This window comes from Zingiber officinale, chromosome 4B (assembly GCF_018446385.1).
Source record: "Zingiber officinale cultivar Zhangliang chromosome 4B, Zo_v1.1, whole genome shotgun sequence".
NCBI classification, from domain to species: domain Eukaryota; kingdom Viridiplantae; phylum Streptophyta; class Magnoliopsida; order Zingiberales; family Zingiberaceae; genus Zingiber; species Zingiber officinale.
The window spans coordinates 94,504,348-94,567,955 of NC_055993.1; the positions used below are offsets into that span (position 1 = coordinate 94,504,348).

The window sequence follows — 63,608 nt, forward strand, 5'->3', positions numbered from 1 at the left end:
TTTCTTCCCTCATCCCCCAACCAATGATCCCCCATTCTTCTCCACTATAAACCCTAGGTTCAGAAACCCTGTAACTTGACTCAAGCCTCTAAATCTGATTTTCTTACCTAAGTCGGAAGATAACGAAGCAGCATTCACATTTAGATCTGTAATTTATTTGAAAAAGCATGATGTCTTTATCCTCCGAATGTGCATTCATATTCTGTAAATGTGTGAAACATTTAGTGCTGAAAACTTCTTGGACAAATGATAAGCTCGATAAGAGATTTCATAGCTGCATTGATTGGAAGATGATATTTTTTTTCCTTTCATTTATTCTTAATTATTATTGATGTTATTGTGATGTTAATGTCTCACACTCTTATTTTTGACAGACGAATTGTTGTAAATTTTTTTGTTGGAACGATCCACCCATGTGTTATAGAGCTATGCCCATATTTTCATGATTAAAAAGTTAACTGTGCTTGAAGATGAAAATCGAAAAATGGCCACAGAGAATAGACTTTGAAGTTACTGGCTGTGCTGCCATAGTTACTTTTGTTTGTTTTGTGGATGTTTTAATGGGTGATTTTAAAATTTTGATTTTGTGTTCTTGTTTATTTTAATGCCCAGCTGGACTTAAAAAAAAATTTCATAGGCGATTTACCCATCAAAAGTAAAAATGCCCAAATTCATTTTCAATATCATCATCGTTGCTGTTAGGTAGGTAATTAATGATGGTCAATTCAAATTTTGGGTAAAAAAGGATTGAAATTGGAAAAAATATATATATAAATTAATGTACTAAGAATATGAATTTGTAGATAACAGAATCAAAATTGAAAAAAAAAAAAAATACAACTTACGGGACTAAAATTATAATTCCCTCAATGTCTGTATATGTTTACCCGATACATAAACATTCACTTGAACTAGTTTATAGACAAACTTGAAACTTATTATGAGAGATCCACTACAAATTAATAAAGTTTATAAAATGACACAATCTTTCTTTTGTGAAGATGAAAAAAAAACACACACGAAGTTTCCATGATATTTTGATTTATTACCATCGATGCTCAACTCAAAGAGAAACGTCATTTATAGAAAATTTTGATGGTTTCCCCTTCCATTATAATTCTTGTCCCTCTCTGAAACACCATCTGATTCAAGTGGTTACAGTACCACTATGATTGACAAATGCTGGAGCTGAAGGCATAGGAAGACTAATAGAGTGACTGTTAAGCATAACAACAACGGTGGCCATGGTAGGTCTTTGAATCGGTCTTCTTGCACACACAATAGTCCTACATGCATGCATTTTAGTACTTCTTGAGTCGGACTGATCGATTAGTTTTTGATCGATTGTTTGCAGAGCATTTCCTCGAGTCCAATTGCGCCAAATCTTTGCGGTGAGATGAAAAGGCAATACAAATCAATGATTTTACTTTCATTAAAACAAAATATATTCAATCAAGGGAGATGGAGAATTCATACTTACATAAGTGATAAGATTGACGGAATACTCTGATGATGACCCTAAACAACTATTATTCTTCTGATCAATCAAGATCTCTAAGGTTAGTATACCATAACTAAACACGTCTGATTTAATCGATAAGCGACCATGAAGAACATACTCTGGTGCCATGTATCCACTGTCATTAACAAGGAAAAAAAATATTTAGATTTAACACTTTAATTATTTTAGAAAAGATCTTTTCAATAAGAAATGCTAGATTTAATCAAATGAATAAATAGTCTATTTGCATACTATGTTCCAGCAATTCTACTAGTGTTTCCTTGTGTTTCATCTACTCCAAAAAGCTTCGCGAGACCAAAATCTGAAATTTTAGGGTTCATTTCAGCATCTAACAAGATGTTGCCCGCTTTTAGGTCTCGATGAATGATCTTTAATCGTGAATCTTCGTGAAGATAAAGAAGTCCTCCAGCGATGCCTTCAATGATCTTAAACCGCCTTGCCCAATCTAATTGTACTATCTTCAAAGGAATCTGGCTCATCATGTCCAACAGAAAAACAATATTCTCAAACTTTGCATAATAAGTGATTCAAAATTAAACTACTAGATCGAACGTTATGGTGGATAAATAATCAAGCTGAAAACATAATCAGAAGATTCAAAATTGACTCATTATGTAGTTAAGCACATACCAAACAAAATTTTATCAAGACTTGAATTAGGAAGGTACTCATAAACCAAAAGTTTCTCCTCTGACTCTAAGCAACAACCCAACAATCTGACAAGGTTTCTGTGTTGAAGTTTGGCAACAAGAAGCACTTCATTTTTCAGCTCAACTAGTCCTTGATCGGAGCTTCGCAAAAGCCTTTTCACTGATATCTGCTCTCCATTCTCTAGTCTTCCCTGCATCCAAAGTACCATGAACATTATTAATTAGTCGATTAACAAAGTTAAGAATCGTTCATATATTTTAGTCTTTAGACTAACCTTATAAACCGGTCCAAATCCTCCTTCTCCTAGCTTGTTTGCATCAGAGAAGTTATCTGTAGCGATTCGAATACTCTCAAGATCAAGCAATAGTGTTTCTGGACCTCTTATTTCACGTTGATCTTTATTCTCTGTTCGGACATGTTTATCATAGTAAGGAATAAACATTTGTACAAGCTCGAACATTATATAATAATTCAACAGCCATACTGAATATATGTGAAAGTGATTTCCATCTTGGTAATGTTGTTTTTGCTCTTCGGCAACAAATAAACATGGCACAAAGGAACAGCAACACTGCTGCAGTCACAGGGATGGTGACGATAAATAATGTTGTTCTCCTACTGTTCTTAGTCCGGGCGTCGGCCTATCGTGTCGTTGTGAAATCCTGCGGCGGCGGCGGAGGAGGAGGAGAGGGAAGAGAGAAGAAGATTGAGATTGGTGTCGAATGCACTACCTGCTGTGTAGTTAGCTTCGGTTGGGCACATGTCTCGTATGAATCTTGGATCGATGGCGGTTACTACTGCAGGATTAAAGTGGAAGGCAAGGAGCAGAGGCAGCAAGTAAGAGGAGGAGGAGGAGGAAAGCGTAAACTTGTGACGGCATTTCATCTTCACAAATCCAGTCAGAGATGGAGCCATGGAAGGGATTGAAGCAAGCAGCAGAAGAGAAGAAGCTCATAAAAAGGCGTGATTGAATGAGAAGAATTGACCACTTGTTCTATAACAGGAAGTCGTTGGTCAGGAATTCCATGGCCGTTTTACTTGGGGCGACGATCATAAAAGGCGTTGAAACTCGACGCTTCCTCTCTCTGGCTGGTGGTGGATTTGTCACAAGGTTTTGAAATTAAATGCACAATGCTTTTTTATTTTTATTTTATTTCTACCGGATATCTAGATTATTGGAGATTGCTCGTTGAAGTTGAGCACGGCTGTGTTGAGAAGCATGGCAGGGTGTGATAGCTTCAGGTCTTCAACTAGTGCACACGGCCATGGTGCCGATCACAGTCAAACCGTGCCACCGATCATGGTATGGTCGTGACTCAATCTGTTGGAGCAGACACGCCTGAGGCACGGCATCATCGTACCCGTTCTGGAGTAGCATGTGAATAGGGGTGTGATCGAGTCAAGTCGAACTCTTGAATATTTGAACTTGACTCGTTTATAATTGAGCCGAGCTCGAGCTTTATTTAACGAATATATTCATGGCTCACAAATTTATTTGAACTTTTATCGAACCTAAACGAGCTTAATAAATATACATCATAAATTTAAATATTCATTACAAACTAAATTATATATTTAGAGAAAATTATAATATTATTATTAAAATTTATAATGTTATTCTAATAAATAAATTTAATATATTTGTCTATATTTTTCATAAGTAGAGTGTAAAATCTATAAATTTAATATCAAAATTATTATTTTTTTTATTTAAAAGTTACTTAATCAGTTTAACGAACGTGTTCACGAGCTAACGAGCCGAATATTGCGAAGATTGAGCTTGGTTTGTTTATCTTAACGAGTCTCATTAAACGAGCTCAAACAAATTTTTATCGAATCGAGTTTCAAATAGTTCGCAAGCGGCTTAGTTCATTTACATCTCTACATGTGAATAGGTCATGCCCGTGCCACAGGCATGACAAGGGTCATGACCTAGTTGTGACTGCGCTAGAGGCGTCATCTTAAATCGAGGAGTTGCAAAAATTTTGACAAACAGATCTATATAGATATTATAGGTTCAAACTACTATTTAGAAGTCAGAACTGTATAACTAAGATTATTATAATTTAAAAATTATATGAAATTTTCTAATAAAAAGTTCTTGATCGTATTATGGAGTAAACACAACATCATGATGATCCATTGTCTTCTCCCCTCTCGTGTTTCTTCGTGGTTTCTTCTCTATGTTTCTTCTATATGATTCTTCGCTATTGTTATGGTATGATTTCAACATAAATTTTACAATCGTATTTGATCATGTTTGGAATCTGAGTCAGATAAAGGTTGGATGAGCTGTCGTTGGTGTTGACGGAGAGACGACTATGACACCCTTATCGTATGTGCTCACAAAAACGGATCCCCACGTGGCGCTGACGGACAATGATGACTGAGCCGGCGGTATTTGAGCTCTACGCACACTCAGACAAGCACACAGAACGTTAAAGGCCAGAAACTAGGGGAAAAATCCCCGGAACAGGCTCTCCGACGCTCAAGTCAGATACTTTTTCCCCATAAGAAAAAGTGCATGAAGGAAAAAGAACAGTAGAGGACGAAAACAGAAGTGCGCGTAACTACTCAAGGGAGATGACCTTCCTTTTTATATCACAGTGCATACCTCTAGAGCCTGACCGATGTCAGAAAATATCGAGTGTCAGGCCTTGTAGGGTGATGGGGGGTAGGGTGATGGAGGGCACGTGACATCCTTCTATGGGATGGAAGAAGGTTCCACTCGCAGATGATAATCGACTCTTGGAATATTCCCTGACATATAGCAGTTATTCTCTGACAGACAATTACAATTCCCTGACCTTGTTGTCGCCTAATGTCTTCTGTCCCGCCCGGGTATGACTAGGGGCAGCTCAGGATGATCTATCAGGTATAACATCTGACCTAAGTCTTGAGGGGCAGGGAGAACTGTGGTGAGATCGCTCAAGAGTTGACAGGGAGTTGGCCTACTGAGACAACCAAGCCTGGATATATAGACCGAGTTGGGAAAACTCAACCAGTCGGATCAGGTCAGGTGATACCCCCGGTTGTATATTATGTCTTAGATTTGGGATTCTGATCTGTAAACACCTGACCGGCAATTATGCGACTATGCGACTAATGACGTCAAGCGGTTCCCCTTCTTCTTTCCCTGACTGTCGACTGTCACGTTTTCCTGACTTTTGACCGTCATGTATCCTTGACTTCTAACTGTCACATCCCCTTGACTTATGGTTGTCACGTCTCCTTGACTTCTGACTGTCACCTCCCCTTGACTTCTGACTGTCACATCTCCTTGACTTTCGATGGCCGGACCTTGCCATTATGCACAGTATCAGTATTAATTCTAGGATAGATGGTCCGATTTCATATTCTGCCTATCAAATAAATTGAGAAAGTATGGTGATTCCTAAATCGAGAAAGTATGGTGATTTCTAACTGTTACCCTAACTTCATTAATAATTCAATGATTGTTGATAAACCCCTCCCCCACTATATAGGTGGGGTTTATAGTTTATTTTTATAAACTCGTTCCAAAATCTTGGGACCAGGTTTATAAAAAATAATAATAGAGAGAGAATAGAAAGAGAATTTTAAAAGAAATGAGGTTTTTTAAAAAAGAGAGGTTTATGATAGTGTAGAGAGATTTTTAAAAGAAGTAAGATTTTTAACTTTTGACGTGGGAGTGATGTGGCGGAGCATAAACCTCTTTAAGAGGGTTACAACTACGAATACCCTTGATCCTGTCCGAAAATGGGAGGGTGGAAAGTTGGGGATGTGGCTGCTGTGTTGACTGACTGTAAACCACACTCTACTTTACAAAATAAGTAACGTCAATGCCAAGCCAGGGAAGGGATCCCCGGCGTTGGCCCTCCGACGCTCAAGTCAGTCACCGGAATTGTAGAAGAAAGCAGAGCAACAGTAACACAAGCGCAAACAGTAATAACGTATACCTCCGTCGGTGCTTGGACCCCTCTTTATGCAGAGCACTGGTAGGCGATGTGTACTCTCCTCGAGGCGTAGACATATTCTCCAATGTGTCTTATACAAGGACATATTAGGAAAGTACCTCTGACACCTACCTTAATAGGGTATGTATATTCCTGACAATACGGTAGAAGCTTCTGCCGTATGATCTACCTGTTGACCATGTCTTGTGTCAACAGCACTATTTCTCAAAAGGATATCGAGAGATATAACAATGATCTTGCTGTTTGGCTGAGCGGGGTAGCCGCTCGGCCAGGACTCCTCCGCTCTATAGGCTTAAGAGAGATAGCAATGGTCTCGCTGCTTAGCTAGCGGAATAGCTGCTCGGTCGAGACTCCTCCTCTCTGTTGGCCTCAGATGCTTTTCCTTACGGTGACTGGGCATAGTAGCTTGTCCATCCCGCTCGGACAAGCTCTTCGGTCTCCTCATCATCCTGCCGCTCCGCACTGAGTGTCTGACCACCTTACCGTATTAGCCCGAGTTGGATGGTTGTCCCTTTCTGACACTGATCGACCTGACCAGCCGTTGTAGTCTCTTGTCGATCGAACATTGATTAATCTGACTGGCTGTTGTAGTCGATCTCCTCTCGGACATTGTAGGCGAGCCTTTTGACACCCTGGCGTTAACTATCTTGACTTTGACCTCCACCCCAGTAGTTGACCCATGTCGGGTGAGGCCCCCTTTTATCGCCCATCACAAGCCTCCCGCTCAAGTCTAGTCGAAGGTGCTGCACGTCTAACTAACTGGACCAGTAGAATCTTTGGTGATTTCCACATCCGATCGGACCGTATTCACCCCGAGTTTTTGATCGGATCACATGTCTTCGCCATTTGACTTCATTTCGTTGGCTGGATTTGTAGCTGCTGTTCGGATCATATCGCTTGAGGCAGATGGTACATCGGTCGCTCGACAGTGTGATAACTAACTTTCTGTGCAGATCGGGACGATGGGCGACAATACTTAGGCGAAAATTTTCCTTTCCTTGCGCTCCATCGGATGAGCACCCTTTCATAGTAGCCAACGTCATCCAAATTTCTTAAAAATCGTGCAAATCTCTAATCATTATGGCTGAGCACGCGGTCATATCTTTTAATTATACCTCATTAATGTCTTCCGCTAGCTGAATGCCACATGTCCCACTCTCCGTCGCCGCACGTTTAACGTGATAGGCAGATATTCGCTGACGATGTGACAGACGCCTTTTCAAATTCTACGGTCAGATCTTCTCCTGGTTTTTCGAACCCTGGATCGGACGACTCAAGGCGATCGGCCACGAGGATTATAAAGCCCACTTCGCATCGCCGTCATCTTCATTTAGTGCACCTTCGTCTTTGAGCCTTCTCTGCAATGCTTCACCTTTTCTTCTTCTCCAGCAATCATTTTCTGTAAGTTTCTTCACTTTTTCCCTATCTGAATCCATTCGTTGCTCCTTCTCAAACCTTTTATCTTCAATGGCCATTTCTTCGCAACCCCCCGTCTCTGGTCCTGGGCTCTGGTATACTTCCACCAAGTCCAGGTTCGACGGGGACGACATTGAAGGGATTAAATCCGCCTACCACGTCCCATCTAAGTACTAAGTTGACATTCCGTCTGCGTATAACCGGCCACATGAGCCACCAGCGGGCTTTCTGTGTTTCTTTAAGGATCAGTTCACCGCCGGCCTTCGGTTCCCAGTTCATCCATTTTTTTCTGCTATTTGTAAATACTTCTATATTTCTCTTAATCAGTTGATGTCTAACTCCTTTAGACTGCTGTGCGGGGTCATTGTTTTGTTTCGTCTGCACGGCATTCCCTTAACTCCTTGGGTTTTTTATTATTTTTATTATCCTAAATTGTCCAAGCGGAGACCTTCTTATTTCAAGCCCGAGTGAGCTTGGTCTTTTTTTGATAAAATGTCATCCTCTAATAAACATTGGAGGGAACACTACTTCTTTCTTCATTGTTTCGAACAGCCAGACTTCCCGACCGACTAGCAGATGGAAGTGATGAATCCCCTATCTCTCAGGAAGTATAGAAGCTGATCGGACTTTCTCCAGGGAGCTTCTTACTTCGCCAGTCAAAAATATCATATTCACCGATTGTTGTTGGAGGGTGTCCTTTAAGTATTCGGCTTGAGCCCAATCCACACGCGGCTTCCGTCCAGCCTAGGTATGCCCTTTCTTTTCTTCATCTTTGAATCTAACTAATTTTATCTTTTTTTTTTGTAGCTTGCATCATGTTAAGGGTGTGTCTGGCCGGTAAGAGCAAACTCGTAGATGTGGAAATTAATGACACGGTTGTGGCTGAACTGAAGAGTCAAGGCTTACAGTCGGTTGCCTCCTACGAAGATCTGCTCAGCGACACCAAAGGAACGCAAGCGCCAGCTAGCGAGGGTGGAAGAAGTCAGATTGTGGCTAGTGATGTAGCGGTGGCTACAATGGACATTCCTCCCAAATGACCCTCGATGCTGCCAATCGCGGTGGCTTCTGAGTCAGCCATTTCCGACGAACCCCTGCAATGGCACAAGAGGTGTCGCGTGGGAGCGTCTTCCCGTTCTGCCACTTCCGCACTGTAAACTCCCGCCCAAGCCGACTCACGACCATCCCCCGAGTGGGGTGAGACATCCACGCTCGCTCTTCCCAAGCAAGGAGCCATAATGCTCCACACCTCCCTGTCATCCGACCGGACACCTTCATTTTCGGGCTGCCATTGGGGACAATTTGTGCACCACCGGTCACCTTAATGCCATCTCAATCCTTGTCAGCAGCCCAAGTCTCCCGCATTTGACTGGTCACAATGCCCTAGTCGACAAGCAGAGCTACCTCTGAACCCTCTGGTTCGAGCAACCAAAGGCAAATAACAATAATTATCCATTTGCTGACCGACGAGTGGCGCAGTCTGGATGACATTGCATCCCACACCTCGGAGCACCAGATACGGATCCAAGGGTCGCTCGCACAAATATGGGTTGATGCCTTAGCCCATGCGACGGTTATCTCTCCAGGGGAGCTCGCGAACATCCATACCCAGATGTCCATTGGGGTACATAAGTTGTCTTTGTACTTACTGTTGGAGCAATCTCAATGATCTGTGGGACCATGTGTTTTGGTATTTGGGCAAAGGGTTTAAGTTAGGTTCATCCTTGTATTTGATATGTGTATGTGAGTGTGCAGGTTTGCAGGATACACATATGACTCAATTTAATGGCTTCGGATTTGGTGAAGGATGGAGCATCCGATGGATCGTAGACAAAGCAGCAAGGACAAGGGCGAAGGGAAGCGACTTTGAGCATACACAAAGGATGACATTGGGAACGAGCCACGAGCTTGAATGCATCCAAGGGATGAGAGCCCAAGGAAGTAGGCTTGAAGGCAAGAGGTCAATGTTGCAACGAAGTGTCAAGTGAGTCATAAAGGTGAGGGTCCGAGTGCTGAGAGGTTGTACTCGAGTACCAGTCGACTGGTGGTTTCATCAATTGACTGGTTCAGTCGACTGGGCAGTCAACTGGGAGTGAATAGTATGCTTCTATTCGCTCGGCCAGTGTGGATCAGTCGACTGGTATCGAATCATTGGATTGTAATGGTCGAATATCTATAGAGGACAGCCAACTGATGGTTTTGACAGTCGATTGGTAGGCGGGGTTTTTCAACCCGTAGTCTATATAACCAAAGCTTTGGAGCTTGGCTAAGACTGTCAAAATAAAGGCAGTTAACCCCTAGTAGTAGTCTACAAGTGCCCTACCTTCTCAAGAGTTCTTGTGAGAGTTGTGGTGAGGTTTCTCCACCCACAAGGAGCTACGTGAGCTAGCCGAAGGTGTTCTAGGGAGTAATCCACCGACGGATAGGGATCGTCCACCTTACGGAGAGTCATGGAGTAGGAGCTTTATCTCCGAACTATGTAAAGCGACGTGTATTGGTTTGTGTATTCTTTCCTTATTGTCTTTAGCTTTTGTATTCATATTTGTTTTTGTATTATTCAGCTGCGCAACTAACGAATACCTAGGGGGTGTCGTTTATCCAACCCCCTTCTAACCGACCATACAAGATCCCTAACACTTACTTCTTTTTATCCGCTTAGGCCATACCATTTTCCTGTTATTGCAGTGCTGGGTCGAAGACTAGCCATGTGCTAGAGGCTCGTATTTTTGGAGCATGAAGTCCAATAGTTGTGCATTGCGAGCGGCCAGTCAGCGGCTTCTAAGGCATGCTTGGAGCAGCTGACTGCCGAGGTCGCTCAACTAAAGACCAATCTACAAAAGAGTGCTGAGCTGCTGGAGCCAGAGAGGGGCAAGACCGTTGAGCATGCTTTGCAATTGGCGAGGCTTAATAAGCATGCAAGCTCCTTCGAGGTGAAGATCCTTTCGGCCAATACCAAGAAGCTTCGAGCCATTGAAGACATAGAGATCAAGAACAAAGAAACTTGAGTCCTGGCCCAGAACCTAAAGGAGGCGGTCACAGCTCTGAATGTTGAGCGGGAGAGCCAATCGACTGAACAAGCAGCGACACAAGAACTGCTCACTGCTAAGGATGTCGAGCTGGCTACTTTGAAGGCAGAGATGGAGGCTTCCCGAACGGCCTTAGAGGAGTATCAAGGTGGAGAGTCCAGTCGATTCGAGACCCTGAAGCAGGATTACCTCTGCTCGGACCCTTTCAACGACCGACTCACCAACTAAGCGCTCTGCCTCTTCAACCTCGCCATTGATGGGACGCTCAACCAGTTGAAGGGCAGCGACTATATCCCAACTGCATTGACCAACAAAGTCATCAGTCGGGATTGTTGGAATCCCAAGGTTATTTTGATGTGATCAAACAAGTTAAGTTAGGTCATGTAGTGGTTTAACGTTGTGTCTAAGTGTGCAGGAGCTTAGGAGCACAGGAAGTTGAGCGGAAGACACGACGAACGAGAAGGACGACACGGAGAGAGCCGACGGGCTCAGTGCGTCCGAGGGATGAGGTGCCGCGGAAGAGTACACCGGTGAATGAGAAGGAAGCATGCGGTGTTTCCGAGGGACTAGAAGCCGGAGCGGAAGATTGCTCGGGGAGCAAGAGACGCAGCTAGCGAAAAGGTCGGCACGGGAGAGAGCCGACAGACTCAGTGTGTCCGAGGGACGAAGAGCTGCAGATGAGTACGCTAGCGGACGAGAAGGAAGCACCCGACGATTCCGAGGGACGAAAAGTCGGAGCGGAAGCCTACTCGAGAAGGCCGGAAGTTGGGTTCGGGTGAGCCCTATTCCAGATGGCCGAGATCACCCAAGCAAGCAGAATTGAAGCGGAAGATCCGGACCGAGACGAGCTGAACCGGAGCAGAGGGCCCGGATCGGAAAAAAGTCAACTCTGTTGACTTTCTTGGTCCGAGCGCCCGAACTTGGATGCTATCCAGATCGCAGTCAAACACAATCTATGCGAGAAGGGATAAAGTTTTATCCTCTCCCAAGCGTCTGGAACCCTTCCAGGCGCCCGGACCAAGGATATAAATATAGCTTTGGTCCAAGAAGCTCAATAAGACAAGCAATTCTGATTACAACACTTGTGTGCTTTCATTGTTAGTTTAGCTTCTTATTTTTCTGTGCTTGAATGTTGTAAGAGACTTCTCCGCCTAAAAGGAGATATCTATTGCGCTTCATTCTCCTTGGATTAACAACCTCCCCGGTTGTAATCAAGTAAACTCCTGTGCCTCTTCTCTTAGTTTATTACTCTTATTTATTTATGCAAGTGTTACTTTGAAAGTCCGTGAAGGGTAGTTTGTTTTTATTTTTGCAGGCTATTCAACCCCCCTTGTAGCCACCCAACGATCCCCAACAAGGACAAGCTGACCAAGTCGCTACCTGATGATGTGCTGGATTACCTTGAGTGACCTTGCCCCCTGTGAAGCTTCAAAGCTGCGAAGCTCACCTTCTTTTGTACTTTCCCTTACAAACTTGTAAGAATTTTCCAAGTCTTAATGCATGATCACCCATTCGGCTTATCTCTATTTTTTTTATTATGTATTTCATCATGCATCACTGTTCGACATTTCTTTACTTTGTTAGTTGACGCACTTGTTCATGGATACATCGCCGCTCGGATCGAGTAGGACTATGATCCACTTACCATTTTGCGAAAAATTTCTATGTGTGGTGCTATGTCCTCCCAATCGTCGATGTAACCAATCGCTGGGATGTCCGAGCGATCAATTCAATGCTATCGAATGGCCTTATTTTAGTGAAAACTGCTTCTCGGAGTAACACATTTCCTGGTCAGCCTTATTCTCGGCTTATATATTCTTCGATCCTCTTCATTTGTCGTAGCCTTTATTTTAGAACAACCGCTTAGCAATTATTCATTGTAGACTCCAGTTTATAGCCGCCACTTGGCTGTTGAAGGCACATACTTGGGTTTAAAGTCACCGTTCGACTGTTGACGAAGACAGGGGTTTAAGGTCACCACTCGACCACTGACGAAGATAGGAGTTTAAGGTCGTCACTCGACTGTTAATGAAGATAGGGGTTTAAGGTCGTCGCTCGACCATTGACGGAGACAGGGGTTTAAAGTCATCGCTCGACCGTGGACGAAGACAGCGGTTTAAGGTCGCCACTCGACCGTTGACGAAAATAGGGGTTTAAGGTCGTCGCTTGACCGTTGATGGAGATAGGGCTTAAGGTCGCCGCTCGACCATTGACGAAGACAAGGGTTTAAGGTCATCACTTGACTGTTGACGAAGAATGGGGTTTAAGGTCACCGCTCAACCGTTGACGAAGATAGGAGTTTAAGGTCGTCGCTCGACTGTTGGTATAAACTAAGGTTTATAGTCACCGCTCGACTTTTAACTCGCACAAGAGACTTGGATACTTGTGAATTTTATTCCTTGTTCACCTACGTTTATAGGACATACTCCGATACAATATTATTTGTATTTAATCATGCACCTCTCAACCGATCCTATAGGGTTGGAGATGGTTCGTGCTCCAAGGTCGATCGAGGTTTCTTCCGTCCTCATTCTGCAGGTAGTAGGCTCCCGAGCGGAGTTTCTGCATGACCTTGTAAGGTTCTACCCACGGGGCTTCGAGCTTGGTGACATCGCCGATCGACTTTATTGTTTTCCACACCAGATCTCCAACTTGGAAGGACCTCAAGATCACCCTCTGGTTGTAGTTTTACTTCATTCGCTGCCTGTACGCCATGTGCCGGATGACAGCCTTATCCTGAGCTTCATCCATCAAATTGAGCTTCATGAGTCTCCGCTTGGCGTTCCCCTTATCGTAGAGTTACACCCTGTCGGATTCTACTCTGACCTCGACGGGAACCATCGCCTCGTCATCGTACACCAGCTGGAATGGTGTGACGTCGGTCTCCTCTTTTGGTGTCGTGCGAAGAGCCCACAGGACACTAGGGAGTTCATCGACCCAGCTGCCTTCTGCGTCGTCGATCCGAGCCCATAAGCCTCTAAGGATCTCTCGGTTGGTGACTTCCGCCTGGTCGTTGCTCTGGGCGTAGGCTATTGAGGTGAAGGCTGGCTAAATGTCATATCTTTCGTACCACTCCTTGAGCCTCCGTCCGGCGAACTGCCTCCTGTTGTCCGAGATGAATTGGTGAGGGATGCTGAATCGACACAAGATATTTTGTCAGATAAACTTGATAACCATCTTTTCGATTATCTTTACTAGTGGCTCGACCTCCATCTATTTTGAAAAATAATCCACCATGACAAGTAGAAATATTCGCTGACCGATCACTATTGAAAATGGTCTAATGATGTCCATGCCCCATTGATCGAATGGGCAAGACACTGTGGATGCCTTCATCTCCTCGGTCGATCAGTGTTGAATGTTACGATATTTTTGGTACGATAGAATAATGGCTACTGTCCAAGCGGCATCATCTTGAAGTGTGGGCTAGAAATATCCGTTGAGGAGGATTTTTTGGGCCAGCAATCGGCCGCCCAAATGACTTCCCCAAGAGCCTTGGTGCACTTCCTGAAGGATGTATTTCACATCCTCCGGTCCAACACACTTGAGTAGGGGCCTGGAGAAGGCTCTTTTATATAGCTGATCCCCGATTAAAGTGAACTGTCCGACCCCCTTTTTTAGTAAGTGGGCTTCCTCCTGATCGACAGATGTGATGCCCGATCAGAGGAACTCTATCAGTGTTATCCTCCAGTCTCTCGAAAAAGTTATTCCTTCCATCTTGTCGATGTGTGCCACTAATGAGACTTGTTCGATCGGCTGTTGTATCACGATTGACGACAATGAATTAGCTAACTTAGCTAATTCATCCGCAGCCTGATTTTCCGACCGAGGAATCTTCTGGATCACCACTTCTTGAAAACTGGCTTTCAACTTCTCAAAAGTTTTTGTATATAACTTGAGTCGGGAGCTACCTATCTCGAACGTCCCTAATAGCTGCTGAATGATTAACTGAGAGTCTGAGTGGATGAGGACTTTTATAGCTCTGACATGTCGAACTGCTTGAAAGCCGACTATCAATGCTTCGTATTCAGCTTTATTATACGTCACCCAATAATCCAGCTGAATGGATAGTTGCATCCTGTACTCTCGCGGAGAAATTAGAAGAATGTTTATCCCGCTGCCTTGCCGAGTGGATGAGCTGTCCATATATATCTTCCATGTTGCATTTGGCTCGGCGTTCTGGACCTCTGTAATGAAATCAACTAAGGTCTGGGCTTTCATCGTCGTTCGGGGTTGGTACTGTATGTCGAATTCGCTTAGCTTGGTTGTCTATTTATTTAGCTGCCTAGACACTTCTGGGTTGACAAGGAGACTTTCGATGATGGGATGTGAAAGAAAGCAAGGACGGAGTCTCCAAGTGGCGAGCACTAGTGTGTATGCCAACTTTTCAAGACAGGTATAGCGGGACTCTGCATCTTTTAATATATGGCTTAGAAAATACATCGGCTGTTGCTCATGGCCGTTTTGCCTTATCAATGCTGAGCCAATTGCATACTCGGTGGACGACAAGTAGATCCAGAGTTGCTTACTAGTGCTCATCTTGGCCAGTACAAGCAAGGAGTTAATGTACTCCTTGAGCTCCTTTAACGCCTTGTCGCACTCTGCGTCCCATTGAAATTTTATCACTCGGTGCAGCACCTTGAAGAATGGATGACTCCGGTCGGATGACTTGGAGATAAACCTTGATAGTGCAGTGATCCGCCTGGTCAACCGTTGGGCCTCCTTCAAGTTGTGGGCCGGGGGCATGTCCTGTAGCGTTTTCACCTTACTTAGATTCGCCTTGATGCCCCATTCAATGACGATATATCCAAGGAAGCGGCCACTCTTTGCACCGAATAGGCACTTATTCGTGTTCAGCTTTATTCCGTAGGCCCTCAAGGTTCGGCAAGTTTCCTCGACATCTACACAAAGGTCAACAGCTTAGAGGGATTTTATTAATATGTCATTGACATACCTCCATATCGCGGTTAATTTATCATCGGAACACCTTGTTTATTAGCCTCTGGTAGGTGGCACCAGCGTTCTTCAGTCCGAACGGCATGACATTATAGCAATATGTTCCATCGACCTTATGAAGCTAACTTTCTCTTGATTCTCTCAGGCGAGCAGCACTTGGTGGTATCTTTGGTAGGTGTCGAGCATGCAGATCAGCTCGCAGCCCGCCATAGAGTCCACCATATGATCTATCCTAGGGAATAGATAGAAATCCTTCGGTCACGCCTTATTCAGATCACGGAAGTCGATGCAGATCCATCACTTGTTGCCCGACTAGGAGACTATCACGACATTGGCTAGCCAACTCGGGAATTGAACTTCCCGAATATGACCGACCTCCAACAATTTTTCTATCTCCGCCTAGATGATCTGATTTTGCTCAACGCTGAGGTCCCTCTTCTTTTGCTTTATAGGCCGAGCGCCCGGTTGGATATGAAGCTCGTGCTAAGCTACGTTCGATGAGATGCCCGGGAGCTCGTGCGTCGACCAAGCGAACACATCATGATTTTTCCTAAGGCAGGCGACCAACTTTACCTTCTTCTCACTTTCCAGGTCGGCGGCAATAAACGTAGTTGTCTCCGACCGACTTGGGTGCATTTGAACCTCCTCCTTTTCTTCATAAACCAGCGAAGGAGGTTCCTCCCTGATGGTATTCACTTCCAAGCGCAGGTTCTTCCGAGCGTCCCTTGCTTTGGACTTAACTATCTCGACGTAGCATCGGCAAATGGCCAGCTGGTCGCCCTTGACTTCGCCCACGTCGTTGTCCACCAGAAACTTAATCTTCTAGCAGAAGGTGGACACTACCGCTCGGAACTAATTAAGGGTCGGTCGGTCCAGTATGACGTTGTAGGCGGATGGTGCATCCACCATAATGAAGTTTGTCATCCTCATCCTCATCAGTGGCTCCTCTCCAAGTGAAATGGCCAACCGTGCCTGGCCGATCGATAATATTTCGTTGTCTGTGAAGCCATAGTGTGGGGTCATCATTAGCTGCAACACGCTCCTGTCGATTTGTAGCTGGCCGAATGCCTTCTTGAATATAATATTCACCGAGCTCCCTGTATCAACAAAGGTATGGTGAATAATATAATGAGCGATTATCACTCAGATGATCAGGGTATCGTCATGAGGGATCTCTACTCCCTCTAAGTCTCGGGGGCCGAAGCTTATTTCAGGTCATTCGGCCTTCTCCTTGCTGCATCCAATAGCGTGGATCTCTCGTCGTCGAGCGTGTGATTTCCTCACTCGATTGGAATCATCGCTAGTTGCCCCACTAGCGATCATTCAAATCTCTCCCTGAGCGACGTTGCTCTTGTTCTCTTCCTCTCAAGCCGAGGCTCTGTTCTGCTCGGCAGGAGCTCGGGCAGGGCTCATGTCGTTCCTCCGCTGGAGCTGATGATGTCAGCTCTCGGACACCCCTCTCTCTTCCTCCCTCTAGCCAATTGATCGACGTCTATGATGTCGATCGGGTGATGGTGATCGACGATGATATCTTCGTGGAGTCGGTTGTCTTGCAATCCGTGTCAAATCATAGCAGTCGCTCTTGTTGTGCGTCGCTGACTGATGGAAGGAGTAGAATAATGTCGCCCATGCCTTGCCTTTTACAGTCTTTGGGCGACCGACCGCTACATGCTGCACGACATGTGTCCTCGACTCTTGGTGTTGCTAGGCTTCTCCAGATCGGGGCCCTTTTGGGGTTTGATGGCTACTCAATGGTCGTCGCTCGAGCATTGCTAGGGGCTCAGCAGGCGCCTCCTTTGTCCTGACTGCTTGGGCTTCTTTCACATTTATATATTCTGTGGCCCTCCTGACCAGATGGTTGAAGTCTCTCGGTGACTTTCTGATGAATAATCGGAAGAACTCCCCTTCGGTGAGGCCTTGGGCGAAGGCGTTCACCAATACTTCTATGGAGATCGAGGGAATGTCCATGGCCACCTGGTTGAAGCGCTGGATGTAGGCCCTCAGTGCCTCCCTGGGCCCTTGCTTCAAGGAGAACAAATTGACGCTTGTCTTCTAGTGGTAGCAACTACTGGCGAAGTGGTGTAGAAATGCCGCTCGAAAGTCCTTGAAGATGTGAAATTGATCCGTTTGGCAATCTCTTGAACCAACGTTGTGCTGATCCTGAGAGGGTGGTGAGGAAGACCCGACACTTCACCCCATCGGTGTACTGATGAAGTGTGACCGCGTTGTCGAACTTAACCAAGTGGTCATCCGGATCAGTAGTTCCATTGTATTCCCCGATTGTTAGAGGGTATAGTGCCTTGGCAGAGGGTCGTCTAGAATCCCCTGCGAGAATTGTTGATTGATCCGCTCGGGCAAATCATCTTCTCTCGGTGCCTTTCCTTTTCACGCATCCCAAACGAGTGCGTCATTCGAGGAAGACTCCCAGCCCTTGTCCACTCGGCCTCGTTCCTCTGATGGAGTCCGGAACAGCGCTCAATGAAAAGAGATCGACGTATTGGGTACTTTTCCATATCTGCCGATCGGGTTCTTGTTTTGTCCCCGAACGGATACATGCTCCGCTTGGTCTCCATATCTTGCTTGATGCCCCGTCACTGATGTCGCGGGCTCATGCGCTTGGTGCTCGTCCAGCGTTTGTTGTTGTTGCTGCTCCACTATTCTTGCCACTCGAGCTTATATAAGCATATCGAGCTCCTCCTTTGTCAGTGTCATCGTGGTGAGTCGTCCAACATCTTCCATTTTCTTGTTTCGAATGCAGGCTATGTTCCCACAGACGACATCAAAATGATTCTGTCAAAAAATGGGAGGATGGAAAGCTGGGAATGTGGTTGCTGCGTTAACAGTAATGCAAGCGCAAATAGTAATAACGTGTACTTCCGTCGGTACTTAAATCCCCTTTATTTAGAGGTCTGGTGGGCGATGTGTATGCCCCTCGAGGTGTGGACTCATTCTTCAATGTGTCCTATTAAAGGACATGTTAGGAAAGTACCTTTGACACCATACCTTAATAGGGCATGTATATCCCTGACAAGACAGTATAAGCTTCCGCCGTACGATCCGCCTATTGACCATGTCTCGTGTCAGCGGTGTTGGGAATGATCGGTGGCCGGCTTAAAGGGGGGTGGATAGACGGCACCCCTAAATCGATTGCTTTCTACACTATGTTAGCTTGTGCAACGGAATAATACAAAACAAACAAGCTAAACTAAATACAAGACAAGAAATGAAATGCAAACTGCTAACACATTCGTTTACGTGATTCGGAGATAGCTTGCTCCTACTCCACAGTTATCTGTAAGGTGGACGATTCCTCAATCTGTTGGTGGATTAATCCCCCAAAACTCTGTTTAGCACAATCCTCCTTGTCGATGGAGAAACCTCGGCACAACTCGACCAAGAGTACTTGGATTGCTAGGGCACTAGTTGACTACTAATTAGAGGTTAACCACCAATAATTTCGTCAACCATAACCAAGCTCCCAAGGCTTGGTTATATAGGTCACGGATTGAAAACCCCGCCTACCAGTCGACTGCTAAAACTAGCAGTCGATGCCTTTTGTGGAAATTCGATCGTTACATCCCAACGGCTCGATACCAGTCGACTGTAAAAACTAGCAGTCGACTACTCCACACTGGCTGAGCGAACAGAAGAATTATGTTCGCTCCCAATCGACTGCCCGGTCAACTACACCAGTCGACTGATAGAACCATCAGTCGACTGGTACCTGAGTACAATGCACTCAGCACTCGGACCCTCACCCTTATGACTTATTTGACGCTTCCTTCACAGCCTTGATCTCTTGCCTTCAAGCCTACTTCCTTTTTGGCCCTTGTCCCTCGAATGCATACAAGCCCGCGGCTCATCCCCAATGTCATCCTTCGCGTATGCCTCGAAGTCGCTTCCCTCGACCCTTGTCCTTGCTGCCTTGTCCACTGTCCCCCGGATGCATACAAGCTCGCGGCTCATCCCCAATGCCATCCTTCACCAGACCCGAAGCCATCAACCTGAGTCACATGTATATCCTGCAGTCCTGCACAACTCAAGTACACATATCAAATACAAGGGTGAACCTAACTTAAACTCTTTGCCCAAACACCAAAATACATGGTCGCACGGATCATTGGGATTGCTCCAACAATCTCCTCCTTTTTGATGTTTGGAAATACTTTTAAGTTAGGGAAAACATAATAGCAAAACAATATGCTAAAAATAATAGACTTACGATGTCAAGTCTACACGCTTGGACTTACTCCGCCGAATGGACTTACGTTGCTAAGGTTACACACTTGGACTTACACCGCCGAATGGACTTATGTTGCCAAGGCTACACACTTGGACTTACACCGCCGAAACAAAAATGCAACATGCATTTGAACCTATCCCAAGGCTCCCCCTACACCTAAGCTCCCCAATGAGCTAGGATTTTTCACAGAGCTTTTTAAGAACCTATCTGAAGGCTCTCCTTACACCTAAGCTCCCCAATGAGCTAGGATTTTCCACAGAGCTTTTTAAGAACCTATCCCAAGGTTCCCCCTACACCTATTCTCCCCAATGAGCTAGGAATTTACCATAGGGCTTTTTAAGAACCTAAAGGCTCTCCCTACGCAAAGACATTAAGGTTTTCCCAACTAAACCTTACTTCTCCCCCTTTGCCTAACATCCAAAAAGTTCTCCAACAATATCCCAATTGTTGAAAACTTATCATCCAAAGTGACCCTAAACTCGTGTATGTATCCCCGATGGATCTCATACATCTATACGAGCTGACCCAGTCAAAAACCAATGCTGAAAATGGTTTCAGACTGGTATCAGTCGACTGACCCAGTCGACTGCGCTTATTGAAACAACACACAGAACCATTCTGTGCTCGATTTTCACTGTTACCAGTCGACTGGTAATTGTACCAATCGACTGGCACGTTGTTTCAGCCCTTTTCAACATTCTGAACCCAATTTCAAAAATGCGCCAATAATTTCATAGACCTCTAAAAATCTCCAAATTTTGTGGAGAGGTCTGTTTTACCCATGTTTACTTGGGAAAAATATATTCAAAAATATGTCTATCATCAATCCCAAGATTGACACAAAATCCAAAATTAACTAAATTATTCAATTGAACCTTGACCTAAAGTCCTAGTTTTGGCTTCCTCTTGATGTATTTACCCATACTAACATATAATGCATCCCTAGCATTGGTTTATATGACATCTATACATCCAAAACTAATTATCATGAAATATGATCCCAATATCATATTTCCTTGCATGAAACACAACTCAATTGTGCTAAACCCCTAGGTTTGAGACTTAAGTTTGTCTCCGAAACCACTTGGCACATTCCATGACCCAATCTAGACTCCCAAGTAGTACCCACTTGAGATCCATTTGCCACGGGTCCCAATTTGACTCTTAGAGCTCCCCCCTAACCTTAGTCACCTCCCTAGGTGACTCATCTATAATAGCTAGGCCACATCGGTGCACCTCCGGTGACACTTGGCCCACAAACCTAACCTTCTTAACCTTGGATATCTTATCCTTGGTTAACTTCTTCTTACCATTAAATGACTTTCCTTTGCTATTTATTGACTTCTCCTTGCTATAGTCATATGCAACCCTAGCATAAGACTTTCCTTTAGCCTTGGAGACATTAGATCGGTATCCCAAACTCGATCTATTGTTGTTGGGTCTTTGGCTATCCAACACCATATCTAAACCCTTAGATCCAATATTGAATCTTTTTAGGGGCTTCTCCAATTGATCAAGCTTTGCCTTCAAAGCTTGATTTTCCCTTTCTAGGTTCCTAACCCTAGAATTTACTTGTCCACATTGGACATTCCTAGACCTACCCTTCCTAGGCATGTGTCTCCCCTTCTTGAGATTAATGCCTTGACTCTTCTTAGGTCCATCATTACTAATTTTATCATGAGTAGGTACCTTAGGGTTTTGATCTACATTAACCCTATTTCTATCATGATATTTAAATCCAAAATTTTGCATGGGCAAATAATGAAAATTATTTTTAGCATGCATGGAGGAGTTTAAATTTGAATTAAACTTTAAGTTAGGATATACCTCGCTTACCCTTGAAGCTCCCCCTTGATTTGAGCTTTCATTCTTCCTCCACTTCTTTACTTCCTTCTTCAAATGCACCAACTTCTTAATTTATTTCTTCTTTGGGCATTTGGTGTGGTAATGACCCCGCTCACCACACGTGAAGCACACTCTGTGCCATTTCTTCTTCTTCTTCTTCTTCTTCTTGGCACCATCATTCCTATATCCCACATTAGTATCTAAAATAACTTGATTAGGTTTAGGAGCTCCCTAAATCTTACCCAATGGACATCTACTCTTGTAGTGTCCCTTTTCATTGCACCCAAAGCACACAATGTGGTCCTTTGACTTTGCTTCTGTGGAGGTGCTCACTAGGTTGACCTCTTCCAAGATTTCTTCTTCATTCATCTTGGGCTCTTCTTCAACCCTTGAGGATGTAGATGCTATATTTTCCTCATTCACACTTGTGGATGACCTTTCTTCATCCTTCTCCTCAACTTGAACCATTAAGTTCATCTCTTTGGGCTCTTCTTCTTCTTGTGTAGGCATAGGTTCTTCCCATTGAACCTTCTTTATCTTGCTTCACAAATCGTGGGCGTTCTGCTATGTACCTACACGACTCATCACGTCATTAGGCAAAATATCAATCAAAATAGATATTATCTTATCATTTGCCTTTGATTGTGAGGTTTGCTCTTCCGTCCAATGACGCAGTCGGAGTTTCTTCCCTTTCTTGTCCTTCGGGACTTCAAATGCTCTTTACCACCATCATGGTGTCCCAATCCATGTTGAAAAAGACTTCCATCTTCATCATCCAATATGTGATGTCCTATAGGCCTCCTCCTTCAAACTTTGGCAGGACAATCAAGTCGGTCATCTTGTGCTTCCTTGGCGGTTAGTCCAACGGAGAGCGTCCTTGCTCTGATACCACTTGTTGGGGATGATCGGTGGCCGACTTGAAGGGGGTTGGATAGACGACACCCCCAAATCAATTGGTTCCTACACTATGTTAGCTTGCACAGTGGAATAATACAAAACAAACAAGCTAAACTAAATACAAGACAAGAAATGAAATGTAAACCGCTAACACGTTCGTTTACGTGGTTCGGAGATAGCTTGCTCCTACTCCACGGTTGTCCGTAAGGTGGACGATCCCTCAATCCGTCGGTGGATTAATCCCCGGAAACTCCAGTTACCACAATCCTCCTTGTCGGTGGAGAAACTTCGCCACAACTCGACCAAGAGCACTTGGATTGCTAGGACACTAGTTGACTACTAATTAGAGGTTAACCACCACTAATTTCGCCACCCATAACCAAGCTCCCAAGGTTTGGTTATATAGGCCACGGGTTGAAACCCCGCCTACCAATCGACTACTAAAACTAGCAGTCGACTGTCCTCTGTGAAAATTTGACTGTTACATCCCAACGGCTCGATACCAGTCGACTGCTAAAACTAGGAGTCGACTGCTCCACACTGGCTGAGCGAACAGAAGCATTCTGTTCGCTCCCAGTAGACTACACCAGTCGATTAATGGAACCATCAGTCGATTGGTACCCGAGTACAATTCACTCAGCACTCGGACCCTCACCCTTATGACTCATTTGGCGCTTCCTTTGCAGCCTTGACCTCTTGCCTTCAAGCCTACTTCCTTTTTGGCTCTCGTCCCTCGGATGCATACAAGCCCGCGGCTCGCCCCCAATGCCATCATTCACGTATGCCTCGAAGTCGCTTCCCATGACCCTTGTCCTCGCTGCCTTGTCCGCAGTCCCTCGGATGCGTACAAGCCCGCGGCTCGGCCCCAATGTCATCCTTCACCGGACCCGAAGCCATCAACCTGAGTTACATGTGTATCCTGCAGTCCTGCACAACTCAAGTACACATATCAAATACAAGAGTGAACCTAACTTAAACTCTTTGCCCAAATACCAAAACGCATGGTCGCACGGACCATTGGGATTGCTCCAACAAGCGACACTATCTCTCAAAAGGATATCGAGAGACATAACAATGGTCTCGCTGCTTGGCTGAGCGGGGTAGCCGCTCGGCCGGAACTCCTCCACTCTGTCGACTTCAGAGAGATGACAATGGTCTCGCTGCTTGGCCGAGTGGGATAACCGCTCGGCCGGAACTCCTCCGCTCTGTCGATTTCAGATGCTCTTCATTGTAGTGATTGGGCGTAGTAGCTTGTCCATCCCACTTGGACAAGCTCTTTGGTTTCCTCAACGTCCTGCCGCTCCGCACTGAGCGTCTGATCATCTTACTGTATTAGCCTGAGCTAGATAGTTGGCCCGCTCTGACATTGATCGATCCAACCAGCCGTTGTAATCTCTTGTCGATCGGACATTGATTATCCCGACTGATCGTTGTAGTCGCTTGTCGATCGGACATTGATTATCCTGACCGACTGTTTTAGTAGACCTCCTCTTAGATACTATAGGTGAGTATTTTGATATCTTAATATTATAGGTGAGTATTTTGATATCTTAATATTGATCATCTTAACTTTGATCTTTAGCTTAACAGTTGACTTGTGTCTGCTTCCCTCTTGATTGCCACATCAACCCTAATGACTTAAAAAATATACCACGTATCTTGGCACCCCACCAAATCTCAGAGGCAGCAAATGCACAATGTTGAATCATAAAATATTGCAAATCTAAAATTTACGCATACTTTGTAATGTTTCTCACAATCAAACATGACGCTGTCAATGATTAAATTAGAAAATTAACTAGTGACAGAGAAAACAAATCCAAGCTCAGAAATAAATGGAGCACCTAATGCCCCTCGACTCGGGCAAAATCCTTCCGTCTGACCCCACCACCACACGGCACTCCACGTGCAAATGATGCTGCCGCGTGTCCCACACCCTCACCTTGAAACGCACGATCGAGCTCAGCTCCAACCGTAGCTCCACCCGCCCCGCCGCCGCATCCGCCGCCAATTGAGCCGCCACCGCGCTCCCCTTCGGCATCCTCACACCGGCCACCTGCCCCGCGATCGCCGTCGTGTTCTTCGACGGCTGGTAGAACGGGAACATCACCGGCCCGGACGCCACTAGCCGTCCTCGGTAGTAGACCGAACCGTCCATGGCGTCATAGTACACCCCGATCTTCTGGTTCGGGTTCCGGTCCGTGACGTTGAACGAGAAGGCGGAGTCAGCTAAGCTGGCCGGGTCACCGATGCCGGGGGCCGCGAAGTCGGCGAGGTGAAACCGGGGACGGTGCGGCCGCAGGCTGAGCCAGAGAACGAAGAGGATGACGCCGGCGACGAGGAGGAGAGAGAGGAGGACGGAGCAGAGGCACTTGGCGAACCGGCTCGTGAGGCTCTCGAGAGTACGGCGCGAGCTGAACCGGGCTCGGTCACTAGGCATGACTGCCTTGCATGCTTCACGCATTCGTTCCGTGTTCTTCGTCTTATAGAGATCAACGCTCGACCATTTGCTCCTCAACTTTAACAAAACTGATCCAAGAAAGGAATATACTTGAGAAACTGTGTCGTTAAAAGAATTTCTATAAGTTTATTCTAATAAATATCATGATCATACAAAAAAGTTGCAAAGAATCCAAGCAACATGTAGCGGTCAAACGTGCAATGTAAGATCGTCGAAAGCTAGAATAATTCTGCTCATCATCTCCAGTCTCCACTCGATTGAAACCTCCTCTTTCTTCAATTCTGCACCAAGAATTCAACAATGCCAAACTCTTCCTCATGGCGAACAGGCAGAGAAATAATTCAAGCTTGGCATCTGCTCCTCTTCCGGCCTCTCCACCGCCGGTGTCGGAGGAGACCTCCGTGCAACCGCCGCCGCAGCCAAATAAGGCGGCTTCCAGAGTAGTCGGAGTAACGAGCACGTTGGGTGCTGTGGCTGGAGCTTTATCATTTGCATTTTGAGGTTATGTAGTTGCTGATCATTATGCGAGCCAATAACTGAGATCGAGTTTGCAACAATATAGTCTATTATTCAACCCATTTTTACAATTTCCATCGGTTTTATACTGACCGATTTATTAACAGTTCACAGTTTTATGCACAATTTTGATAGAATCGATACAAGAGTTCCCATGTCTGTTGATTATCCAAATCAATGGTCTGTCCTCCTAGAGGTAATGTACTGACATGGAACTAAACAAGCATTCTTGGGTCCATCTGTTCCGTCAATAAAATTAAATCCATCTTCAACTTCTTTAAGTTCTTGATCATTCATAACCTGAAATGCAAATTTATTCAAACCAAAATTTAGCAAAGCGAACATACGAATTGACTAAACAACTGAAAAATAATACCTTGGTTGTTGTGTGATCGATTTCAGCAGCCTGTTTGAGGATGAAAAAGAGCACATAATCCTTAACAGATGGGATTAGAACTGAATAGATTCATAATTAAAGAAAGGTCACTGTAACCTTGGAACTGTTGAACGATGAGGAGGCAGTATCTTGCAAAGAATCATCGTCCTTCTCCCACGTCAGTCTCAGTTTTCTGCACTCTGTTGACACTGCTACATCAACTGCTCTTGTTGAAGCTGAAGCAGCATCCCAAATGGTGGAAGAGCAACTCGCCACCTGTGATTTCTCCTCTGCTGCCATGAAGTCCTCCAAGTACGTGGTCCATCCACTCTCCTCTGAGCAACAGCGTGAGCTGCTCAGAGATGAGTCGATCGATTCCTCCATGTCTTTTGAGATGGTGGAACAGCCCCGAGGAGTCTAATTATATATACATATCAACAAAGAAGACAGAGAGAAAACTTGATATGATAACCAGAAACATTACAGATAGTTAAAACTTGATTGTGAAATATCAACTTTTCTTTGTTCCAATTTTTTTCATTTCCAGACCTCCCTAGTACTAGCCTTGAATGGCCATTCATGCTCCATAATATCGGCATGGAGGTGGCTCTGCCCACATGGGGCTGCTATTTTATCACAACAAATGCTCGTGAACCTGTGGACACAGTTTTGAATGTTCATCAAAGGCCAAGGCCCTACTACTCCACCCAATTTATTCTGAAAAAGACATCTGCTTTTGGCAATTTCAATTTTCAACCTCCTGCTTGACACTTGATCCAGCTACTCCCTCACTCCGATGTTCAGCATTTATGCAAACAGGAAACTTTCTGGTTGAACTTCACATGCTTCATGTGTTGGAAGAAGAACTATGCGCCTCATTTTACAGACTGAACATGACAAAGGGGGGCTTCAGTATCATCATCATATATGAATTTTCAGCAGCCTAAAGAGAAGGGGATTTGTAGGTGTTGAAGATTGAGGTCCCTGTTAATAGAATGGGGAGCTGTCCATGCAGTTCTGACAGTGCCATGCAATAATTGAAGCGAGACATGTTCCCAAACTCTGCCTCTAGGACTGTTGCTCATTGAACCGAGACAAGCCTCTTGCCCTGCTATAGAGGAATGAGGGCAGGGACTGCATTCATGGCAACCTAGAATTAGATAGCTTACGACCATGACAAGTTGGCAACCACATCACTGTTTATTCCTTATCTGCTGAAGACTGGATCAGGTTTTTCTCTAAAAAAGAGAGAGAGATAGAGGTTCTCATCTTGACTTGAACACAGGATGGTCTGCCTGGCTTTCTCATAAGGCATGGCAAGGGCAACAAATATAGCAGCAATGATATAACCATAAGAGTAACTAAACTGTTGCACTTTAGGTCACCCAATCAATTGGTTGATGAAGCAGTAGTTAAATAAAGAGGATATAATATTGCAAGACTTGTAAAATGAATCCACACATTTTGACTGAATAACCAATTTAACCACATCTTTTCACCTTTTGCTGCTGCATATTGAACATAACTGCATGGGACTAGAGGTTGATTGCAACTTGCAAAAGGTACAGTTACATTAAGTTCTATATAGACTAAAAACCAGATACAAAGCAGATAGAGAGGATATAATTTTGCAAAACTTGTAAAATGAATCCACACATTTGAACTCAAGGTCCGATTTAACCACATTGTTATTACCTTCTGCTGTTTGAGTTCCACAGTGACAAAAACCAAATACAATGCAAATAGAGAGGATATAATAATGCGAGCTTTTAAAATGAATCCACACATTTGGACTCAAGAACCAATTCAACTGCATTTTTTTTTACCTTTTTGGTGCTGCTTAAACATGATACTGAGCATAACTGACAAGGAGTAGTTATTGTTTGCAAAAGGTACGGTTTCATTAAGTTCTACAAGGATTTAATCCAGAGACCAAAGAAAATTTCAAAAGAATCTCATTGTGCTTGAATAGGTTATATAGATCATGCTTTCTGAACCGAGAAGCCTAAGATAAATTCCTTGATCTCATCGCTAGCTGCTCTATCCAAAGCTGTCCTTCCATCTCCATCTCTGATATTATAGTTAGCACCTGCTCTAATTAGTTCCTCAATTTTAGGTTTATCACCTTCGGAAGCAGCTAACATCAACAAGATATCCACAGGATGAATGTTTTGGCTTAGAAGTTCCTCCATTTTATCATATGAACCTTCAACAGCAAGCATTCCCATATAATTGAAATACTGCAAAGAGTAGGCTATACATTAGGTCTTCTCTCCAACAAATATCACAGATTGATTTCGTGTTAATAAGCAGTTCAAGCTTTACAATTGTACTACAGGGATGATATTCAAAAAGGATGCGAAGGAAAATTAATTGCAAGAACCTACAACTCTACAAGATAACAATAATAATAGATATTGTCTAGAATTCATCATCTAGGTATTATTAGACACTCCACATCGATTCAAAACTTTATTCAGAAACATGAACCTCAAAACTTTAAAGGTTTAAATGCACTTATTCCTCCTATATTATGTTGTAACAAATAAAAATTTACTTCTTTTCCTTTATTAATGTTCACACTTAAGTTCCACAATTTCCTCCTGTCAAGTCACTTATTCAACTTCTCATCTTACAAGAGCGTGTATGTCCTAGAGGATTAAGAATTCATCCGCAAAGCCTCTGTCAGTTATCGTTTCCGGAAGTAGTTTTAGAGTTGTTATCCCCATTACCAGTTTCGGCAGATCAATTTTTGTGCCCTCTCATCAAACGAAGAACCATGAAATTCTCATCGTACGAAATCTAAGCCGAAGAGTGCGTTACAAACCCATGAATTTACCAAACAATGAATCAAAAAAATACAAGAAATATTGCCGTAACTAGGAGAAAAGGATCACCTGTTCTACATCGTCCCTATCGAAATCATCCCGCTTCTGACTCCCATATATGCCAGCTCCTTCAGAGTCAACTCCACGGTTACCAAATTTAAACCAGCACGTAGTTCTATACCCGTTCGTCTCAGGCCCCATCTTGGACCTCAACCTGGAGTCGCTCAACCATCCCAGTCGCCTCGTGAACGCAAGAAATGAAGAGCTCAGACTCACTGAAGACGAAGGAGAAGTAGTAGTAGTAGTACGAAGTGGAATTTGGTATTGTACGGTACAGGGAATAGAGCCCATGTCGTTCACTCGCTCGCCCTCACCGCGGGCGGAACTCAGAAGAGAAGAGGAAGACGAAAGGTGGGATTTTTATTGGTTTTCCTTGCATTATCCAACCCAAATAGCAGTATCTACATTTAAAAGTCACTCATTGCTTCGCAACCCACTTTCGTCTCGCACTTTGATTCCTGCGGCCCCACTTTGTTTCTTGTTACGATCGCGTTCAGCTGCTCCATATACACCCCAGTAAACAACAAACTGTAACAGCAGTAATTCCTAAATTTCTCAACGCAAAAGAAGAATAACATTTTCGTTTTTTCTTGCAAAAACCAGAAAAGAGAACCATCAAATGCGAAAGCACAGTATACAGGACAGTACCTGATGGCGATGGCTACTGTTTGGAGCCATTTAGTCAGCAGCAGGTGGACCAAGTCATCACGTTCTCATCCATTTCATGGTGGTCCTTTCCTTCCTGTCATATGAAACACACCGCTTGACTTAAAATAAAGATTGTTTAGCTTCACATCAAGCTCTGATAAGTTCACTAAATTAAGTTAAATCACAGTTAAAAGTTCAAAAAAAGGCAGGAAATAATGCATTCAGGAGTGAAATAATTCAGTGCCTCTGTTTCAGCATCAAACGTAGCTGCTAGACAAACAGCAAGATATAGATAAAGACAAGGTGACACCAATCTCCTTCACGAAACCGGCATTATGTGACAGGCAAGCACCCTCTGCTCTCCGAGCCTCAAACCAAATCACTTGTTCCTCAGCTACTCCACCGTTCACTCCATCATTCCATAAAACCATAGCCCCTGCTTCACCTTTAAGCAATGGCGCCGTCGCCGGTGGAGATTGGCGCCAGGGGAACGATTGGAGCTCTGGTGTCCAAGGAGATTGCGTACTTTGAAATGCTAAATCCAGGCCACCATGAACCCTCCAGCCAGAAACTGGACCAGGTGAGCACACAAGTAGCCTCCACAAGTGGAGGATCTAAGCAAAAGTCAGGCTCAAGTAGAGAAGTGAAGAGGAGGAAAAAGAAAAAGAAGTTACCAGCTAGCAGAGGGTTCCTTCCGAGCATATGCTCCGCGGTGGATGCCATCGACACCAGCCAAAGTGAGAAAGTTACAGGAATCAGCTACAGGAACTTGCGAACTGTGGGATGAAGCTGCTGGAGAACTAGTTGAATCCTCGAACTTGCTGTTCCATTGGAGGATTGAAGCAATTGAGATCTACTTAGATACTAGAACTTTAATTCTCTATGAGATGTGTCACAGCGACGTCATATTCGTTTGTCTGATTTGTTCTCTGTAATGCTCTACTAGGATCGTCACCAGGGCGGACAAAAATAAAGTTTTGTTTCTTTCACTAGATTATTGTGAAAAAAAAATTGTTTTTTCTCTGATCTTAAAAAATGAATTAGCGCTATGTTGACAACTTCCATAAGTTATTCCTACTCATAGGTCAAAAGAAGTTGTTTGAACAGTTACAAGGATGAGTAGTCAGACCATTAGAATCATCACTTCCTTTTAGCACGTTGAATCAAGTAAAATAAATTTCAATTGTAAGATCATTAAAGAACATCTTGGATAGATCAAGGAGGATCCACAAATAAGAGAAGGATTGGACTAAACTTTGAGTGTTGAAAAATAAATTAAGTATCAAATACAATTAAAAAATAATAATTTTTTATGTCAAATTATAAATTATAAAATATAGTTTATTTTTTTTGAATAAGATTAGAATACAGGACAATCCTATCTTTGTTCTAAAATGAGTTGAATATTTTTTTTTCAATATACAGATATATATATTTTATTTCACACCTAATGAGATTTATTTATTTTAATATATATATAATTAATTTGACTTAATAATTTTTTTCTTATTTATTCTTTTATATTCTACTCATTTTTTTACCTATATTTCATATTCATTAAAAATTATTTTTGATAAATTTAATTGAGATTGATCGAATTATAAATAATATAGGATTGATTTATTTATAAATTAGGATTTTTTAAAAGAAATTTTTTCATTAATATAATAAAAATATATAATTATAAAAAATCCTTTTTAGTAACGTTTTAAATTTAAAATAAGAATAATAAAAACACTCGATTAAATTTAAATAAGATATGAGGTAGGGATAATTAATACAAAATCTTTCTCATGCATGATTTGATCGGATAAATGAAAGTAAGATTTTTGTTTTTGTTTTCTATCAGTTTGGATCCTCTGTCCTCATTTCTCTCTGTTTCCATGTTCCACTGTCAATCGGATGGGTGAGATTACATCTCAAGGATGCTTTGTAAATCACGATGATACTGCACACATCTTAAAGATGTCATGATGCATTGAGATGTAATCTGACCCATCCGATCGGCAGTGGAACACGGGGACAGAAAGAAATGGGGGCAGAGGATCCGAACTAGTTTTCTATGGCACTTTTTGTGATTTGAAATAGATGATTAAACATGTAAAAGAATATTTTTAGGCTAGGCTATAACCTAGGACGGGCCTAAGGTAAATCCGTCTCTGGGATAGATACTCATATGAACAAAATATAAATCCTCTCGGACGATCTAATAAAAAAGGTAAATCGGCTACCTTAGCGGCCCCCCTAGTGCCGGCCCCACGGATATGGAGGGAGATTCATGCAGGTACACAGGCCATAGGCGCATGGCGGGGTAAACCCCAGGTCGTCAGTTCCTGAGAATCGACCCCTGGCCATTATGCCAGAGATACTATGCGCCCACTGTCTGCGCTACGCCCTGGGGGCCTCTTGGACGATCTAATAGCTAACACATGAGGTGCTGCTACCATGAAGTATGAATTCGTAAAAATCTCCCTCATGCATCAGTCACTATTCTAAAGGCTAATAGTCATTCGTGATTTACCTCCTCCGTATTGACACTGCGAAGAATTAGCGGAGACGCTAGGAGGTGAGCGTAGTTGCCTTTTGCCACCATATGAACAAAATATAAGGACTATTAATGTGATCAAAGAAAAATTAACCTTTTTTATAAAGTAAGTAAGGTTCTAAAATTTATTAGACTTTAGTTGGGCGCTACACTAGCCCCTAATGCCTAGGCCGCCTAAGCGAGAACTAAGTCCTGTTAAACAGATTTTACAGTATCAACATAATTACATAATTAATCATTCCATCAGTTAACTGTAATAACCCAAAAAGAGATTTAAGAATAAAATCAGCAACTTTGAAAGTTATGTGATTTAATCGATTCATCTTATCCATTATTTTTCTCACAATTTTATTGAACCTTCGATATTTAACAAGTAAAAGACTGCAGCTCCAACTTCAATTAAATTCATAAATTGGTTTGAAATTTATTTTTGTCGTAGGAATATTATCGGCTAAAGAAATAACAAAACAAGAACATATTTTCTTTTCATTAAGAAAAAAAATAGAAATGACATACTCACGTAAAAATCGAGTGAAGAGAAATCAAAATTAAAATAAATTATCTTTCAATTTGTGAAAGGGAGCCTTGGTGCAACGGTAAAGTTGTTGCTTTATGACCAAAAGATTACGAGTTCGAATCCTGAAAATAACCTCTTGCAAAACGCAAGGTAAGATTGCATATAATGGATCCTTCCTCGGGATCCCAGATAGCGGGAGCTTCGTGCACCGGACTATTTTTTTTCAATTTCAATTTGCAAGTATCAAAATTAAAATAAATTATTTTTCAATTTGCAATTATCAAAATTAAAACAAATTACCTTTTAACTTCAATAAATATTATGAGTGTATGATGAAATAACGTTTCCAAAGAATGAGACTTGAGCCAACCTTTAATTTAATCTCTTCAAAGTCGTTCAGTTGAGGAAAGATCAGACAATAAATTTTTCTTCAAATTGAATTCTCCAACATTTTAACTCTTTGATTTCTTCAAAATATGGACTTCTTCATTCACTATGATTTCGCCAACTCTAGTTACTCAATACAATGAAGATGAAATTTGGTGAAAGTTGTTTGGACAAGTTAACAAATCAATTTTCTTATTAGACCAAAGTTTAGGGCTTATAAAATTTAAGCCCAATACAGAAAAAGAAGGGTTACATTTTATTTTATTTTTTAATTGGACTTTAAATTTAAAATCTCAAACTAAAAAAAAACATGAAAATCTACACCTAGATAATCTTTGATCTATTAGTTGGCGCCTAGGACAACGTAATCCCACCTACATACCAAGGCCGCCTTGGCTGATTTTTAAAACACCGATCATAAATTTATGCACTTTTATGGTTTCTGATACATGGCTCTACATAGCACCCATGTAAAAGTTGTAGGGTTTATGTGTATTTCATCCAATACAACTCAGCACAAGCATTCCAATAAACAAGATATAGTCGACAATGTAATCTGCATGCATCCTCATCTGGTAATATGAATATTATCTTGTATGAATCTAATTTGGATATATTATAATTCCTTGATGTTTCTTCTTAAGTGGCCTGAGAAAAGAAAGACTAATACGATCTAAAGCCATATGAACTGAGCTTTCCCCAAGGGCAATATTGTTAGATTATATAATTTAGATTATATAATCTATTAGAATTATTTGTTATAGCTTTGAGGGTAATTTGGTCTTTTACCTTTTCAGTTTAGGATTTAGATATAGTCTTTTACCTTTTCAGTTTATGGTTTAAATTTTTTCTTGTAATTAACTATATAAGACCTTGTACTCTTTATTTCTCAATTTAATTTGGATTCAATAATATGACTAGTTTTTCCCTTCTCTTATTTTTTACATGGTATCAGAGCAATTTTCCTTCTTTGACTTAATTTTTTCTGCCGCCCCCTGTTATTGCTTCATGTTGTCGCTGCCGTCTCCTATTGCTGCTATTGATTTCTGCACCGACATCTATTTTCTGTCCTGCTGCTATTGATTTCGACGCTGACATCTATTTTCTATTGATTGCGCCGACGTCCTATGTTGTCGATTTCTACATTTGACATCCTTTTCTGTCTCAGATTTTTTGTGTGACCACGGGTCGTCCTGATATCAGTTTTTGCAGATCATACAAATGTATATCCTTACAATTTGGTTATTCTGAGAATTATTTGCTCTGTCATCATGCCTGGTTGTGCAAATGCTTCATGGAAATCTGATTCATATTTGTTTGAGCAGTTTCAACAGTTCCTTGCTTCACAACCCTCTGCCAAATCAGCTTCCTCTCATATAGGTTTGTCGTCGTCTGGTATTTCAGGTATATCTTCATCCTTATGTATTTTGGATTCTGGTGTCTCCCATCATATGTCATCCAATTTGTCATCTTTTGTTTCTTTTTCTCCCACTTCATCTATATCTATTGTGACTGCTGATGGTACTCCTATGTCATTAGTAGGTGTTGGTTCAATTGTTACATCTTCTTTATATCTTATTAATGTTTATTATATTCCGAGTCTTACTTTAAATCTTGTTTCTGTTAGTCAATTATGTGAGTCTATATACCTAGTCTCTTTTTCTTCATCCAATTGTTATGTACAAGACCCGCAATCTCAGAGGCTAATTGGGACAGGCCATAGGCAAGGAGGACTCTATATTTTAGATCAACTCAAATTACCAGAAGTTGTAGCTTCGAGTGTGGATTTATCATCTTTTCATCTAAATCATTCATCTTCTAATTTTTATTTGTGGCGCTCTCGCTTAGGTCATGTTTCACCGCCTCGTTTGTAGTTTTTAGCCTCTACATGAGCATTAGGACCTTTAAAAAGTTCTGATATTTCTGATTGTAGTGGTTGTAAACTGGCCAAATTTTCTACCTTACCATTTTCTAAAAGTCTTTCTTTTTCTTCTGCTCCATTTGATCTTATCCATTCTGATGTGTGGGGACCCTCTCCTATTCCTACAAAAGGGGGGTCAAGGTATTGTGTTTCATTTATTGATGATTGCACTCGTTACTCTTGGATCTATCTTATGAAACACAGGTCTGATTATCTTACAATTTTCAACAACTTTAGAGCTCTTGTGAAAACTCAATATTCTAGTGTCATAAAGTGTTTTCGTTGTGATTTGAGGGGTGAATACACTTCGAATCAATTTTCACATTTACTTGCTTCTGATGGTACTATTCATCAAACCTTGTGTACAGATACTCCTGAATAAAATGGTGTGGCTGAACGAAAATATAGACATCTTGTTGAAACAACCCGTTCATTTTTATTGTCTGCCGGTGTTCCTAGTGCCTTTTGGGGGGAAGCAATCCTTACTGCTACTCATGTCATTAATAGAATTCCAACATCACACAATTCAGGTTTGTCACCTTTTGAAAAATTGTATGGGTATGCTCTTGTCTATTATTCTTTGCGTGTTTTTTGTTGTACTTGCTTTGTCCTTCGTCCACATGCAAAGCGTAATAAGTTAGCCTCTCGGTCTGCTCTTTGTGTCTTTCTGGGTTACGGTGTTAGTCAAAAAGGGTATCGTTGCTTCGATCCCGTTAGTCAAATATTGTATGTCTCTCGTCATGTTGTGTTTCTTGAGCATATTCCATTATTTTCTATTCCGGCTAGTTCGCATAATATGACAAAGTCAGATCTGCTTTGTATTGATCCTTTCAATACTAATACTGAGGAAGATTCACCCACAAATCCTACTAGTAGTTCAACTGAATCTGGTACTTTGGTTCCCGAGATATCCGCTCCACATGTTCCTCCTTCTACCACTACCCAATTATCTCCTGAGGTTGCAGATGATCCTTCTCTCTACCGTCGTCAATCCACTCGTGTTCGTAAGTCTATTAAACTACCGGATTTTGCTTACTCTTGTTATTCTCATTCTTTTGCTTCATTTGTTGCATCTATTCATTGTCTTTTCTGAGCCTGAGTCCTATAGAGAAGCTGTTTGTAATCCACTTTGGTAGAGTGCTATGGCTGAGGAACTAACTGCTTTGCATCAGAGTCATACATGGGATATGGTTCCATTGCCACTAGGAAAACATACTATTGGTTCTCATTGGGTATATAAGATCAAAACTAAATCTGATAGATCTATCGAACGATACAAAGCTCGTCTTGTTGCTAAAGGATATTCTCAGCAGTATGACATGGATTATGAAGAAACATTTGCTCCTGTTGCAAAAATGACAACTGTTCGTACTCTGATTGCTGTTGCTTCTGTTTATCGATGGAGAATATCTCAGATGGATGTCAAGAATGCATTTCTAAATGGTGATCTTCATGAAGAAGTTTATATGACACCTCCTCCTGGTATTTCACACAAACCTGGTGAAGTTTGCAGGCTTCGTAAAGCGCTTTATGGTCTCAAACAAGCACCTCATGCTTGGTTTGAAAAGTTCTCTATAGTGATTACTTCGTTTGGTTTTCATCCTAGTAATCATGATTCAACATTGTTTATCAGATGTATGAGCGCCGGTCGTATTTTTTTATCATTATATGTTGATGACATGATTGTTACTGGTGATGATTCTGATGGAATTGCTTCCTTGAAGTCTGAGTTGACTCATTGTTTTGCTATGAAAGACTTGGGTATACTACGCTACTTTCTGGGCATTGAGGTTACTTATTCCCTGAAATGTTATCTTTTATCTCAGTTAAAGTATATATCTGACCTGTTTGAGCGTGCTCGTCTTACTGATAATAGAGTTGTTGATACTCCTAGTGAGACTAATGCTCGATATTCTCTATCTGATGGCTCACTTTTGTCGGATCCTAGTTGTATAGAAATATTGGCGGAAGCTTAGTTTATCTCACCGTGACTCGTCCAAATATTGCATATGTTGTTCATGTGGTTAATCAATTTGTTGCTGCACCAACTACAGTTCATTGGGATGCTGTTCTTCGTATTCTCAGATATCTTCGGGGCACTCAATTTCAAAGACTTTTATTTCCTTCTACGTCATCTCTTGAACTGCGTGCATACTCTGATGCGGATTGGGCTGGTGATCCTACGGATCGCAAATCTACCACTGGCTTCTACGTTTTTCTTGGTGATTCCCTCATTTCTTGGAAGAGTTAAAAGCAAGATGTTATTTCTAGATCTTCCACAGAAGCTGAGTATCGTGTCATGGCGTCAACTACTTGTGAGATAGTTTGGTTGCGTTGGTTGCTTGCGGATATGGGTATCTCTCTTCATCAACCTACTCCGTTATATTGTGATAATCAGAGTGCTATTCAAATTACGCGCAATTCAGTTTTTTCATGAGCGAACGAAACATATTGAAATTGATTGTCACATTACTCATCACCATCTTCAGATTGACATCATCACATTGCCTTTTGTTCCTTCAAAGTTGCAGATTGCTGATATGTTTACCAAGGCTCATTCCACTTCGCGCTTCCGATTTTTATCTGACAAACTCTCAATGCTTCTGGCTGTAGTATCGTGAGTTTGAGGGGGAATGTTAGATTATATAATTTAGATTATATAATCTATTAGAATTATTTGTTATAGCCTTGAGGGCAATTTGATCTTTTACCTTTTCAGTTTAGGATTTAGATATAGTATTTAGATATAGTTTTTGACCTTTTCAGTTTATGGTTTAGATTTTTTCTTGTAATTAACTATATAAGGCCTTATACTCTTTATTTCTCAATTTAATTTGGATTCAATAATATGACTAATTTTTCCCTTTTTCCCTTCTCTTATTCTTTTTACAAATATATGCAAAGGAAATCACTAATAATGACACATGAATGCCCAAGAATTCGTGAAAAGATGATACCTTGTCGAAAGTAATGTTACCGATTCGATTAGACGTGGCCACAGCATACACAGTCTCGCGATCCCCCGCCCGATTCAAGAACACGCCGTTGCAGATCTTCTGCTGGTTCTTAAATACCGGTTCGATTACGACCACCCTGAACCCCATCGCGGACGCCGTGAAAGTCGTCATCGCCACATTGGCCCCCACGTCCACAACTAAACCTGCATCCCTCTCCTGACCTTCGAGGAACTCTTGCAGTGGCGCCGATATGTCGGGACGGCGAAAGGGCTTCCTCTTGAATATGCGGGTCATACTCATGTGGGGCTTCTCCGGGAGTGATCCGAAGTAGGAAAGACAATACAGGAACTCAGGAAGGAGTACTGAACGCCCTCGACGACTGCGGGCAGGCGTGGCAGTCGAAGGACCGGATCCCGGTAGTGGATAGGGCGACAGTTCCATGGGCGCGGAGGGATGTGGAATTTTAGGAATAGTCGACGAAAAGGAATGGGAGGAACGAGGAGAGGAGCCAGGAGATTATGGTTCTTCTTCTATCGGCGTCGAGGTACGCGGGCTTCTCCCTCCTCCACGAGTTCGATATTGTTGTGTAATGAAGAGATCAAGAGATCCGGCTCAATACCCGGCCCAGCCCAACCCAGCCCAGCCCACTTGTGATGCAGCACACCGCACACCGATTCTATGTGCGGACGCGCGCATGGGTGGGACAACGTGCGGCCTCCTTGCCAATAATATCTTCCCCCTCTTCTCTCTAAAAAATTGCTTATCTGATTTCTACCCGACAATGTACCTCTTATTTTAGCGAACATTTATAGCACGTAGGATATCATAGCTAGGGTAAAACAACGTGTATGGAAATGCAAGTAGAAGAACAAGCCGCCTGTTTTATGAATGTTCTCGAAGTATAAAATCTTCTCCGCTTCTGGTTTTCCACGGCCTCTTATCCCATCATTTCTAGGGTTAGGGTTCTCACCGACCCGTCCCTCCATCTTATCACCTCCGGATCTTGTTAAAGAATTATTCGTCTATAGAATCGAAAGCGCGTTGGTGATCTAGTGATCGATTTGTTTCCATCGTCGCCCGATTGAAACGAGAGGCTTCGAGGTCGTTGATCGTTTCCTTAGCTCGACAATGATGCAGACGGGTGGTGGAATGGTTCAGCCCCAATCAATGGCACCGCCTCCGATGGAGCAGCAGCAACCTCCACAGCAGTGGATGATGATGCCGCCGCCGCCTCCTCAAGCGCAGTACTACCAGGCTGGCCCGGCGCCGCCCATGTGGAACCAACAGCCTTCCCAGGTGCCTCCGCCAGTCCCCCAGCCTCAGTATCAGGCCCCAGCACCGGTTCCACCGCCCCAGATGCAGTATCAAGCAGCGTCAGGTCCAGGCCCGGCCCAAGCATTGGCACCCCAGCCTTCATCGGCTGATGAGATCCGGACGCTTTGGATCGGTGAATTGCAGTACTGGATGGACGAGAACTATCTCTACAGTTGCTTTGTTCAGACTGGAGAGGTCTCTGTTTCATTTCCTTTCTTTTTCTATGCTAACTTTTTTCTTAATTTATTTGATTGTGTTGTTCTGGACTAATGGTCTTATGTGCTGGTAGAATCTTTATAGCCAAATTAATATGACTGTGTCTGTGTCACTACTTTTAGAAATAAGTATCTTGCGCAAGCACAGATTTTAGTTGCCAATGAAGCAGTACCATTAATAATGGACGTGGTTAAGTTTTCCATCGGAGATTAACATTTTCTTATGATTGATTAAATTTACAATTGTAGAAAAATTGAGATTTCTTTGATGAATAGCGAGTTAACTGAATATAATTTTTTTTTTCACAATCGGGTTGTTATCCTTTCTTTTTATGATGTTCTGATTTGATTGATTCCCTCTTTTGTATTAGGTAAATTGCAAAGTAGTGCAGTTAACTAATGCTTTTAAAATATTCATATATTGCCAAGTAGTCACTTTTGACACAGAGACTAATGATTTTGATATTTAATGAACAACACACAACTAGAAGTAACATGGAATCCTGAACTATAATATCCAAGATGAATACAAGTGCTGTTTATTGAATGGGCTAATTTGGCAAGCTGAATGTTGTATAGGGCATAGAGTAGCAATCAGATCTTTCTTTCTTATTTACAGTATTGTGGTAACTAGTTAGCTATCTTAGTTTTTTTAGAAATGAATTTGCCAATAATTGTTTCTGAAATTTAATGAAAAATTACTGAAGTATCAGTTTTACTTGTTTTGGTATGGGTGCAATGGTGCATGCTACATTATGGTGTGTATTAATTTAGTTTTCTTTTCTGATTCCATGTTTCTAACATTCCAGGTTATTTCAGTTAAAGTAATCCGCAATAAGCAGACAGGGCAGTCTGAGGGTTATGGTTTCATTGAGTTTATATCTCGTGCTGCTGCAGATCGAGTTATTCAGATGTACAACGGTCAAGTGATGCCTAACTCAGAACAAGTTTTCAAACTGAATTGGGCATCAAGTGGAGCAGGTGAGAAACATGGTGATGGTGTAGATTATACAATTTTTGTTGGGGATTTGGCTGCAGATGTCACTGATTATATGCTGCAAGAGACATTCAAGAACCAATACCAATCAGTCAAGGGTGCCCGAGTTGTTACTGATAGACTGACTGGGCGCACCAAGGGTTATGGGTTTGTTAAATTTGGTGATCCAAATGAACAAGCAAGAGCCATGACAGAGATGAATGGTGTTTACTGCTCTACCAGAGCCATGAGAATTGGTCCAGCTGCCAATAAGAAGAGTCTGGTAACCCAACAGCAGTTCTCTACAAATGGTATGTGGTCATATTAGTTTCTGAAGTTCAATTTTGTATTTACCTAGCAGCCTCATCCTGCTACTGGATTTGAAATCCCTCTTGATTTATTGGTTGAATGCTGACATCAAATGTGTATTTGATAGATAGTGAAATAAGACAACCTTAGATTTTTGGTATTAACTTCAAGTTGAACCTAGGTGTCAAGGCCATTGCTTTCTTTTTACAAGTTTTCTTCAAGAGCATATCCTTTGTGAAATTGGGTAATTAAAAATATTATTTAACAAAGTGCTCTTATAGAAACTCGTATTGTCTCAAAGCAGGATTCCATACTTCCTTGTTATAGGACATGGAATTGGCTTCAGCTGAGATGCATATCTACTATAGTGGTGGCCCCAGTTAGGTCAGTGTTTTGATATTGTCATAATGTGTCTAGTCCTTTCTTGTGGCTTTATTGCTACAATTTGTTTTTATTTCTATTTAATCATCGCAAGCTATTTTTTATATCAACTCACTGTCACCTACTTGCCCCTGTATTTTAATTCTCTCAGTTTCATGCATTTGGCATCTATCAGTCAAATTTATTACTGCTATAATCATCATGTTGATCAAGCCTATTCTTTTGGTCTTCATTCTTTGCATCTACCAGCTTTGTTTTTATACCATCTATTGAATATTGCAGAGGTTTTTAATTCTATTTTGAAAGGATTAACATGTTTTAGGTTGTCATTATTGTTCTTTGAGGGTCCTAAATTTGTTACTCTTGGCCTTCTTGATTGTGATCCCTCAAGTCTTTACTAGCATTTGTTAAGTTATTACTCTAGTCTTTTTTTGGTTTTATGTTTCATTATCATGCCTTTGCTATTGCTCCTAAATGCAAGTTGTGTTTTCTCCAAATGACCTCTCTCTAATGTCTGGAGAAGATGACTTGATTCCAGTTTACATTGCTGGCATCATTTTCAATCTTATGTTCCTACTGAAGTCTATAATTATTATTGACTAATTTCCTTTCACTTCATAGCAGTTGTTTTGATCTGAAAAAATATCTACAGTTAAAAAATCTGATTGTTTTAGTTCAGCAGACCCTCTTACATGCTTCCTCTGTTGCTTAACATGGCGGCTTGAATTTTCATTATCTAAATTATTATTTTTGTTTCAGTAGATTTGTTTCAACTTTATGTTAAATAATTATTTAATATTGTAACCAATACACTTCTTGTCGTCCTGTTTGGTATCTTTGAGGTCAGAATCTGTTTTTGTTGTGTGTGTGTGTGTGTGTGTGTGAGAGAGAGAGAGAGAGAGAGAGAGATTTTTGCTTATGGTAACACACTTGGTGGATATATAATGGTTGGATGAATCTACTAGTGATACAGTGTTTTGTAGCATAGAAATGGTTGAAGATAAAATCTTCTGTCGATCTATTTAAACCTATTGGTCTCGTACTCTATCCACTTTCAGTGCGTCAACTAGAATTATTCTTATTTTCTTAAGAAAAGTGTGTAATTAGGAATCTTGCCTCTATTAATATTTATTTAAATCATACTATATCAATCGCTAGAAATGTATGACGTAGCAATTAAAAGGAAACCTACAAATAGAAGATTAATTGCACATTCAGAAAGTAAAACAAATGAATCCATTTTTTCAAAAAAGTTTTTTATTTAAAGGTAAAAATCTCCTTATATTTGTCATTTGCAATTTGTAAAATTTAATCATAATGCAAGCTTGGATGCATATAGCTATTACCAATCAGTGTCATGCCTTTATGCGTGCCAGTAGGTGTGCTGAATAAAATTTTTGCTTTTGCCAATTGGCATGAAATGAAATTTGAAACCATGCTGATCATGGTTATGACTACAAACATCATGAATGATAAAATATAATGATCATTGTCTTATGAGATTATTTAGCTCTATTCAGAAAGTTCTATTTTTATTTGCAGCTTCCTACCAAACTCCACAGAGTGCTGACTCTGAGAATGATCCTAATAATACCACTGTGGGTATTTGCTCAGCTTTACATATGATGAGCTGTAAAGCCTTAGAATACTCATATGTGTCATTTGGCTTGTAGTTATTTGTTGGCGGGTTGGACCCAAATGTCACCGATGATCATTTGAGGCATACATTTGGCCAATATGGTGAAATAGTCTATGTTAAAATACCTGCAGGCAAGCGTTGTGGTTTTGTTCAATTTGCTAATAGGTGAGCTCCTCATTGGACTTGGAAAATTAAGTAGGTAACAATGTAAATTACCACGCTATTTCTTGTATAGTAATTTGTAAATTGATTTTTATCAGAGCTAGTGCTGAGGAAGCTTTGAGGATGCTTAATGGGATCCAGTTAGGTGGTCAAAGCATTCGGCTCTCTTGGGGTCGTAGTCCAACAAATAAACAGGTTGAACATTGCTATGTTCTAAAAAGTTGCTGATTTATTTTACCATTTATTCATTCATTTGTCTATTTTATTGGTTATCAGCCACAACAGGATTCCAGCCAATGGAATGGAAGCTATTATGGGTACAACCAAGGCTACAGTGCCTATGGATATGCTGCTCAAGATCCTAATACATTTGCTTACACAGGATATCCTGGATATGGAAACTTTCAGCAGCAGCAGCAGCCACCTCAGGTAAAAGCTGTTGATAATGTTATCTCAATCTCGTTAAGAATAAGTTAGAATCCTAACCATTATTATCTTGCAATGTAATAGTTTAAATATGAATGACCTAGACAATAACATAGGCAATGATTATGGATCTGACACTGTCAGTAATTTTCAGATGCATGATATTATTGGTGATCATACTGATGGAATTTTTATGGTTCCTGTCATATTAAATTTGATATTTGTTCTTTGATACCAATGTACGATTCTCTTTTCATTGTGTTCAGGTCCATAAGTGTCGAGGTATATTTTCTTGGATTTAGGATCAATTAAGAATCTCTCTTTCTTGTATTCTTTTTTTCTGTATTTGTTATTCCAGACTTTAAACAAAAATCAAAAGATCCACTGCACTTTTGTCACATACTTGATTGCAGTCATTTTTTGTATAACACGCATCTTGGAGAATTTGCTCTACATATTGGATATTAAAGTTTTTTGTCTCATCCAGTAATCTCTGGCGTTCACATCAATTTTCTACTGGCTAACCTAAAAGTTTGCATACGTAACAGCGTCTTATTTTTGAAATTAACTGCAGCATGCTGGAACTAGAGGTACCGCATTGCATTGTCCAAGTAGTTCATAGTAGAATATCAAAGTGATAAAAACTTAAATCCAAAATAGATAAATTTCTGGGTAGATGCAAAAATAACTGGTCGTGTTCTACCATGCAAACAATAACATGGCTGAACCTGGTGCTCTCTGCCTTGTCGCTATCAAGTTTGAATTTTATAGTGTAGACAAGGAAAATACATGCCTTGGGGACAGTCATTGCATAGTGTACTGGATGCTTTGCTGATATCAAATATTGTGTCATAGAAGTCTATATTTACATATTGATTCGACATGGTTGTACAATTACAATGTTCCATGTGTACATATTAATTCATTGTCTTGATTTTGCAGGCTTGAGTGTATCATCTGAAACGGAAACATCAGCTATCCAACTTCTCTTTCGCTGGGATATGTGGGTGTTGGGCAATTCCTCTGTCAGTTTGCCCGGTGTGTATTTTGCTGAGACTCATACTTAGTGTACTGGCAGTTCAGACCAGTTTTGACAGATTGTGTTGTCAGAGATTATCCTCTGTGTGCTACTGTTATTTATGTACTGTTGACATGCTTATCTAAACTTAATTGCTTGCTGCCATTCGTCTGTTTTTGATCCACTAATGGTATATTTTATCTCTTCATTCTTGTTTAATTGTTGATTATGGTTTTTAACTTCAATTAACGGGTGGGAGGGGGGATGGTTATTTTTTGCAACTTGCACTCATGGTTTGAGTTTGCTTTGTTGCTGGATTAACTGTAGATTTGATATAATTTTAGCTAATATAACAGGACTAGTTTTGCAAGGACCGAGTATATATGTTCTTTGAAAACTGATGAGCAAGTTTAGGATTCTTTCAGTCGGTCTTCTACATAAACTGAGCACATTTCATGCGATGGCCACGTGGCTGATCAATTGTTTCGCTTCAAAGATTTTAATATGGGTGGTCATATTTGAATGAAGATGAATACGAACGATATTATAAAATTATTATTGGGCGGTTCATATTTAAATGAAGATAAATATGAAAGCTGGTATGAAAGAAAATTTTATTAAGATTTTTTTTATAGAATTTTGTTATATGTTTTTGAGTTTTGTTATGGTTTTTATAACAGAAATATGTTATAATTTTTTTAGATTTGGGTGTAGGCATTATTTATAAGAATTATTTTTAACCTATTGAATGATGAAAATTATTGGATATGATTCAATTGTACAGAGAGAATTTAAATAGAACTTTGACCGATTTTGTGGAATAGGCGCGTCGTTGAAACAATGTAACTTTTCTTTTTCTTCTTCATCTTTTTTTTCCTCTTGTTTGCTTTTTCTTTTGCGTCTTTATCTCGTTATTTTGCATGATCTCTTTCTCTCTTCCTCTTGTTCCACGTTAGAGGTTGAGAGGTGTTGCCCTCACATCTTATTCAATAATTAGTATCGGAGAGAGATTTTAGCAGATTTTTTTAACATGTCAAGGATGATTTTTATGAAGTTTGATATGGTGAAGTTTGACATAATTGAGAATTTCGAATTATGGCAGAGAAAAGTCAAGGACTTGGTGCAACAAGGCAAAGTGAAGGTGCTAGGAGAAAGAAAACCGGAAAGCATAGAGAGATCGGATTGGAAAAAACTTCAAGCGAAGGCAGTGACAACAATTAGATTTTGTCTTACGGATGATGTAATGTATCATGTCATAAACAAGGAGTTACCGGTGATAGTTTGGCAAAAGTTGGAAAGTCGATATATGTCAAAGTCATTGACAAACAAGCGGGGCTAAAGATGATAGAAAAAATCGATTTGAACTAGCACATCAACGAATTCAACCAGATTGTGAGCGATTTAAAACGAGTTGATGTGAAGATTGAAGATGAAGATAAGACGCTGATGTTGTTAAATTCTCTACCTCCTACATACGAGAATTTGGTTACTACTTTGATGTGGGGTAAGAAAACTCTCAAATTGGAGGAAATCAGAGGTGCGTTGTTAGATTTTCACCAAAGGAAGAAAACAAGCGATGAAGTTTCTCAGAGAGGACTTGTGGTAAATAGCAATCAAGTACATGGTAGGAGCAAATCTCGACATTGATCTAGTAACGACAACAAGGCTCGTTTTAAGTTGAGAAGGAAGAAGATGATCACGTGCTACAAGTGTGAAAGCAAAGGTCATATAAAGAGAGATTGTTCAGAGATAAAGAAATATATTGCAGAGAACAAAGATAGTTCGGCAAAGTCTGCAAACATAGTTGAAGAAAAAAATTCAGAGAGCAGTGATAGAGATATGCTATCAGTTATGTTGAATTCGGAGCAACTGACAGATACATGGATTTTAAACACGGTATGTTTATATCACATGACTCAAAACAAGGAATGGTTTGACACCTATAGGATAGTGGATTCTGATTCAGTGTTGATGGGAAACGATGCGTCATGTAGAGTTATCGTCATAGGGAACGTTAGAATCAAGATGTTTGATGGTGTGATCAAAACTCTATGTGATGTCAAATATATACTAGAGTTAGGGAAAAATTTGATCTCGCTAGGCACACTAGATGGTATTGGTTGAAGTTACAAATCAGTGAGTGGAGTGATAAAAGTCAGCAAAAGAGCTCTGACAGTAATAAAAGGATAAAAGTTAGTAGGGAACATCTATAAGTTGATAGGGACTACAGTTGTAGGTGAAGTTGCCTTGGTGGAATCTAAATCAGACAGTATTGTCTTGTGGCATATGTGGTTAAGGCATATGAGTGAACGTGGAATTTTAGAACTTTATAAGAGAGATCTGTTGAAGGGTGTCAAGACGTATAAGCTTGAATTCTGTAAATTCTGTGTTCTTAGGTAACAAAGCAAAATACAATTCAAACGGTAACAAATAAGATGGAGGGAATTCTGGACTACGTACATACGGATCTCTAAGAACCAACTAGTGTAGTACACGTGGAGGACACTTATATTTTGTGAGTTTTACTGATGATTACTTATGAAAGGTCTGGGTATAGTCTATGTGTCACAAGTCAGAAACTTTTGTAAAGTTTAAACTGTGGGAAAATTGAAGCGGAGAACTAGACCGGAAGGAAGATCAAATGCTTTAGATTGGACAATGGGATTGAGTACACAGATTCAAAGTTTCAGGAATTTTGTGAGTAACATGAGATAATGAGGCATGTCTCCGTTCACAGGACACCTTAGCAAAACGGGGCGATTGAAAAGTTGAACAGAACAATCATTGAGAAGGCAAGATCTCTCAGACTGAATGCAATATTTGGGCAGAATCAGTTAACATGACATGTTATCTCATTAATATATCACCAAGGACAGAACTAGAAAGTAATGGGATTGAGTACACAGATTCAAAGTTTCAGGAATTTTATGAGTAACATGAGATAATGAGGCATGTCTCGGTTCACAGGACACCTTAGCAAAACGGGGCGATTGAAAAGTTGAACAGAACAATCATTGAGAAGGCAAGATCTCTCAGGCTGAATGCATGGCTAGCAAAGAATATTTGGGCAGAATCAATTAACATGACATGTTATCTCATTAATATATCACCAAGGACAGAACTAGAAAGTAAAGTATTAGAAGTATAGATAGGAAATCTAATAGATTACTCTCATGTTCGAGTTTTTGAATGTCTAACCTATATGCATATATTTAGTGAGGAAAGATCAAAGCTGAATGTAAAGTCAAAGTAGTCATTTTTCTGAGATATTCGAAAGGAGTTAGAGGCTTCAACTTTTGGGATCATAAGGAAACCAAGGTGGTGATCAGCAGAGATATCGTATTTGTTGATAAGGTTATGCTACAATGTACTCAGGAAGAAGGAAAGAAAACACCACAAACTAACATGGAGAAAGATGTTGCGTAGGTGGAGCAAGATATGGTAGTTGTGCAGTTAGATAAATTTGATTGATGTATGTTCTACTGCTCTCTATTATTCATATTTAGATTATGGTAGATAAGGACTTAGGCTTGGTTCACACATGACTAGTTAGACCTAGGATTTTTATAAAGGAAATTAAATATTCAATTTCGTTAAAAGGTTTTGTCTAGAAGTAGTTGATGATCCAATACCCAAGAAGGTATATTGCCTCACCACAGCCTAAAAGTCAATTATTGAAATGGATATTTAATTAACTAACTGCTAAACCTTAGTTTAACTCAAATGTGAAACAATCCCTAGATTTTAATCTAAAATAAAGATAAAATTAATCATCTCATAAAAACCTATAATGCCCCCCTGATTGAAAATCTAAAAAAAGGGTAAGATGGATCTAAATTTAAATTACTTGACAACTTAATAAACTTATTAAAATTAAACTTAAATAAAATTAAACTAAATTAAACCTACTTAAACTTAATAAAATTAAACTTAATTAAAATTTAATTAAAATTAAACTAAATTAAACTTACTTAAATCTAATAAAATTAAATTAAAATTAAACTAAATTAAACTTACTTAAACTTAATAAAATTAAACTTAATTAAAATTAATTAAACTTAAATAAAATCAAACTAAATTAAACTTACTTAAATCTAATAAAATTAAACTTAATTTAAACCAAACTCAAATCAAATCAACTTTTAAAAAATTATTATTAACTCATAATTACTCATAGGTATAACATGATTGATAATCTAGACTGTGTGAAATGAAAAATTAAGGGAGCTAAATTCAATCAAACTATCTTTTAATCCATCAAAATTGGATCCAAATCAAATACTTTATGTATAGAAACATAATAGTTTGGACTAATGGATGTTGGATAGTGGATGCTCCAGACACATGATTGGAGACAGATTGAAGTTCACTAAGCTAAAACTCAAGAACTTAGGGTCAGTTGCGTTCGACAACGACGAAAAACTTAAAGTAATCGGAACAGGTATCGAACTGAGTTCCAATTTTATTACAAAAAGTCCTATTAGTTGATAAATTTAACTTTAACTTACTTAGCATAAGTTAACTGTGTGACTCTGGTTATCTAGTTACCTTTTCCAACTCTGAGTGCGTAATTAGAAATGTTGAATACTTGGAAGTTACACTTAAGGGAATTAGGAAAAATAATGTTTACACAATTAACCTACCAACCTCCTCACTAAATTATCTTTTGACACAACAAGAGAAGACTAAGTTGTGACACAGAAGACTAGGTTACACTCACACTAGACTCATTTAAAAAATGAGTCAAAATGACCTAGTTAGAGATTTACCCTAACTAAAAAACGTAGAAAATTCAGTTTGCAATACTTGCCAATAAGGTAAGCAAACTAAGTCAACTCACAAACCAACAAACCTAAACCGAACCAACTCAATACTTGAGCTCCTACATTTAGATCTATTTGATTCACACAGAGCCAAGCCACTAAACAGAAACTAATACTGCTTAGTTATAATTGATGATTACTCAAGATTTACTTGGGTAAATTTTCTAAAAACCAAAGATGAAACTTTTGAAATATTTAATAATTTTTACAAGTTAATAGAAAATGAAAAAAATATTAAAATTAAAAGAATTAGAAGTGATCATGGAGGGGAATTCGAAAATTATAAATTTATTGAATTTTGTAAAATTAATGGATATAACAAGAATTCTCATGCCTTAGAACTCCCCAACAAAATGGACTAGTAGAACGAAAAAAATAGAACGTTACAAGAAGTTGCTAGAACCATGTTAAATGAATATAACCTAAGCAATCAATTTTAGGCTGAAGCAATAAATACAACATGTAATATTCAAAACGGGATATTGATTAATAAATTTTACAATAAAACCCCTTATGAAATATACTATAACAAAATACATAATCTAAATTATCTAAAAGTCTTTGGATCTAAAGTGCACATATTAAACACTAAAAATTATTTAAGTAAATTTACATCAAAATCTACAACTGGCATATTTTTAGGGTACTTCATAACTAGTAGAGCCTATAGAAGAGTCTATAACAAAAATATCCAAAATTTGAAGAAACAACTAACATCATTTTTAATGAAGAAAATAACTTACCTAATTTAATCAATGAAAGTAATCATCAAAATATAAGAAAAATAGATGATGAAAAGATAATAAATGTAGACCTAAACTTAGTGAATCAGAAGAACCAAGTGTTGACCATCTAGGATAAAATCCAACCACCCATCTAATCAAATTTTGGGTGACCCAACCCTAGAAGTACAAACTAGATCATCCTATAGAAATCTAAGCCAAATAGCTCTTATTTCTAAAATAGAACCCAAAACAATAGAGGAAGCCCTATCTGACCCAGATTGGGTAATCGTAATGCAAGAGGAGTTAGCTAAATTTGAGAGAAATCAAGTCTGGGAGCTAGTACGTAAACCCATAAATAAATCTATAATTGACTCTAAGTGGGTATTCAGAAATAAACTAGATAATAAAGGTGAAATAGTAAGAAATAAGGTTAGACTAGTAACTGAGGAGTTCAACCAAATAGAAGGGTTAGATTATGATGAAACCTATACACCTATAGCCAGACTTGAAGCTATAAGGATGTTGCTAGACTATGCAGCACATAAAGGATTTAAGTTATACCAAATGGATGTAAAATCTGTATTCCTGAATGAGTTCATCAAAAAAGAGGTTTATGTAAATCAACCCTCAGGATTTGAAGACCTAGACCACCCAAACCATGTTCTTAGCTTAAAGAAGGCTTTATATGGACTAAAACAAGCATCTAGGGTTTGGTATGAACAACTATCAACATATCTAATATCTAAGGGATTTAACCAAGGCCAAATAGATCAAACCCTATTTGTTAAAACCTTAGAAAATGATATTTTTATCACTCAAATTTACGTAGATGACATAATATTTGGTTCAACGAATACAAAATTCTTAAAAGAGTTTATCAAATTAATGGAAAATAAATTCGAAATGAGTCTAGTAGGAGAACTCAATTTCTTCTTAGATTTACAAATAAAACAAACAAAAGAAGGAATTCATATATTTCAAACTAAATATGCTAAGGAATTAATTAAAAATTTTGGAATGAAAAATTCTAAAAATATAAGTACTCCAATGACAATAATGTTAAAATTGACTCTGACTTAGAAGGAAGTGCAATAAGAAGTCTACTATACCTAACTGCAAGTCGATCTGATATTTTATTTATAGCAGGTATGTGTGCCAGATACTAATCTTATGTCAAAGAATCGTATTTAGGCAATGTAAAAAAGAATACTAAGGTACATTAAGGGGACCCTAAGTGTAGGACTTTGGTACCCTATGACTAGCACATTTAACTTAGTTGGATACTCTAACTTAGATTATGTTGGATGTAAGTTAGATAGAAAAAGTACAAGTTGAAGTTGCCAATTTCTAGGTCAGTGCCTAGTAAGCTGGTCCAGCAGAAAACAACACTGTGCTGCTCTATCCACTACTGAAGCAGAATACATAGTCATGGGAGAATGTGCATCTCAACTGCTATGGATGATGCATACCTTAAAAAATTACCAGTTAGAATACAAAAATATAAAAATTTCAATTGATAACATAAGTCCAATAATTCTAACTAAGAATCCAATACACCACTCCAGGACTAACATAGAAGTTAAACATCACTTTGTAAGGAATCATGTAACTAAGGGTGACATTATATTTAACTATTTTGAGTCCAACTCAAATTTAGCTGATATTTTCACAAAACCTGTTGGACCCTTGGCGGGCAGCTAGAAGGGGGTGAATAGCCTTGGAAAATTAAACGAACCTTCCTTGAACTTTTGCAGCTTAATTAAACTAACACATGCATAAACAAAAAAAAGACTGAAAAAGAAGTAAACTAAGAGTAGAGGCACGAAGGGGTTACTTGGTTACAACCGGGGAGGTTGTTAATCCAAGGAAGTTGAAAGCTCAGTAAACAGTCTCCTTCAGGCGGAGAAGCCTCTTACAGCGTTGATGACTTACAAACAAATAGTACAATAAACTAAAAGTGTTTACAAGTATTGTTCTGAACCATTGGGACCAGTGGCATTGGTCGGAGCACCTGGAAGGATTCCAAGTGCTTGGGAGGGGATAAACTTTTATCCCTGTCACAACGGAACATGCCACGTCGTGTTCTGGATAATTTTATGCTCTGGGTGCCTGGAAAGGTTCCAGACGCCCGGAGCCCGGGCGCCTGGACCAGGTCCAGGCGCCTTGGATCAGCTCAAGGCACCTCGGACCGAAAAATCAGCTTTTGTTGATTTTTCGGTCCTAGTCTTCCGCTCCGTTTCCACTCGCCTTGGTCTGAGTCTTATGCTCCAGTTCCGCTCACACTGGTCCAGGTCTTCCACTTCGGCTCCGCTCGCTTGGGTGATCTCGACCATCAGGAATAGGGATCACTCGAACTTAACTTCTGCCTTTCTTGAGCAATCTTCCACTCCGACTTCTCGTCCCTGGGAAACACCGCACACCTCTTTCTCGTCCGCCTGTGTACTCTTCCGCAGCACCTCGTCCCTTAGATGCACCAAGTCCGTCGGCTCTCTTCCATGTCGTCCTTCTCGCTAGTTGTGTTTTTCGCTCGACTTCCTGTGCTCCTAAGTTCTTGTACACTTAGACATAGGGGTTAAATACCAACAGAACATAATCTGACTTGATTAATCACATCAAAACTACCTTGGGGTACCTACAATCTCTCCCTTTTTGATGTGAGTAAACTCAAGTTAAGTTAGGGTAAACCATAAACAAAATAACAGTTATAATTTTTGCAAAAAAAATTGCAAGTACAAAAATTAAAAATTATTATTGTACTACCCTCTCCCTAGACTTAATCTTTACTACTCTCCCTTTTAATCACATTAAAATTAGGGTACGTTAAATATATTACTTGGAAAGTCTAAAAACTCTTAAGGGAAAACAAAAAGATATGAAAAATTAAGTTTCAAAAATTTTAATTTTATAAAAAAAACTTTAAAAAAAATAGCAAGGGTTGAACAGAAAAAATTTCACAAAAAGTTAAATTTTTGGTAAAAGCAAAAAATTTGTATTTTGATCACTAGTTCATAAAAACTTTAAATATTTTTTTTAAAAAAATTAAAGCATTAGTTAAATGCTTTACAGTAAGTCAATTAAACATTCAATTCAGTAATTAACTTTCAGGCTGTGGCGAGACACTAGGACTTTTTGGTTATTGGAACATCAACCACTTCTAGACAAAGTCTCTTAAAGAATTTAAACAATTAATTTTCTTTTTGAAAGCCCTAAGTCCAGAAATACAGTTATCCTAAACATGATTTTGAAACCCAAAATAGGTTCTTTCCTACAAGATTAATTAAAAATTTCTTAGGAACATATTTCTATGATATTTTTCTAATTTGACCCTTATGAAATCTATAATATCAGTTTAATCGTTTATAGTTTCTAAAATTTGAAGCAAAAAAATTAGAGCATACAGAACTTTTTAAGTTTTCTATTTGTTCATTTAAATTAGCATTTTCTTTTTCTAAATTAAACATGCTTTTAGAAAGCACTTTAATGAACTTAAATAGTTCTTCAGGGGATTGGGAACGTACCTTACTTACCGTTATTACTTCGTTGTCTGATGCTCCCCTTCTTCCCTGCTTTCTTCCGAAAACTCTCCCCCTTCATCGATGCTCATCTCAGAAGAGGTTTCTTTGTCTTTAGGTAGGTACTCGGCTATTAGAGTTGTTCCGACGATTTCCTCGGTTTCAGATTCTTCTAATAATGGTTCGATGTCCATCAAGGAGTTGGATTCGACTTCTTTCGGCTCTTCGTGGAGCTTCAAGAACTTTTTCCAAAGTTCTTTTGCACTTTGGTAGTTTCCGGTTTTGTCGAGATCCTCAACCGGTAGTATGCTTATAAGATGAAATTTAGCCTTACCATTTGACGTAAACTCGTCGCGCTGCTTTTTAGTCCAAAGGTGTTCTTCGAGTCTCTGTTCATGTTCTTTGGTGCTTCATAACCATATTTCATTATTAATAAAGTATTAAAATCTATTTTAAGAATATCTCCATTCAAAGTTTCCAAAATACGAACTCCTCCTCGAACGTTTATGGGTAGATGCTAGCTCCGACCATTTCTTGTTTGCTTCAGTCGACGGTTAGTCCTTTTGAGGCGACCTTGCTCTGATACCAATTGTTAGACCCTTGGAAGCTGGCTAAAGAGGGGTGAATAGCCCTACAAAATTAAACAAATCTTTCTCGTGTTGGATGCTACTCAGAAAATCTAATGGTTCCACTATACAAAAATTTTGTACAAAGGTCTGAACCTTTTCCTAGCTACCATGTGTTCTTTTAAATTAAACTTGGATCGCCTGCGGAACTTAACACGTTTGATCCAAAGTTTAATCTATTTGTTCTTTTAGGTTTAGACTCGGGTCTCCTGCGGAACTTAACACGTTCGATCCAAATCACCTAAGTTATTAATTTCATTAAATATTAGTTTCCAAAATTGGCTTCCAGGACTGCATGGCGAGGCACATGGCCTTCTTGGATATGGGAACAACCACCACCGCCTAGACAAAGCCTTTTAAGGAAAGTTAATATTTAATTTCCTTAAATAACTTTAGGTCAACCGAAAAGAACAATCAAATCACAAGGAAAAGAAAAACAAAAGAACACAACATCGAAAATAAATTCGAAATACTAGAATCGCATGCCTCTTGTATTTGATATTATTTCCAAATATAACTAGTATGATGCGGAAAAGAAATAATACTAGTTATACCTTTTAGAAAGACCTCTTGATCTTCTACCGTATTCCTCTTCTAACATCGGACGTTGTGTGGGCAACGATCTTCCAAGATGAGGATGTTAGAATGTATACTAAAAGCCTAGCTTTTGGTATAAAATATTTATCTAGAAATAAGAATTACATTGGTCAAATATCTACATTTGTGATAAATGTAGTTGTTCAATTAATTTATATTGTAGATAACATGGTGTGTGGTGTCACACACAGAAGATCATGTTATCAGTACCTTATAAATTATAAATAGTAGCTCACGACCATGATGGAAAGGAACAAACCATTGGAAGGTCGTAGTGTAATTAGGTGTTAGTTTATCTTAACTATATAATTACACTAGTACACTAAGAGTGTATTGAGTAGGACCATTAGAGGTAGTTTCTTTTATACTGACTTTATAAAGGAACAAAGACCTCAGTTATTATGGAAGTGTGTGCTCTTAATCCTAATATAATAACAAGCACATATATTTGATATTTATTTCTTTAATTTATCAATGGGTGAGATTTAGTTCGATGAATCAATAAGCCCGATAAGTTGGGAAATGATATCACTTATAGTGTGTGTTGTTGATTATAGAAGGAAACTGTGTCCTAGTAATTTAGGTTGAGAATGTCCCCAAGAGGAGCTCATAAGGATTGTCATGTTAAACCCTGCAGGTGGACTTAGTCCGACATGACGATGAAGTTGAGTGGTACTACTCTTGGAGCTAGATATTAATTAAGTAAGTTGTCAGTAACTTACTTAATTAGTGGACATTTGTTATCTTAAACACAGGAAGACTAACACACTCATGATAAGAAGGAGCCCAAAATGTAATTTGGGATTGGTGCGGTAATTCAATAATAGTTCTCTAGTAGAATGAATTATTATTGATAAAATTAAGTTGTGTGTTCGGGGCGAGCACGGGATGCTTAATTTTATCGGGAGACCAAAACCAATTCCTCTTCTCGGTCCCTATCGTAGCCTCTAGTATATAGAGATTTATACCCACCGCATACCCACCTTCTTACCCATCCAATGGCGCCAGCCAAGCTAGCTTGGAACCCAAGCTAGGGCCGGCCAAGACCAAGTGGATGAGCCATGTAGGTGGCCAGCCAAAGCTTGGGTCTCAAGCTTAGGTGGCCGACCACTAGAATATTAAAAAGGATTTTTATTAAAATTATTTCTTATGTGGATATCATGATTTTAAAAGAGAGTTTAAAGATTAAAAATTTCCTTTTATAAATTTCTACAAAAGATTAAGAGAAGAGATTAATCTCTTTCCTTATTTGTAGTTTAAAAGGATGATTTTAATTTTTGGTAAAAACTTTCCTTATTTGTAAATCATCTACATGTTTAAAAGAGAGTTTAAAATTTGAAATTTTTCCTTATTTGTTGATTAAAGGAGGATTTTAAATTTTAAGAAAACTTTCCTTTTTAATCATGTTCATGATTTAAAAGATAGTTTAAAATTAAATATTCTCTTTTATAAGTTTCTACAAAAGATTAAGAAAAGATTTGATATCTTTCCTTATTTGTAGATTAAAAGAGATTTTAATTTATAGAGATAACTTTCTTTTTATCCACATGTTTAAAAGAAAGATTTTAATTTATTAAATTTCCTTTTTATAAACCAATCATGAAGGGATAAAATTATTGGACAAATTTTTTATAAATTTCCGGAAGCAAATAAGGAAGTTTTAATTTTTGTTTAAAATTTTATTTGCTTGGAGAATTTATGTGGTGGCCGGCCATTACAAATTGAAAATAAAAATTGTTTTTAATTAAATAAATTTTCTTTTTCAATGGCAAAAGAATTAAGGAAGTTTTTATTAAATTTTCCTTATTTGCCAAGACCAAGGATTATAAAAGAGGGGGTAGAGGAGGCTTCAAGGCTAAGGACTCTATTCTATTTTTCTCCCTCTTTTCCTTGGTGTGGTGGCCGGCCCTTCCCTTTCTCTTCTCTCCTCTTGTTGTGGCCGAAATCTATCATCTCTTGGAGCTTGGAGGATGTGGCCGGATCAAGGAAGGAGAATAAGGAGAGAAAGCATGCATCCCTTGGAGCTTGGTTGGTGGAAAATTCTTCATCCTTTGAAAGTTCTTGTGCTTGGACGAAACTTGAAGGAAGAAGGAAGAAGGTGCCTAGGTGGTTCTCATCTCGGAAGATCGTTGCCCACACAACGTCCGAGGTTAGAAGAGGAATATGGTAGAAGATCAAGAGGTCTTTCTAAAAGGTATAACTAGTAATTTTTTCTTTCCGCATCATACTAGTTATTTTTGAAAATAATACTAAATACAAGAGGCATACGATTCTAGTGTTTCGAATTTATTTTCGATATAGTGTTCTTTTGTTTTTCTTTTCCTTGTGATTTGATTGTTCCTTTCGGTTAACCTAAAGTTATTTTAGGAAATTAAATATTAGCTTTCCATAAAAGGTTTTGTCTAGTCTGTGGTGGCTGCTCCCATATCCAAGAAGGCCATGTGCCTCGCCACGTCAGTACTGGGAACCAATTATGGAAATTAATATTTAATGAAATTAATAACTTAGGTGATTTGGATCGAACGTGTTAAGTTCCGCAGGAGATCCAAGTCAAAACCTAAAAGAACAAATAGATTAAGTTTTGGATCAAACGTGTTAAGTTCCGCAGGCGATCCAAAATTTAATTTAAAAGAACACATGGTAGCTAGGAAAAGGTTCAGACCTTTGTACAAAATTTTTGTACAGTGGAACCTCTAGGTTTTCCGAGTAGCAACCAACAGAGGACCACCTAACACCTTCTTCTTCTTCCTTCAAGTTTCGGCCAAGCACCAAAATCCAAGGATGAAGAACTTTTTCCACCAACTAAGCTCCAAGGGATGCAAGCTTTCTCTCCTTCTTCTTCTTCTTCTCCAAGTAGTATCCGGCCACCACAAAAGCTCCAAGCAAGGAAGAGTTTCGGCCACCACAAAGAGGAAGAGAGGGAGAGAGGATGGTCGGCCACAACACCAAGGAAAAAGAGGGAGAGAATAATAGAGGTTATGTGTCATGAAGGCACCCCAAACCCCTTTTTTATAATCCTTAGCTTTGGTAAATAAGGAAATTTAATTACAATAAAATTTCCTTAACTTTCCTTGACATGAATTAATTAAGAAAAAAAAACAAAATTTTCTAAATCATCATGTCATGGCCGGCCACCTCATGGAGAGCAAATAAGACAATTTTTAATCAACAGTTAAAAATTCCTTATTTGTCTTCGAAAATTTTAAAAAATAAAATTTCTCTTTACAATCCCTTCATGGTTGATAAAAAGAAATTTCTATAATTTTAATTTTTCTACATGTGAATAATTTATAAAGAAGAAAAATAAAATATTTTTCCAATCTACAAATAAGGAAAGAGATCTAATCTCTTTCTTTAATCTTTTGTAGATCCTTTTAAAAGAGATATTTTAATTTTTAATCTCTCCAATAAATTATATCTTTCACATAAGAAAAATTTAAAATTAAAATTCTTTTTAATTTAATGGGGGCCGGCTACCTAAGCTTGGGTTCAAGCTAGGGCTGGCCACCCATGATCCAAGGCTTGGCCGACCCTAGCTTGATCCACAAGTTGCTTGGTCGGCCCCAACATCATGGGTACGAAGGTGGGCATAGTACTATATAAATAAGAGGCTACGATAGGGACCGAGAGGAGGAATTGGTTTTGGTCTCCCGATAAAATTAAGCATCTCGTGTTCGCCCCGAACACACAACTTAATTTTATCAATAATAATTCATTCCACTAGAGAACTATTATTGAACTACCGCACCAATCCCAAATTATATTTTTGGGCTCCTTCTTATTATGAGCGTGTTAATCTCCCTGTGTTTAAGATGTCGAATGTCCACTAATTAAGTGAGTTACTGACAACTCATTTAATTAATATCTTAATCCAAGAATAGTACCACTCATCCTTATCGTCATGTCGGACTAAGTCCACCTGCAGGGTTTAACATGACAAACCTTATGAGCTCTTCTTGGGGACATTATCAACCTAGATACTAGGACACAGTTTCCTTCTATAATCAACAACACACACTATAAGTGATATCATTTCCCAACTTATCGGGCTTATTGATTTATCGAACTAAATCTCACCCATTGATAAATTAAAGAAATAAATATCAAATATATGTGCTTGTTATTATATTAGGATTAAGAGCACACACTTCCATAATAACTGAGGTCTTTGTTCCTTTATAAAGTCAGTATAAAAGAAACGACCTCTAATGGTCCTACTCAATACACTCTAAGTGTACTAGTGTAATTATATAGTCAAGATAAATTAATTCCTAATTACACTACGACCTTCCAATGGTTTGTTCCTTTCCATTTTGGTCGTGAGCTACTGTTTATAATTTATAAGGTACTGATAACTGTTAGGACCTTCGGATGGCTAGAGAGGGGTGTGTGAATAGCCTCCTCTAAAACTCAATCAATTTTCTCACAAAACTTTGTTAGCACATCGGAAATAAACAACAAGAAAAATGATGCAAGGAAGGAAAACAATCACCACAGCTTACACAAGTATATACGAGGTTCGGGGATAACTTGCCCCTACTCCTCGGCGTGTCCGTAAGGTGGACGATCCCTTGATCTTTCCGTAGATCACACCCCGGACAAATTCTGGCTAAGTATTGCTCCTTCTCGGTGGAGTAACCTCTCCACAAAAGTCACAGAATATATTTGAAAGTAAAGCACAATGACTTACAGAGTTTTGTGGCTAATGGAATGAACAAATGAAACTTACAGCCACGAAGTGAGAAACGCAAAGACAGAAGAAAGCTTCAGCCAAGAGCTCAACAACACAGCCTCTTGCTTGAGCGACAGAGAGTTTTTCCATAACCTTAGCAAACCTCTCTTCTTCCTCCTTCTTATTCTGCTTTCTCACTGTCCCGAATCACTGTCACCTGTGTCAAATCGCTGCAACCAACTCAGGCGTCGCCAATCACTCTTCCTTCTCATCTGGTTCTCTGAACTCACACCAATACCATCCATGGTCTTCACTGGTGTCTCTGAGCTCGAACCAATGCGCAAGAGTCCAACTGATCGCGGCCAGTGAACGTTGAAGCCGGAATTGCATCACTCGCAGTGAAATACAGCATAAAGGGAACTTGTTCTTATTCTTCTGATGGAGCTTCATTTGAAATTAACCAATGGCACGATACCTGCAACCTGCAACTTAAAAATCTCACAGCAGATGATTTGATCAGGTGAATCAGAAGTGAATCAGAAATATCAGAGAAGTAGCAGAAACAAACGACAAGTTGTGGATCGGTCAACAGACTGATCCATAGCTCTCTGGACCGATCAGGACTCATCTTGATCGGTCTCGATCGATGCGTGGACCGATCGGCCTATGGGTGGATCGGTCCACGGACCGATCCCCTCTCGCTTTGAGTCCCGGCGTTTCGATCGCTTCTTTCGATCGGTCAGATCGATCGATAACCCACGAATGCTTACGTGGTTCTTGATCGGTCCCGGATCGATCGATAACCCTGAGACTTTACGTGTGGTCACCGATCGGATCACGAGACCGATTAGGTGACTCATGTATCACTGGATCGGTCCTGCCGACCGATCAACGGTATCATTGGATCGGTCAGACCGATCCAATGTCTTGTGTTAGTTTTAGAGCCTCCCAGCCCTAAACCCTAGCCTTGGTCCAGAGAACGAGCTACCAAGCCCTCTCTGACCTAGTCCGGAGAACGAGCTGCCGAGCCCTCTCCGACTTCGTCCGGTCCAGAGAACGAGCTACCGAGCCCTCTCTGACCTAGTCCGGAGAACGAGCTGCCGAGCCCTCTCCGACTTCGTCTGGTCCAGAGAACGAGCTACCGAGCCCTCTCTGACCTAGTCCGGAGAACGAGCTGCCGAGCCCTCTCCAACTTTGCGTGCCAAGTATCCGTACTTGGACTTTTCCTCTCCTCACGATCAACCTTGATCATCAATCAATCTGAGTTTAATTAATATCTGATACAAACTTAAATCAGTGTCAACATCAAAACAACAGCCAGGTCATACTGTATCAACAATCTCCCCCTTTTTGTTGTTTGACAACACGATTTAAGTTTAGATCAGAAATATTCATATTTCCATATTTCCCTAATTTTAGGGGAATCAAGATCCTCCCCCTAAGACAGATACAACACCATGTAAGGATAGGGGAATCAAGGTCCTCCCCCTAAAGCCAAAACTTTCATTTATCTCTAAACTTTGTTATTCTCTCCCCCTTTGTCAAACACCGAAAAGGTGCGAATTAGGTAAGAAAACTTTAAAAAACTCCCCCTTAACCCATACTATCTTTTTCTTAATTCACCTAGAACACCCTCTAAATGTATTATAAGACAGTGATAAAGAAAGAAGAGACATACAAGACATGGCATATGAACAGCATATTAAAAACCAATAAGGAGTGAAACATAAAGAAAGAAAATAAACATCATAAATAGAAGAAATCAGTAAGTATCCAGGACAGACATACATATCCAACAACCAACATCCAAAACATAGACCGTCAAAATGACATCATAGAACAATATATATCAATCAGCCTCCTCATCATGAGGAGCATCAACATCATCAACGGGAGGAATGGGTCCCTGAGGTGGCATGCCGCTGCTCGAGGATGGATAGCCCGGGAAATCCTGCGGAGGTGGGTATCTGGCCATCCAATCCATAATCGCCTGATGTGTCACCCGCTGCTGACTGCGTAAATCATCGTAGCGCTGGTCAATCCGGACGTGCAGCCCGTGAAGCTCAGCAACCAGTAGCTCATCGTGCCGATCAAAGCGACTCTCCAGCTCGGCGATCTGCCAGCGCAGATCAGGATCGGCCTCTCCATCGTCAGCAGAAGGAGGAGCAGCTGCAACCTGTCGTGGAGGTCCCCGTGGTAACTCACCTAGAGCTCTCCCATCCTTCCACCGAACGTCCCCATTTTGTCCTATGATTCCAGACTTGGAAAATACCCGCTTCCCAAGTCTGCAATCCTGTCTGACCATCTTGACTATTCTACCCTTAGAGACATCAATCTGAAGGGTCTCGAGCCAATCTTGTAATTATATGCCCATAAGGCATATAAACAGTGTAGCCGCTCGGCTCACTATAGGAGATGATCGAAGAGTAGATGCTAGATATGATGTCAAAGTCGAGACGCCGACGCAATCCATAGAGCATCAGGCAATGATATGGTCGGATCTCAGACAATGGTTTAGATGTGATAGGCAGAAGGCAGTTTGTGACAATTTTAAAAAGAATGTAGTCTTGAGGAGATAATCTCAAGGCTGCAAAAGTAGGAAAGTCAACATCTAGCTCATCAAGGCCACCCGGTCTAGGATGTCTGAAGAAGTACTCATAAATATCGTCAGATGAGATATCAAAGGGTGGAGGTAAAGGATCTGGTAAATCAGGAAATATCGAAAAGACATTACCGGAACACCTCCGACAATCAAGATAGTCAAAGAAGGATGAGAAACTGAAATCAAGAGTCCGCTTAGCAACTCTTGTTTTATAACCTGCATCATTAGTCTGATGAAGGTTGTTATAAAACTCAGAGACCAAGTCATAGTTGATATCCCGTTCTAAGTAGACAAGTGAGTCAAGTTTGTAGTAGGCAATGATTTCAGACACGGTTGGACAAAATTCGTCCATGAATTTACGATCTACAGACCTACAAGGGAGTAATTTAAAGGTTCTTTGTCTAAAGGCTTCCTCAAAATTGTGGTTCGGGAATCTCCCGGAAACAGATGGTTGAGGTCGGGAAGGAGCCTTAGACTTCGACTTCTCAGGTGACTTAGAGGTCCCCTCACCCACTGGTTTCTTTCTAAGAGTTAACAAAGTGATATAATGGGGCAAGTAAGTGAGCACCGGAGCCACCCGAAACAAAAAACCACAGATATGGTGAGAAATGAGACCGAAATGCCAAGTTCTAGATGTTGGTTGCTACTCGGAAAGCCTATAGGTTCCACTGTACAAAAATTTTGTACAAAGATCTGAACCTTTTCCTAGCTACCATGTGTTCTTTTAAATTAAATTTTGGATCTCCTGCGGAACTTAACACGTTTGATCCAAAACTTAATCTATTTGTTCTTTTAGGTTTTGACTTGGATCTCCTGCGGAACTTAACACGTTCGACCCAAGTCTCCTTAAGTTATTAATTCCATTAAATATTAATTTCCATAAAAGGTTCCCAGTACTGACGTGGCGAGGCACATGGTCTTCTTGGATATGGGAGCAACCACCACCGACTAGACAAAACCTTTAATAGAAAGCTAATATTTAATTTCCTAAAATAACTTTAGGTTAACCAAAGAGAACAATCAAATCACAAGGAAAAGAAAGAAACAAAAGAACACAACTTCGAAAAAACATATTCGAAATACTAGAACGTAAGCCTCTTGTATTTGGTATTATTTCCATAAATAACTAGCATGATGCGGAAATAGAAATTACTAGTTATACCTTGTAGAAAAAACCTCTTGATCTTCTACCGTATTCCTCTTCTAACCTCGGACGTTGTGTGGGCAACGATCTTCCAAGATGAGAAACCACCAACCACCTTCTTCTCCTCCAAGCAAGGTTCGGCCACAAAGAAAAGCTTCACCAAGGAGAAAAACCAAAATACTAACCAAGCTCTAAGAGATGCTAGCTTTCTCTCCTTCTTCTTCTTCTTCTCCGAGTAGTATCCGGCCACCACAAGAACTCCAAGGGAGAGGGAGAGGTTCGGCCACCACAAGAGGAAGAGAAGGAGATGATGGCCGGCCACACCAAGGAACAAAAGAGGGAGAGGAATAATAGATGTTATGTCTTGTGAAGGCACCCTCACCCCTTCTTTTATATTCCTTGGCCTAGGTAAATTAGGAAATTTAATTACAATAAATTTTCCTTAATTTCCTTGACATGATTTAATTGAGAAAAATAAAATAATATTTCCCCAATTAAACAATGATGGCCGGCCAAATCAATAGGAAGCAAATTGGACAAGTTTTAATCAACAATTAAAACTTTCCTTATTTGTTTCCGGAAATTTTAAAAAATTAAAATTTCTCTTTAAAATCTCTTCATGGTTAATAAAAGGAAATATCTATAATTTTAATTTTATTAACATGTGAATAATTTTAAAGAGAAAATAAAACATCTCTCCAATCTATAAATAAGGAAAGAGATCTAATCTCTTTCTTTAATC

The 63,608-nt window shown here is 40.2% G+C and overlaps 7 protein-coding genes across 9 annotated transcripts; 2 read left to right on the forward strand and 5 right to left on the reverse strand.

Moving 5' to 3' along the window:
• Positions 1 to 900: 900 nt before the first annotated feature.
• Positions 901 to 3,202, reverse strand: LOC121977737 (cysteine-rich receptor-like protein kinase 15). Of its 3 annotated transcripts, none has more exons than XM_042530173.1 (6): positions 2,658 to 3,202; positions 2,448 to 2,578; positions 2,153 to 2,363; positions 1,754 to 1,992; positions 1,481 to 1,637; positions 901 to 1,384 (listed from the first exon to the last, which is right to left on the reverse strand). In XM_042530173.1, exons 3-6 carry the CDS (start codon positions 2,192 to 2,194, stop codon positions 1,148 to 1,150), a joined length of 675 nt encoding a protein of 224 aa, XP_042386107.1. In that variant the 5' UTR covers positions 2,195 to 2,363; positions 2,448 to 2,578; positions 2,658 to 3,202; the 3' UTR covers positions 901 to 1,147. The 3 variants fall into 3 exon arrangements, with proteins under 3 accessions (XP_042386107.1, XP_042386105.1, XP_042386108.1); XM_042530174.1 differs by having other exon boundaries at positions 903 to 1,384; positions 2,905 to 3,201; XM_042530171.1 differs by having other exon boundaries at positions 2,448 to 3,202.
• A 21,132-nt stretch (positions 3,203 to 24,334) lies between these two features.
• Positions 24,335 to 24,986, reverse strand: LOC121975556 (NDR1/HIN1-like protein 26). The gene has a single exon (XM_042527273.1). It carries the CDS (start codon positions 24,971 to 24,973, stop codon positions 24,335 to 24,337), a length of 639 nt encoding a protein of 212 aa, XP_042383207.1. The 5' UTR covers positions 24,974 to 24,986.
• Positions 24,987 to 25,517: 531 nt separating this feature from the next.
• On the reverse strand, positions 25,518 to 27,476 carry LOC121975559 (vascular-related unknown protein 1-like). Its single transcript, XM_042527277.1, has 3 exons — positions 25,980 to 27,476; positions 25,863 to 25,892; positions 25,518 to 25,786 (listed from the first exon to the last, which is right to left on the reverse strand). Exons 1-3 carry the CDS (start codon positions 26,244 to 26,246, stop codon positions 25,661 to 25,663), a joined length of 423 nt encoding a protein of 140 aa, XP_042383211.1. The 5' UTR covers positions 26,247 to 27,476; the 3' UTR covers positions 25,518 to 25,660.
• Positions 27,477 to 27,702: 226 nt separating this feature from the next.
• LOC121975557 (protein LHCP TRANSLOCATION DEFECT-like) lies at positions 27,703 to 29,121 on the reverse strand. The gene is made up of 2 exons (XM_042527274.1): positions 28,760 to 29,121; positions 27,703 to 28,102 (listed from the first exon to the last, which is right to left on the reverse strand). Exons 1-2 carry the CDS (start codon positions 29,039 to 29,041, stop codon positions 27,845 to 27,847), a joined length of 540 nt encoding a protein of 179 aa, XP_042383208.1. The 5' UTR covers positions 29,042 to 29,121; the 3' UTR covers positions 27,703 to 27,844.
• Positions 29,122 to 29,633: 512 nt separating this feature from the next.
• On the forward strand, positions 29,634 to 30,405 carry LOC121975560. The gene has a single exon (XM_042527278.1). It carries the CDS (start codon positions 29,853 to 29,855, stop codon positions 30,183 to 30,185), a length of 333 nt encoding a protein of 110 aa, XP_042383212.1. The 5' UTR covers positions 29,634 to 29,852; the 3' UTR covers positions 30,186 to 30,405.
• Positions 30,406 to 36,061: 5,656 nt separating this feature from the next.
• On the reverse strand, positions 36,062 to 38,166 carry LOC121978407. The gene is made up of 2 exons (XM_042530757.1): positions 37,726 to 38,166; positions 36,062 to 36,157 (listed from the first exon to the last, which is right to left on the reverse strand). Exons 1-2 carry the CDS (start codon positions 38,164 to 38,166, stop codon positions 36,062 to 36,064), a joined length of 537 nt encoding a protein of 178 aa, XP_042386691.1.
• Positions 38,167 to 38,647: 481 nt separating this feature from the next.
• LOC121975561 (polyadenylate-binding protein RBP45-like) lies at positions 38,648 to 44,330 on the forward strand. Its single transcript, XM_042527279.1, has 7 exons — positions 38,648 to 39,234; positions 40,064 to 40,541; positions 42,463 to 42,518; positions 42,594 to 42,724; positions 42,820 to 42,916; positions 42,998 to 43,150; positions 44,090 to 44,330. Exons 1-7 carry the CDS (start codon positions 38,854 to 38,856, stop codon positions 44,093 to 44,095), a joined length of 1,302 nt encoding a protein of 433 aa, XP_042383213.1. The 5' UTR covers positions 38,648 to 38,853; the 3' UTR covers positions 44,096 to 44,330.
• The last annotated feature ends 19,278 nt before the right edge of the window (positions 44,331 to 63,608 follow it).

Excerpts from the sequence above, each read along its gene's own strand:
- LOC121978407 (XM_042530757.1), bottom strand. The coding sequence starts at position 38,166 with ATGGAACTGTCGCCCTATCCACTACCGGGATCCGGTCCTTCGACTGCC. Across the intron at positions 36,158-37,725 it reads GTAACATTACTTTCGACAAG|AAGCAACAGCAATCAGAGTA; the intron begins GTATCATCTTTT and ends ATCGATAAACAG.
- LOC121975556 (XM_042527273.1), bottom strand. The coding sequence starts at position 24,973 with ATGCGTGAAGCATGCAAGGCAGTCATGCCTAGTGACCGAGCCCGGTTC.
- LOC121977737 (XM_042530173.1), bottom strand. The coding sequence starts at position 2,194 with ATGAGTACCTTCCTAATTCAAGTCTTGATAAAATTTTGTTTG. Across the intron at positions 1,993-2,152 it reads TCTTGATAAAATTTTGTTTG|ATTCCTTTGAAGATAGTACA; the intron begins GTATGTGCTTAA and ends ATGATGAGCCAG. Across the intron at positions 1,385-1,480 it reads CCGTCAATCTTATCACTTAT|ATTTGGCGCAATTGGACTCG; the intron begins GTAAGTATGAAT and ends CTCACCGCAAAG.
- LOC121975559 (XM_042527277.1), bottom strand. The coding sequence starts at position 26,246 with ATGGAGGAATCGATCGACTCATCTCTGAGCAGCTCACGCTGTTGCTCA. Across the intron at positions 25,893-25,979 it reads CATCGTTCAACAGTTCCAAG|GCTGCTGAAATCGATCACAC; the intron begins GTTACAGTGACC and ends ATCCTCAAACAG. Across the intron at positions 25,787-25,862 it reads TCGATCACACAACAACCAAG|GTTATGAATGATCAAGAACT; the intron begins GTATTATTTTTC and ends TTTGCATTTCAG.
- LOC121975557 (XM_042527274.1), bottom strand. The coding sequence starts at position 29,041 with ATGGGCTCTATTCCCTGTACCGTACAATACCAAATTCCACTTCGTACT. Across the intron at positions 28,103-28,759 it reads ATAGGGACGATGTAGAACAG|TATTTCAATTATATGGGAAT; the intron begins GTGATCCTTTTC and ends TACTCTTTGCAG.
- LOC121975561 (XM_042527279.1), top strand. The coding sequence starts at position 38,854 with ATGATGCAGACGGGTGGTGGAATGGTTCAGCCCCAATCAATGGCACCG. Across the intron at positions 39,235-40,063 it reads GCTTTGTTCAGACTGGAGAG|GTTATTTCAGTTAAAGTAAT; the intron begins GTCTCTGTTTCA and ends CTAACATTCCAG. Across the intron at positions 42,917-42,997 it reads GTAGTCCAACAAATAAACAG|CCACAACAGGATTCCAGCCA; the intron begins GTTGAACATTGC and ends ATTGGTTATCAG.
- LOC121975560 (XM_042527278.1), top strand. The coding sequence starts at position 29,853 with ATGGCGCCGTCGCCGGTGGAGATTGGCGCCAGGGGAACGATTGGAGCT.